General features: G+C 31.4%; 3 protein-coding genes, 1 long non-coding RNA gene and 1 other non-coding gene across 9 annotated transcripts; 3 read left to right on the forward strand and 2 right to left on the reverse strand.

Moving 5' to 3' along the window:
* Positions 1-4,853: 4,853 nt before the first annotated feature.
* Positions 4,854-4,994, reverse strand: LOC141045897 (U4 spliceosomal RNA). The gene has a single exon (XR_012218446.1). It is a non-coding gene; the product is annotated as a U4 spliceosomal RNA (small nuclear RNA).
* A 2,024-nt stretch (positions 4,995-7,018) lies between these two features.
* On the reverse strand, positions 7,019-8,362 carry LOC149988228 (uncharacterized). Its single transcript, XM_090253941.1, has 3 exons — positions 8,301-8,362; positions 8,043-8,194; positions 7,019-7,922 (listed from the first exon to the last, which is right to left on the reverse strand). The coding sequence occupies exons 1-3, from the start codon at positions 8,360-8,362 to the stop codon at positions 7,546-7,548; spliced, it is 591 nt and encodes a 196-aa protein (XP_090110067.1). The 3' UTR covers positions 7,019-7,545.
* An 11,591-nt stretch (positions 8,363-19,953) lies between these two features.
* On the forward strand, positions 19,954-29,160 carry LOC112287632 (DUF21 domain-containing protein At1g55930, chloroplastic). Of its 5 annotated transcripts, none has more exons than XR_002971366.3 (21): positions 19,954-20,023; positions 20,436-20,508; positions 21,168-21,654; positions 21,806-22,029; positions 22,554-22,713; positions 23,096-23,322; positions 23,653-23,750; positions 24,028-24,121; positions 24,222-24,299; positions 24,463-24,566; positions 24,858-24,939; positions 25,209-25,348; positions 25,557-25,635; positions 25,803-25,866; positions 25,996-26,087; positions 26,263-26,328; positions 26,517-26,633; positions 26,759-26,965; positions 27,066-27,181; positions 27,386-27,858; positions 28,691-29,160. XR_002971366.3 is itself a non-coding variant. In XM_024530830.3 (20 exons), the coding sequence occupies exons 3-20, from the start codon at positions 21,168-21,170 to the stop codon at positions 27,780-27,782; spliced, it is 2,832 nt and encodes a 943-aa protein (XP_024386598.1). In that variant the 5' UTR covers positions 19,954-20,023; positions 20,436-20,508; the 3' UTR covers positions 27,783-28,096. The 5 variants fall into 5 exon arrangements, 2 of the variants coding, with proteins under 2 accessions (XP_024386598.1, XP_090109677.1); XR_012218369.2 differs by lacking the exon at positions 28,691-29,160 and adding an exon at positions 28,214-28,439; XM_024530830.3 differs by lacking the exon at positions 28,691-29,160 and having other exon boundaries at positions 27,386-28,096.
* A 2,829-nt stretch (positions 29,161-31,989) lies between these two features.
* Positions 31,990-32,583, forward strand: LOC112287367 (uncharacterized). Its single transcript, XM_024530308.1, has one exon. It carries the CDS (start codon positions 31,990-31,992, stop codon positions 32,581-32,583), a length of 594 nt encoding a protein of 197 aa, XP_024386076.1.
* Positions 32,584-35,395: 2,812 nt separating this feature from the next.
* On the forward strand, positions 35,396-38,118 carry LOC149988229 (uncharacterized). The gene is made up of 3 exons (XR_016505035.1): positions 35,396-37,155; positions 37,309-37,481; positions 37,763-38,118. It is a non-coding gene; the product is annotated as an uncharacterized LOC149988229 (long non-coding RNA).
* The last annotated feature ends 33,971 nt before the right edge of the window (positions 38,119-72,089 follow it).

The raw sequence follows: 72,089 nt of genomic DNA on the forward strand, positions 1-72,089 counted from the left end.
TATAGAACTTTGTGCTATAGATCATGCTCTATGATCTTTAAAATCTATAGCACCAACCTTCTTTATAATCCAAATTGCCTCTTTAAATGTTTGTGGATTCCTTAACTCTACCTCTCATTGGACTCTAGGTTTCAAACCTTGTAAGAATTGATCTATCATCTTTGCTTCCAAAACATTGTCAATTTGCAGACATAAAGACTTGAATTAGGAGACATAATTTTGCACTGACCTAGCTTGTGTAAGATTTACTAATTGATTGCATGCTATCTTTTTTACATTGATGGACCAAAATTGGTTCTCAAATTCGGTTTCAAACTTCTCCCAGTCACAAATCCACCTTAAGCTCCATAACTTTGAACTCAATGTTGTCACTAAATGGCTACCACATCTCTCAAATAGCTGATTGCATATATAATTCTTTTAGTGGTATTTGCCTCAAATAATTGGAGGTATTGTCACATATTGAAAAGCCATTGACATATATTTTCTTGTCTTGAAGATCTACAGTATATACTAGGCTTACTCAATTTCAACCTAACAGATATCGATTCTCTTATCTTTGAGGCTTCTATTTACTCTTAGAAAGTAGCTATCTGGCCTAAAAAGTGTTATATTTGAGCTTTTATCTAGGATTGCTCTGCCATATCTCTTATAGTATAATTTTTCCACTGGACTCCACTATTGTAATATATTTTTACTTCTCGATTGACCTTTTAAGAGTAGCCCGTGGTAGCTTCAATATAATACCCAATGTGACCACAACAACTGACCTTGGACTAAATGATGATTATTGACATGCTACCAAAAGTAAATAGTCTAATACTTGCTCTGATATCAATGAAACAGGACTAGATTATGACAAAAACCTAAGATCCTTCTATTCCTTTAGCAACATAAAACTTCATTACAAAATAGGACAAAATAGACGAGAATAAAATTGAACAAAATTAAATAGAATAGGACATGAAAGACAAACTAAACAAATGGAAATAAAATAGAATAGTACTGAACAAAAGGATGCAAAACCAACCTTTATTAAGAAGAAGGGTCTGAAGCCATAGTTGACCAAATGCCTCAAAAGGCCCTTGCGAGTCCTATTTATATCTTGTCCTACCACCCTGGACTTTCTAGAATGTTCCTAGGTCGTAGATTCTACTTAGATAATTACCTTAAATTTCTTTTTTAAAAGATTCTATGGTAGGTTCTACCTAGATAATTATCTTAAATCCTTTCTAGAATGTTCCACGATGGATCCTATGTGGTCCACTCACCTAACTCCAATTCTAAAAAATTCCATGGTTCTATCTATGTATACAATTATCTTATCTATATCATGTTATAATTGAGCTTTAAAATCTATTTACGCTTGAGTCTTTTAAGCAACAATCTTTTTATTGCTATATATTTTTATTGCTTTAAAGACCTTAATAAAACATGCTATCTATGATAGAGTAGCATTTACTTCTATTGTCTTTTACCATTTAGCTAAGAAGAGAAATTTTTTGTCTTTAATTGCGAACAAGTAGTAGAAAAATGTAGATATATGTCGGATTTTGGTCCGTCTTAGTTGTAGATAGAAAAATATGGATAAATGATTTGAGATATATACCAGCATTGGCCCAATTGATATTTGTCCACCAATTTGGATTAATATGTGATTCATGTAGAACCTATCAAATCTTAAACAAATCATTGAAGGTGAATCTCATCAATTATTCCATGTGAATTGTTTCTAAGATATTTTTCTCAACTTGTCAACTCTTTAATTAACTTGTAGCCCAAAATAGACTAAAAAAGCTCCACGCTATGAATTCTTTTTGTCCTCTCTTAATTATAGATTTTTATCTTGTGATATTAAATCTAAATCCTTATACGTTAAAAGATACAAAGATAAGATTGTCATTAATATAAAAAATTTGCTTGAAGGATTTTAGACTCTCTTGAGTTGATGTTTGGATTTGTATAAGTTGTAGATGTGATAGGATTGACTTCTTTTGGTACAATCAAAGTTTTATTTTTCTTAAAAAAAATACATATAATAATTCAATATCCCACAAATGTTTCTTGTGTTGAATGAATTGTAGAATTAATTCTTGAAGGATCATAGGAAGATTCATCCAATTTAATAAGTTTGAAGTTTTTTACTATGTAGATTTTTTTATTATAATGGATGAGAGCTATAATTTTTTTGAAGTTGACTATAACTAAATGTATAATCATTGAACATGCTTATAAATTTGTAATAGATTAATATGTTTCTATTTTATATTGATCCATCTATGGAGGTAAAATATTATTTCATTAATTGTGTGTGCTTGTGCTAAGGTTTGATTTTAATTTTAATTTTTTAATTTCTAAATTAAGTAAAATAAGAAGATGCTTTTTTTAATTATTTTATTATTTTTATAAGGGCTTTAAGTAAGTTTTTCTCTATTTCTATAAAAAATTGGCACTATTATTGTTGTTGATGTATGATTGAGAATCATATCAAGAATTAATGCAAATCAAAAACTTTTGTATATATTATATGTGTTATAGCAATGAGCTCTCTTAACACGTTGTGAGTAGATAATTGGTATTTTTCAATCCTACATATGTTTAGGTTGTTAAATGAATTGGATCTATTTGAGAGAACTTTTATTAGGTTTGGATAGAGATAAAGGTGTATTAGATACTATGTTGATTGTTATTCTTTGTTCTTGATATTTATTGCTAGTCTATTATATGCTTCTAGCTACTAGATATTTTTGGATTAGATAGTCAAAAGAATGAAATTGATTGCTTTGAATTAAAAGTTTGCTGTATTTTAATTCATACACTATCTCTTTTTTTCCATCTAGTCTAAGTAAATGAAGTTACTAGAAAAAAGCTTGTATGTCTTTGGCCAATATGTAAACACTTAGGGTAGATAATTTTGTAAGATATGCTTCTATATCATCCACAAAGAGAACTTCATAAAATATTTCATAGAATTTGTTGAAGAAGTCTTTGGTTTGTAAGAAAGGAGGCAACTTTAAAATCTACACCCACATTCCAACTTTGAGACATGATTTATTGTATGGTACATGAGAATTAAAATAAGATGACTAGCTATAGAAGAAGATGTGGCCTCAATCTAAAAAAAAAAGTATGATTCGCCAATGTCTTTTGGAAACTTTTTTCCTTGGAGAATTAGATCTTGAAATAATTATTGAATGTGACAATTAGTTGCTTGAAAGATCAATATGAATCTTGGCCTGTTATAAAGCAGTCAAGCACTTGGGATGCATCTTATTATGTAGCCTAGCACCATGTAGTTCTGCAAGCTAACCATTTTTTTTCTTATATGTATTGAAGCACTCTAATGGTGGTGTAATCTTATATCGTGGAGGTTTATCTAAACTGTTGTACATTATAGGAAGGTCTTTTTGAATTATTTGTATTTTTGAGCTATTTGTTATTTGATTGTTGTCTATAACCTATGATAGAAAAAAAGTAAGAACTTTTGTTTGAATAATTGGTAGATCTTTTAGGTAATGAGGTTTTTCTACTATAAGGGTAGTCACTACTAGGTGATGTTGAAGATAGTATGCTTATAAAAATCTTCATAGTTCTAATATTACTCTATTTATTAGTGTTGCCGCATCTTCATATTCTGAATTGATGAAGGTAAGACCTTGATAAAGATATTTCTATAGAATTTGTAGTCTTGCATTGTGTCTAACCTGAATTTGAGTTCTAATGGCTTGAAATTTTTTAGGTTTGAGTGGGTCCCAAATTTGAAATTATTGACATTTTTTTTTGTGGAAGATAAAAGACTTGTCTATCCAATTGAGGATAATAATGAAATTCTAGACATTTGAATGTTTGGACTTGAGATGTGGCAATTTTTGTCTTTCAAGCCAATAAGATGAGAAATTAAATTGAAAAAAGGATCATAGAGTACTTAAAGACTTGAAGAGGAATTTTAATACTGTGGTGTGTATTATTCCATTGTTGTAACTATTTGATGCTGTTTATTCTCTTTGGTTGTATCCTTGATGATATTGTATAAGTACATGTTTGTTTGTATTTTCTTGTGTTGTGAATCTATGTACATTTTGCTATTAAGGTTAATGTTGAGTACTTGCTTGTTCCTAGCTGGTTCTTGTATTAATGATGGTTTATTTTGTGATGTTCTCTCCTCTACAAATCTTGATGGCCTTATTAATATACTAGTGGCTAATGACTTGTCCTTTTGCATTACTCTAGGTCAATCAACTACTGTATAGGAGTCCATTATTGTGTATATTTACTTCTAATGGATGCAAATTGTTCCTCTATGGATACAATTCACAATATTGATAGTAACGCATAAGAAAAAAATCTCACTTAATTTACAAATCCTTTACCTATTGTCACTCCTAAAATATCGGATCTAAGATAAGATACAGTTCTAAGTTTCATAGAACTCTTCCAAAGCCAACTAAGTATCCAATTAAGTATTTTAGGCAATTATCTTGACTATTGGACTACAAAAGCTTGGTTCCAAAAATTACTTTGTTATTTATTATATTTATAGTTCCAAAAATAACTTTATTATTTATTATATTTATAATTTTAAAAATTATTCTTATATATAAACAATTATCATCAACAAAGAAAGATACAATATCTCATATGCATTCTATTCTAATCCACTCAAGCAACTCACCAAATTGCACCTACAAACTGATTATCTAGTGGGATCGAGTTATGGATTATCAAAGCTCTATAGCCACTTGATTGTTCATGAATTTATATGTTTTTGATGCAAAGCCCCTATAATTATTTTTGAATTTGTAATATTAGGTTGAAGGCCTCATATTCTATAAGATACTATTTAGTACAGTTAAGTCTTGACACATACCAAACCTTCCAAATATTTCAGGACATCCTTCCAAGCACCACAGAGGAGCTAGAAATAGTTTTTAACCAACAATTGATACATCTTGATTTAATCTTAGTAATTGCATCATTACTCCAAGTATAAAGATTATTTTTTGAGCCCTTCTTTTTGCTTAATATAATTCTCTAAATAGATTGCTTCTTTTCATTAATATGGAACAATCTACTACATTCACTCCATTTGACCAAACCTACTATAAAATTACACAATGACTCAAATTAAATGAATCTAATTTATGATTTATTAAGTTACCGCTTGGATATTTAATTACAGGGAGTATTTTTTTTCTTTTGAAATTATCAATCAATAAGAAGTTATAATTAGATTGCTTCTACGTGTGCCAACTTTTTGCTAAAAAGTTATTGATATGTTTGAATTAATTTTTTTTATAGATTATAAGTTTATTTTATTTTATTTAGATGGATTTTATGGAGTTTTGTATGTTTTTTCTTCTTTTGATGAAGAAAAAAGAAAGATGAAATAAATGATAAGGTGGAACCTTTAGAATTGAAACAAAGTAAATGTGTAAGTGTCAACAACTTTTTTTCATTTAGCCTAGAATTAGATACTTACAAAGAAGATCAAAAATTCATAATTAGGCTCATTGATATTTATCATAACAAGAAATAGAAGATATTGGTAGAAAATATTTAAAAAGAAATTTTAAATTTTCATTATGAATAAAATTATTTCTCAAATGATTTTATTTTAAGATATCAAATCTAGTATATTGGAGTATCTTATATTGCATAGGAATAGGTTACTAATATGATTATCATTAACTTATTAAATTTTCTTGAAGAATGTGACTAGGTTTTTAAATTTGTATAATTCTTTAAGTTGTTGGAGTGATAGTAGAGTCAAAAAGATAGCACATAGAAGTGAATGAGTGAATTTAGTAGAAAGTTATTAATTCCAATAAGAATTAGAAATAATAGCAATCTTCTAAAATGATTTTTAGAATTTTTACTTCTTAACTTGATTGTATAAGATTATTTTCTAGATTAAGCTAATGTTTTTTGAAGAATCTTTATCCAAGTAGTTTTATAAGTATATTAAGTATTTGTAAAAAAGATGGAAAAAATTTCAAGGAGGATTTTATTTGCTTAAATCTTCTCATTTGTAAAACAACAATATGTTGCTATGTACTTAGTTCTTAACTTGATTTGGAGCTTGTCATCATATAAATGAAGCTTTGATTTTCATAATAAATGACAATAGTTCTAAGATGTTGATGACAAAGTCATGTCTATATTCCATTTGCAATGGTCAACAAATTTGTATATTCAACCTCAATTGATAAGATATCAATTATAGCAACACTTATTTTTTTTTGAAGCATGGGTGATTAAAAAAACCTTCCAATATATATATATATTATTAGTTCGTCATAAGTAAAATCCTTCCTTTAATTGGTATTGAAAATTCTTCTAGATTCTTTTCTTACAAAAATTCATATATATATATATATATATATATATATATAATACTAAAACCATAAATGCCTATGATACAATACATACTTTATTTGAGAGCTTAAAGAAGTATTTTTGGAATTTAGAAAGAAACTTGGACACAATATTTACTACTAAATATATATATATATATATTATTAGTTCGTCATAAGTAAAATCCTTCCTCTAATTGGTATTGAAAATTCTTCTAGATTCTTTTCTTACAAAAATTCATATATATATATATATATATATATATAATACTAAAACCATAAATGCCTATGATACAATACATACTTTATTTGAGAGCTTAAAGAAGTATTTTTGGAATTTAGAAAGAAACTTGGACACAATATTTACTACTAAAAAATTATCAAGCTTAATATAAGTGAGGTGGTTGAATTTTTCTACTATACTTTGATATTTTACAACATTCATAAAATAAGGCTCGCATGTTATGTGTGAGCTTTAATTTCTCATTCATTGATGAGTTAAATAGCTAAGCATATTCAATGCATACATACGTCAAGTGAAGAATATTCTTAAAAGTAACCAAACACTCTCCATTTAGAGAAAGCAAGTGATGTTTCTTTTAGAGAGCTAAAACATTCAAAAGCAAATATTAAGCTTTTGTTTGAGCAATTGGACTCATGTCGAAATATCAAGAATACCTCTATATAATAGCATATATGCCCCTAGAACTTATGCCCCTAGAATTGTTAAAAATGACATACATATCTTCCACCTTGATAAAGTATTAGAAATCTGACAAATTCATTAGTGTTCATATGGACCAAATAGTGACTTTTGTGATTTAGTGTGTCGGAAAATAAGAAAAAAAATGAGAGTGCCGCAGTTGCCGGAGAGTGCACAGCATGCGGCTCTCTCCGCAGCATCCTGTCCACGTCGCCTCCAGGTAAGCGCCAACCTCCAAACCCACGCTAATACTGAGAATTCAACTCTGAGATCATGTCATCGTGAAGGCCTGGATGTTTTCCAGGGCCACCATATTACACAGGGAGAGAGTACCCTGCAGAGAATTGTTGGAGGGGGCGTTGGCGTTGATACGGCGCCTGGAGCCCGAAGTGACCCGAAGGTGCATGACTAGAGAAGATACTGAGACCATGTTGGAGTATTTGGTGAGCAATAATGTAGACTGTGCATAAGATTTGGGGGGAGGAACCCTTATGATGAGACAGGGGAGTTGATATCAATGTTGGTATACTGGTTGCCCGCTTTCTGTTGCATTTGAGGTCGGGGTAAGGACTTCCGCGGTGTAATCAGCTCCACAGAAGAGTTGAAATGATTGTCACCAGGAAAGGGGTACATCTGCTCAGCCTTGACACTGCGGGATTTGAACATGCTGCTGCCAGGGGTTGAAGAATATTCAAACTGCGTGAACATCAGGTCGTTGTCGAACTCGAAGGGTGAATCAAGTGGGCTCCTAGGCGAGTTCAACTGCTTGATTGTTGCTTCACCGTCGCAAGAATCAGTGACTAGAAACGCGGAGTTGTCGGAGAGAGAGGGCGAGCCACAATTGATTGTCGAAGATGACTCTGAGCCTGAAGATTGCACACAGAGAGAACGAAAAGGTCCGAGAAAAGCATTGTTTACGAGCGATAAGTCACTAGCTAAATTAGATTGATTTGAATGAAACACAGCGTGACAGAGCTAGTACTGACCTTGGCGCTCAAGAATCAAAGCAGATGCGGTCTGAACACCGATGTTCAATGCAGGTGTCAGGTCCTTGCGGTCCGCAGACTTCTCCTTCTTCGGAGACTTCTTCAATCGCAACCTTGTATCATTGGAGCCCGTGATAGATACAAGTAGATTTCTTCATCCTCTTTGTTTTGATTGCGTGCACAAGACGGGATGTTGCGGGGGAGAGAGAAGCGGGAGGCGACGGTGGGCGGGATGCTCCGGGGGAAAGAGCCGCATGCTGTGCACTCTCGGCCAGCTCCGGCACTCTCCTTTTTTTGACAATCTGCCCAAGAGTGCACATCATGCAGTACCCTTCTTCTTCTTTTTTTGACAATCTGCCCAAGAGTGCACATCATGCAGTACCCTTCTTCTTCTTTTTTTTTTTTTTTTTTTTTTTTTGACACATTAAATCACAAAAGTCACTATTTGGGCCCATATGAAGGCAAAAACACTAATGAAATGATAAGATTTTTAATACCTTATCAAGGTGGTATGTATGCTATTATTAGAAATTATAGGGGCATATATGCTATTATCAAGAATATAGGGGTATTCTTGATAGTTTGACATATTTGAGGGGTTTGTATGATATTTTCCCAAAAAGAAAAAAAATTAAAAATTTGAAGGGCCTTTTAAAATTGGCTATGTGGGTTGTAAGATTAAGTTGGAATAATTTGGTTAAGTTCCTAAGTCTTTTCAAAAATGCAAAGAGCTTTTCAAAAATGCTAAGCCTTCTTATTTCACAATAAAAATCTAGTTAATGGTATGGTATAAAGACTTATATGTTTATAGAAAAGATTGAATTATGGCGACTAATTTTAATGACACAATAATGTGCCAATTTTGAGCAAGAAATCACATAATTACTACAAAAGCAAAAATGCATTATAAAAAGTTATAAAAAATGGACTAGAAGATATTAGAAAATGTTGCAAATATAATTCACTCCAGATATTATGCCACTTTTCTCTTTAAAAACAAATATGATTTTAAGATTTTTTATCAAATTCAATAGCATAAAATAAGAATTTAATTTTTTCACTTTGAATAAATTATTAATAAAAGAAAAATCTCATATATTTTTAGTAAATAAACTATTCAAAATATAAAAATAATATAGTGGTTATATTAATAAAAGAGAAGTTAATAAGATACAAAAATGATTTAATATTATGTAACAAAGTTGGAAGCATATGGAAGTTAAGAAAATATTTTTACAAAAACCATGTGATACACATGAAACTAAAATCAACAAGGCTAATAGTATGTAAAAATAATAAAAATGATAATAATAAAAAATTTAACCAAATTTTTTTAAAATAAATTTATAGTAAGATATACTTAGTTCATCTAAAAGAATTGAAAGCAGATCAATCTATTGTGGTTACACATGATGGCCAAGACAAAGGAGAGAACAAGCTTGAAATGCTTACATAATTTTCAATGTGTTTAAAATAGAATAAAGGAATATAAAATGAAGTTGAACACAATCTGTTTCAAAAGCTTCTTTTAAAGTGAAGAATAGTAGCATGTTCTATCTTGTCCATTTTCTTGTATTTCATTTATGAGCATTATTTCTTAAAAAATACATACAAATTCTTGAAATGATGTCGGAAATTTTTTGGACTTTAAAATGAAGTTTGGAATTTTTTGACATTGATAGAATAAAACAAAAATTTGAGTAGATTGAGCTCTTATAGAATTAAAATGCAAAAATTCAATTTTGTTAAGAAATGTAAGTGAGATGTTATTAATCACCAAGAAGAGAGGTAGTAAGGGAATTGTACTAAGAAGCAAAAATTTATTTAGATCTCTGTAGTGGTCCCAAATGTTTAAAAATATATAACTTTCTCAAAATTTATCAAAATTTAAGAAGTAACAAACCTACTAACACTCACATATCATATTAAGAATGATAGAGTTTTTAAGTAAGACAAAAAAAGTTTCATAAAAAAAAGTACAACTTTAAAAGATTTAAAAATATCTATTAGAATTTTGGAATTTTTTTTCAAAACATAAAAATCCTTAGAAGTTGATTATTGTAATTAGACAAAGGAACATGTAGTCATATCTATATTATTTCATACATTTATATTTTTAAAAGTAAATTTGTAAGCCAAAATATAGAATTTAGTAGTTTTTTTTTTCTTATAAATATTTTTTGTATTGAATTATTCTTCATATAATAGACATCTAATAAAAATCCATTCTTTTATAATTACAATATAAAAATATTCATGAATTTAATAGATTTTTATATTATATATTTTATGAATTTTAAAAAATATTGTAATTCTTTTTTATGGTTATCTTTTAAAATTGATAACATCTAATTTAAGATCTTTTCATGCCTATTTTTAAGTAGAAAAAAAAATACATACACTTAAAATCTTATTAGTTTGTATGACTTATGTAGTTCAAAATACATTTAATAAAAAAGCTTGTACAACTATACAACTATAAGGGTTTTTAAATGTCTAAGATTGAATTGAATTTTTGACTATACAACTTATATCATAGTATCTTTTATTTTATTTTATTTTATTTTTATTTTTTTTATAATCCTCTACCAATTTTTTCCTTCAAATAAAGAAAGACATCACCATAACCACCTACAACTTAGAACATCCTCACATCTTACACACTTCATTTATTTACACATTTATTTATACATTTATTTATTTACTTTACATATATATATATATATATATATATATATATGTATATACACACACATAGTTTTTGTCTCCTTTGGTTTATTCCATTGGTTTATCTCCTAAGCTGTTTTATATAATAGAGATATATAAGAGAGATAAACCAATGGAATAAACCAAAAGAGACAAAAACCATCTCTAATTGGCTCCATCTCTCATTATTTTCATAAAAAAATCTCATCAAAAGTGAAGGAAAAGATGATTTCACAAGGCCATAACAAAACCATGTTAATATTGATGGTAACAAAAGATTATATACAAATGCATGATATTGATAATAATCCACACTTAAAGTGCAATCTTGTGTAGTGGATACTCACATTATGATGAGGTTACATCCTAGTTCCATTGATACAATTTTTTTTTTTGTTTTGTCTCTTAAGCTTAGGTCATCAACATTCTTTAGGGTCTTTGCTCCCATAAGCAATAATTACGTTGCCCCAATAAAAGTTTGTAGAATAAAAACTTTGTAATATTTTATTTGTAATCAATGTCTAAATACATTCTTATAAGCTTTTATATTGATTATTGTATGTTGTGGTTGATTATGCAATAGATGAGGCAGAGAAGTTGGGCTATACAATAAAAGCTCTAAAAAAATGGACATTGGATTCTAAACAAGAAATGGATATTATGGCTGCATTATGAAATCCATGCAAAATGCCAAAATAAAATCCATGTGAGTTGAATCTATGGATTGGATAACATGGCTATCGGGGTGTTATCATTCTTGTGGATATTTTTGATTCATTTAGTTTCAACCAATTAATATAAGAAGTTGTTCAACATTAAAGACATAGTTGACATACAAACTTAAAAAGGATATTGTTGCAACTTATCAAAATTATAATCTCGATTTTGTATTTTCACTGGATGGGAATCCAAAGTAATATCTTACTGCTCCATCACTAATTGTTTTTGAGAATGGTTTGGATAATGAAAAATGTGACCTTGTGATGTATTTCAACCATGTCTTTTATGAACAACAATGGTATTTGCAAGTAGATAGCAGTGAAGGAATTAAGATGTTAGAAGATTGTTTATTTTTATAATTTAGATTTGAAGGTGCATCATTGTTGAATTATTTGGCAAAAAAATTAAGATAAAGATTAAAATACAAAGTGGATGGTATTGGAGAGTATAATATATAAAAAAAACCATGCTTAATATATCCAAGTGCAATTTGAAATCAGGATTTTATACATGGTGTAGCATGACTTTTGTACATTAGGTTTGAACTTCTTATAGAGAATTTGTGAGTAAATCCTTAAAAATGATGATTGGCATGTATTTTCGGATTTTATTTATTTTATAATTGTAGATGAATAAAATACATATATAAGTGGTAGGGAAGCTTGTGATAATTTTGGTCTTTGATGATACGTCTTGAGATTTTGTCTTTTTGTATTTTTTTATATAAGTGTTGCTTTTGTTCATTTAATCTTGGCTTCATTCATAGTAGGTGCCTTAAATTCTTCAATTGTATTAGTTGGTTATGGTTATGTAGGTACAAGTTCTTAAAAGGGTATGTGTAAATAAAATCCATGCAAGTATGTTTTTTTGTCATTTCTATTGGTAACTAGTCTTGAAACATCTTTTTTTTTTCACTATGTGAAAGTGTGATGATCTGAAATATAATGGCAAGAGTAAAAAATAAATAAATAAATAAATAAAAAATAGTTTTAGTATTTTCTAGTTTTTTAAAGTTGTTTACGATGTACAATTGTTATATTGCTAACTGTCCACTATTTGAATAAGGTTTGCATAATCATGTTGAATTAAAAAAGTTTCAAATGGCTTTGCATTGTGACTCATACTTGAACATCTAATAATTATTATGAATAACAGTGTTCAAGATTGAAGAGAAATTCTTTGCCTTCATTACCATTGTAGAATAAGTAGTTATTTGCTGATTTGTAGATACTTAGTTTATAGTGTAAACAGGGATAGATGACTGTTGGAAAGGTAGTTCAGTAGTTAAAATGGATGAATAGTTAGGAAAAGCAGTTTTCATTAGAGATGTAGCAGTTGGTATCTCGTGGTAGGATAAGGAGGATGAGAGAGAGGAAGAAACGGCCATTACTGTAATAGTGTGAGCCGGGGTAAGCTTGGTGCTACCTCTTTTCTTTTGTTGTTATGTTCTTTGAAATAAGAGTATTGAGAGTTTCTGAATATTGTGAAGTGAATCATGGAATGAAAGTATGAATAGAATTATATGTTATTGAATGAGAAGAAGAGAGATTGAATGCTGAAATCTGAATGTAGTTCAGCAGAAAGAGTGAATCTGTGGTTGTGTGAAACACTGTAATGTGAATGGTAGTTCTGTGTGAAGAATTCCAGTAATTGGAATGAGGGTAATTGTGTGCCGAAGCTGTGATGTTGAGGTATTACAGTTGGAGATTATAAGAGTGAAGATATATTGGTGAAAATAACAGTTATTGGTATGACTGAATTGTTGTAAAGAAGAGATTGATAAGGTGAAAGGAGAGATTATAGTTTCCTTGTGTGCTTAGACAATGGAAATAGAGACGATATATTGGAGGTAATTAATTGTGTGACCCTAACGTGAACGCTCAAGCAACTAGTCACTCCCCGTGTTCGAATTCCCCTATACAGATTTATTCTGGGAGGTTTCTTTTGGAATAAGTAAAACGAGTAACCACAATCATGTATCTAGAACTATATTCTTGAATTATTTGAAAGAATGCTGCACGCCAATAAATTCAGCACATGTACAATGACTTAGTCAAATATACGTTCTAATATGCATATTGAAGCTAGCAAATTATTGTACATACAATCAATATGTGATTGAGGCAATATAAACATATAAAATAGACTAAAAAATATACTTCTTTAATTTTTTTATTTTATCATAATTTGTTATTTCGACAAAATGATATACACATTAAGATTTCTATAATTCAAAAAAAAAATCTTTGTAAAGCTATTTTGATATCTTTAAATTAATTGCTTCATCAATTCTCTTCATCACCTCATGAGTGAGCATAAGAAAAACTTACAAGGCTTTCATATTCTCAACGGTATGCACATTTGATCAATACAAATAAACAAGACAAATGTTATATTTTAAAGACAATTTTACTTTCATTCCTCAAAACAATCTAATGCATAGTAAGATCAAAACTTATTAAAAACTACATATTACTACTTGAAGATTATATATAATGAATACAACAATCATTAAGTTTTTAAACTAGGCAGACCGTCTTGATTATAGAAAAAAATTAAAATTCACAAATCCAAAATAAATTATTACAATTTGTATCATTGTGGTTAAAAGTACATAAATCAGTTTGATAGCTATAGTAATAATAAAACTGACATTGGGATTCTTAATGCATCAAGTTAGATCCAATTATGCTAAAGAAGCTTCAAGCTCCCCAGTAATAGGCTTCAAAGCTTCTACCTTAATTTCTCCAACAAGAGACTTGGTTGCTAAATGTTACGCATAAACAAATTAGTTATCAATATTTTGTTCTAGATTTACTCAAGAGAGAAAAAATCTCCAAGTCTATGTATGTTTACAGTTATCATAGCTATCATTGGGTGGACCATAACATATTGGTGTCTTCAAGAGTTTTTTATGACATTATTTTTGAAAAACTATTTTGACTTGATTCCTATTTATATGATTTATAGTCATATCATGTATTTATTTTTATTTATGATTAAATTTTCATTGAAGAAATTATTGAGCTTGTGTTATATACAACAAATCCATGTTGAACTTATAAAGCCTCGTGTGATGTGGAATTCATACAATCCAAGCAAATTTTTTATAGTATATCTGAGTTCTTTAATTTCTCTTTAAGTGCTTTGATGCTTTGATTTTGTTACTTTAGTATGAGGCTTTAATAATCAAAAAGCACCTTTGTAGTAACAAAAATTGGGTTTTTTGAATTTTTTTTGTATCTTTTATTTTTTTTTATTGATGGTGCTCTACAATGATGTTTTTTTTTAGTTTCATTAGGAAGAGAAAAATGAAACAATATAAATTTAATTTGATGAATGTAAATTTAAGCTATACAAACTTATTATCTTTATTATGAAAATTCATAAAATAAGTATAAACAAAATATCTACCAATATTCTTAAATAACATGATTTTATTGGAGTTTTAAAAGTATTACCAATTACAACAACAACTGTTATAAAAATCCTAATTATAAGAATTTGTATATATAAATTAGTAAATATTTTTTAATAAATACTTGTTAGATCATTTATTTATTTTGATTTAAAAAATATAATAACTTAAAAAAATTGAGTTTTTTTATTATAAAAAGTTATTATAAAAAGATGTTTAAACATAATCAATAGATATATATATATATATATATATATATATATATAGATGTATGATCTTTACTTTCATATTATTATAACATATTATTAATGCATTATGGTATTATAATTTAATTAATTAAGTTATATGTGCTTATTTTTATTTTACAAATACTATATAATCTTGCTCAAATACTCAAGCAATATGGTTGTATAAGAAATTTATTGAAGTGTAATTTTGATACTTATAATTTTTATTTTTATTTTTTGTAACAAACTCACTGTAATTATTTGGCAAAACTTATGCCATTATCACTAGTCTAGCTTTGACAATAATTGGAATTAATCAAAGAGAAATTTCTCAACAATAGTGTAGAGAATGTAACACAACACAAAGAAAAGCTAAAATAGTTTATTGCACAATACTTGCTTAATAATATCAAAGAAATTACAAGAGCAGTCAAAGAAAGGGTGTAACTATTGTAGATGAGAATGTTGATCCTAATTAGAGAGCAATTGATCTACAATATATGAAAGATTGTAAGAGAGATGAAGAAGAGAAAGAAGATATCAATCATTGGAACCAAAAAAGGATGCAACTACAATAAGGAAAAAATTATGAGGAATTGGGACAAAGAAGGATTGAAGCAATGTATAATCTAAGTAAGATGAAAGTTTTGTGTTAAGAAGTAGAAGGACATGCTACTATGATTAATGAAAATAATGGTGGTTGTAGAAAGTTTGTTCAACTTATGAATCTTTGAAAAAATATAGGCAAAAGACATGAAAAGAAGCAATCTTATGTTTACAATAAGAAGAAGAAGCAAGAGTGCATAATAGAATAAGAAAAATTAGTGAACAAATTGAGAAACTTTTTTATGAACATCATAATAAAAGAGAAAGATTAGAAGGTTGTCATAACATCGGAAATATAGACATTCAATGCCCTTATTGCAAGGCATTCTATTTGATGGATGACCAAACTATGCCATTAATAAAATTAAGTCTATAATTTGGTACATGTTGTCTTTATAGAAAGGTTTTCATACAAAGAATTTGGATGGCATGATGAAATGAGATATAGAGATATAAATGTTAATAAAAATAGAGATTAAAATATGCAGATTGCAAGTATTACTTAAATGTATCTTTATGCATGACAATTGTTTTTACAATATAATGAATACTTTATTGTCTTACAAGCTAAAATGTTGCTACAAGAATTTATTGTCGATGCTTAGGCAACAACAAAGTAGAATTAATTAAAATATTTGAATACAAATAAAGATTGATTACATGTAGATATATATCAAGGATTGGTAGCTATTTTTGGAGATGCACAAAACCAAGAAGTTGATGTGTAAAATCTAAAGTAGAAGATAATTCTTTCATCATTTCATATTAAAAGTACAAGAAACCTATTTGAGATTTTTCAAGATTTTATAACCATTTTTGGTATAATAACTGCAAATTTATGGTGGTCAAAGTTCTCAAGTGTATTTTTTTTAAGATAAAGGCTTAAAGATTGTTTGGACTTGGTAGCAAGATTATTTGTACTCAAACATTGTACATTAATTGAAGATGTTTATAATCATCATATTTTAGGACATACACTTATAAAAGTATATACTATTGATTTTGAAGAGCAATATTTTTTTTACATGGACTTTTTACTCTTTTCAATATAAAAAAAAACAAAGTAAAAAATTTGACCAATATTGATTGGATTATTTATGCAAAGTTCTTCCTTAAAAAAGAAGATTCATTGTTATTTAAAAGAATTAGTACTTGCATGGTTTATAGTCTATATGGACCTCAAAATATGCATGCTTTATGCATAAAGGATAGAATATGCCAAAGTAAATATCTAAAAAAATATTAAGAAGTAACATCAATAGATAAAGATAGCTATCTTCAATATTATAGAAAGAGTGATGGAAGAACTTTCAACATTAGAAATTATGTTCTACATAATTAAAATATTATTATATATAATACTATTTTTGATAAAAAATAAAATTATTATATTAAAATTGAAGTTTGAATTTCAATTTGTATTGTAATTTTTTTAAGCACATCTATTAAAAGTTTGATTATATAATAATACAAATTAGAAATGAAAAAGACGAGGTCAAGCAATATATTAGTAGGATATATTGAAGCTCCAAAGATAACATGGTCTTTATTTGGAATAAAAATGTATGAAAAAATTTCAAATGTAGTTAATTAGCATTGTATCTTCTTGAGATGCATCAAATAATTTTCAATCCAAATAATTATACAACAAAAGTCTAAGCTTGGCAAAATACAACTTTGTTGCTATTTTTTGAAATGTGTGAATCTATAGAGATTGCTTAGCAATACAATTATCAAGAGTTTGTACAACATTTCATATTGAACAAGACATCAAAAAAATAGACAATAAGACAATATAGATTTGTAATTAGAAGGTTAAATTTTGAAGATTAAGATTCTATTGCAAAAGAAAGATTCTATCTTTGGCTTTTTCTAATGGTAGTATGCATACTATGTTCATTTGAAGATTTATATAGTATAAATAGAGTGTTGCAACTAATTTTTAAGAATATATGCTTAGAAATGAGATTTTTAGAGAATGATAAATAGTAGAATCAATGTTTGGAAGAAAATTCCATAATAAAAATAAGGAAGCAATTATAAACATTGCTTGTTATTATTTTTCTTCAATGTTTACTTACACATCCAAAAGAGCTATAAAATAAGTTTAAAGAAAGTTTTTATGATGATGTATATTATCAATTGATTCAAAATTATGGAATTGAGATGCCAAAAGAAAGATATATATTAGATTATAGATTCTTTCTTCTTGATGAAATTCTTCAAGAATCAAGCAAAACAATAGCAAATTTTTCATTGATGGGGTTGTCAAAAAGAAATTAGAATGAAAAAACTACAAATCAATTGTTTATGGAGCATATAGCATAACATTGTGATGAACTAAAACAAATAGTAGAAGAATAAGTGCCAAAATTGAATAATGAACAATGTACCTTATATTTGGATATCTTTGTTTTAGTGGATAACAATCTTGAAAAGTTGTTGTTTTTAGAAAAACCAATAGGAAAAGGAAAAATATTTGTCTACAATATAGAAGCAATGAAGTTCCAAAGTGATGGAAAAATTATTTTGTGTGTTGCTTTCTCTAAAATTGCAACACAATTTTTATGTGGTGGATAGATTGCACAGTCTATGTTTAAAATTTTGCTCTATCTTAATAAAGAATTGTTTTGCAATATTACAAAGAATACACCATATGTAGATGTGTCAAAAAAGATAATTCTTATCATTTGAAATGTAATACCAATACAACATCACTTTTGAGAGTTGTTTTACAATACAATATTTTTGTGTAATTTATTTAATAATACTTTCTATTTACAGATTAAAAATGAATTAACAATTATAGATCCATTGAAAAGTATGGTGATTCTTCCAAAACGTATGAAAGTAGATCTAATATTAAATGATTTAATTCAAGTTGTGTATGTAGGATTAGATAAAGATGAGACACTTGGAGATGAAAATTTCATTAACATGTCTATTTTATCCACACAAAATTATGATGTTGATGATCTAAATAAGAGAGGAATGGAGAGATTTTGTAGAATTTCATGTATTTACTTTAGTGCAAATATAGCAATTATGGAAGATGGTGCCATTGCTATACTTAAACTATTCAAATACTTGCAAAACATTGCTCTATATGAAGGACTTTGCATGAAATTATGCCTAATCATTACACAACTCTTTAATTGAGTCATAGACACAAGATTTTTATCTATAGATTACAAGAGACAATTGATTTTTCTTCCAATGATGACATTATGCCCATTATATGCAAAGATTCAATTCAAGTTACATCAAAGGCAGTTTTCAATAAAGATGGGATTTATAATGACCATAAATAAATCTCATGGACTACTATTGAAGAATTTAGGAATAGATCTAAAATCCTAGCATTTACACATAGATAGTTGTATGTTGCCCTTTCATAATGCACTTCTCCAAATATGATCAAGATCCTATATCTTAAAAATAATTTAGATAAAAATACTACCATAAATGTGATTTATCTGGAAGTCCTTTTAATTTAGTTATTTTTATTTTTTTTAACAAATAAAATTTATGTTTACCAATTCCAATGAAGAAACATAAACAGTTGTATTGTGTATGTATGTATGTATGTATGTATGTATATATATGTATTTTTTTTTCTTTCTTGGTGAATATTTCTTTAAGAGTGGTTAATTTTTGACTTAGCAACCACAAATTAATCTTTTTCGTTTTTTTTTTGTGGCCAACAACAAGGGTTTCTGCTAGCAAGTATATATATATATATATATATATATCGCGAGAGATAGAGAGAGAGAGAGAGAGAGTTTTTTTTTTTTTTTTTTTTTTTTTCATATATAAACATATGCATATACACACCACATTTCTTTTAAGAAGACAAATGACTGAATTGACTAGAAAAGCAAGTGTCACCGTACAACAGGGCCAACGACCCACTAAACAACCAATTAACCGAAAAAAAATGGAATGTGAAATCCGACGTGGCAACAACCACAGAGCGAAACAGACTTGTTGTGTAACTGAGTGAGTGGGAAAGCGGCGATGACGTGGCCGAGCAAGCAACAAGGAGTGAATGGGTGTGGAGCTCCTCCCCGCGATTCTTCATCGCCGACGCGTCTTCAGTCGAAGCAACCAAAACCCCACTTGAGAGCCCAGCGCAAGTGTTGGAATTGTTCGTCGGTCCCGGCAGGATCAGGCTGGGAAGCAGCACAACCCTCGCTGGCTGTGAAGAATCTCTCCCATTCTCTCTCACGCCCCTTCGAAGTGTTGTAGTAAGCATCGCCGAATTGCTGTTGCAGGTTGAGTGCAGCTCTCGATTGCGTGCCTGGGTAAGCGCCCCTCGCATCGATGTTTGGAATGTCTGGGAAGCTTGTTTCGTTCTCTGATTCTGCTCGCCCTCACTGGGCCACGGGGTTGCTTCGCCCTGTAGCAGTTTGACTGTTCCCGTTGCGATTGATATGGTCTCGCTCGTGACGAGCCTCCCGAGGTGGCGTAGACGAAGATATTTGTAGTGGCGGAGGATTCTCCTCTCACTCTCTCTCTCTCTCTCTTTTTCTCCGGCTGGATGCCGAGAACTTTGGGAACTTTGTGAGGCAGACTCATCGGCTCCGCGTCCACCCATTCTCTTCGACATTGCGCTAGATTGCAGGAGATGGGTTGGAATTGGCGGGCCTAGTGACCACCTTCCTTTTGCATTTCCCTCATCCGCCCCAGATGTTCTGACTGTGGGTTGCGTCACAGCGTTGCTACATGGCGTTTTGATCACATAGGGGAGTCCCGAGCGTCTGCGCGAAAATTTGCGCCCCTCGACCAGGTACTGGGGTCTCTCCCTCTCTCTCTCTCTCCGTCTCTCAATTGGAATTGCTGGTGTAGGGTGACGAGGGTAGATTGTTTCGACTTCCTTGTTTATGGGTCAGTGAGGAATGAAATGGGGCATTTGTTGAGGCAACATTCGGAGAAAGTGTCGGTGTAATATTGATACGCGGACTGGCCAGGATGTTCCTGGTGCTGGATTTGAGGTCCGAGGTCGACACAAGGGTGTTTGGAAATATTTTTAGGGTTCTCGAGTAGGGCAAAAGAAGAATCATAGTAGTGAAACTTGAACATGCGCGGTTGCGTTGGGTGTGCCCTTAGTGCACATGCGATTTACTCGTTCAATTCTCTCGGGATTGTAATAACGATGGAAACGTGGAATTTATGCCGTGAGTTGTCAAGAATCAGCGAATTGTCCTGCTGAATTTGGGCTCAAGGACATTATCATCTGTCTGGGCTGCCCTTGCCATCAGCGGGTCTGAGCCATAATTGAATTGAAGCATGCTGCTCAGTGTTAAACTCAATATTATGCATCACTTGAAGCATAGTGTGCTGGTTTACTGGAAGTCGTCATAGGATTCGTTCTCTTGGTGGGTACTGTGGCCGGAGCTCTCACGCGTCAGTCCCGTTTGTTTTCTCGGTTGTTTGTCTCCTCCTTAGATGATGGCCACATTGGTGGGGGAGCTGGCACCAGCTCTCAAGCACAAAGGGACATTTTCCGTGGCGCCGACACCAAGTGAGAGGCGTTTGTGTCAAAATGGTTCGATCACATCTCGCAGCCGGGTCCACGTGCGGTCCAGCTCTTCCAATGAAAAAGTGGGATTTCGAGGCTGCGGCATGTTGGGGAAAGGATTAGGGTTTGTAGTGAATGCCACCAGGATTTCTCTGAGCTCCACCTCTAGTAATTTGACCGCAAGAGCTCGGTCATATGCAATTGGAAACCCAATGTTCAGACATTCAAGTGAATTCAAGGACTTTGTGGAAGAACTACGTTTTCAGGCCACGAGGTTGCACATCGAGGAGCAGGGAAACTCACAGGTTTTCAAATCTGCATCTTCTGCTGAAGAATACCTGAAGTTCTTAGTGGTCAGCAAGATGGTCTACGAAACGATGGAAGTGATTGTCATAAATTCCTCTCATCCTGCTTGTGAGTTAAATTTTATCATGCCTCCAACAGGTTGTGCATTTTGCTTAGCATTTCGGATCTAGCAGTAGAAGATAACGTGATCATGGAATCTCATGATCATAAGTAAAGTTCTGAATTTAGTTTTGATTTGCAAAATTGATGCGTTATGCAGATGATATTTTAAAAAAAGCCGAGTTGGTGAGAGTGAAAAGGTTGACACAAGAGCTGCATTGGTTCGCAAGCCAAGGTTATGCTATACCTGAGGCTGGACCAGCTGGAATTTCCTATGCGAATCATTTGATGAAGTTGTCCCAGACGAATGTACCTGCGTTTATTGGGCATCTTCACAATGTCTACTTTGCTCATTCGGCTGGTGATCAGTTTCTTGTACAAAAGGTGTGTGCCACATAGTGCAACCACGTCATATCTTTATTGAGTTTTGGCTGCTCACGCAGTAGACGTGATTTTTGACGACGTAAGTCGGAGTTCGTTTATTGAAAGATGGCCACTGTGTCTAACATCTCAAAGCAGGAAATAGCAGATTTGTTTGTGTAAATGTTGAACTAGCAGCAACCTCGGGTACTTCGCAACATGAGCAAGATGCTGTCTTTAACAATAGAGAACCTGTTCTTAGAGTTTGAAGTTGGAAACGCTTCTGTGTGCGGACTGTTATCGTTAAATTTGTATAAACCTAGATCAGCATTATTTACTTACTTTTACACTCTTCACTTTCATCAATGTGGAGTGTTTAGATGTGTAGACCATGGCTGCCATGCACCTTGGTTTGTGCTACATTTAAGTTGTGTATCTCTGGGGCATTGTATGCAATTTCAGTTGGTTTAGAATTTCATAATTAGTTTTGGCTTGAATTAACGAAAGTGAATGCTACAGTATAATAACCTCATTTTAGCAAATGACAGGTTTTTGCAAGGGTGGCTGAGGGACTGGCACGTGGCAACTTAGGGAATGTACAAAGAAAGGCAAAAAAGAGTTTACTACATTCGAATGGGGCTGGAAGAAAGACCGGAAGGACGCTGTTGTTTTGGGCTGCGACTGTGTGCTTGGCTCTGTGGGCAGGCGGTATGATTAAGCATCTTCTCCCACATTTCTAGCTTCTTACTGAAGATGGCATATTTTCTGTTTCTGCTGATACAAAGTGCTGAAGTGTTTTGTTCGAAGTAACCAATCAATGGCCTGACATGATGGTGAAGGTTTTTTTTTTCCAGTTCAGTAGCTTTGTGTTGCCTTCGTACTTGTGCGTATTTGTGTTATTCAGTTTCAATACAATGCGAAGCTGGCATTCTTTTTCAGTGAAGAACACTGTAGAATTGCACCATCGCAAACATCTTCATAGCTGTCTCTCTATTATGCAATCTGGACTTCGCATTGTTCAGCTTGTTTGGAATGCGGTGTCACTATCATATTGTCAGTCAGCTGATGGCACACTGGGGATTTTTGTCAGGTATTAGGCCAGCCTATGCAGGTGGAGATGGCTCAGGGGTGCTGGCGCCGCCTTCTATTGGGAACATGAAATCATCCGTGGTTGGGACGTTGAAAGCTATGTGGCCCAAGACACAACAGGTTCTGGAGGTGCTGAGGGATCAAGGGCTGTTTCTCTCTCTGTTGCTCGCCCTGTCTGCGTTTTTTTCTATGGCGGAGACTTCTATCACTACACTCTGGCCATGGAAGGTATGAAGTATTTACTTAAAATGTCTTATGTATCTTTGTAGTTTTGTTGGGTATGATAATCTATAGCTGGACAATCATCATCCAAGATGGTCGTATTTGTGATTTCTATGTCAGGTTGAGTTCCAGGGTATTTCGGATGTGTAGCTTACCGCCTCTGAATTATGTTTTCATACAAACCGCAGTTATTGGATAATTGAAGTGTATAAAAAATGCATTTACTTACAACAGCAGATATGGTAGTCCGTGTATCCATAGGATGGACTCTATTACGCTTCTGATGTATCATACAATCAGACCTATTGTTCAACTCTGGTGGACGGAATGTATTAGGTTCGTGAGCTTGCAGAGAAGGAAGGCGAAGGTGGGGTCTTCCAAGTGCTACGTCAAGATGTTACTCGCTTCTTGACCACCATTTTAATTGGCACAACGTACTGGCTTCTTCATATTGTTTTATTTTGCATTCTTGTGATTTTCTGTCTTGTCCACAATCCAGCAATACAGATTCTTGGTTGTGGAATTATGCCTGGACAAGTAGCATACATTTTTCCATAAAACGTGTATATTTATCATGTCGCACTCATCATGGTTAGTACTAAACAGAGCTGTGAAAGGTGTGAAGTTGGGTGTAGACCGGAGCTCGAAATCTAGCTCCGTTTGTATGATCAATCGTATCGGTACTTATTTGATTTTTCTTCTTTTGAACAGGGTTGTCAACATTGCAGCAACAGCATTGGTGACTGAAGCAGCAACAGCCTTATTTGGAGAAGCTGGAGTTACAGCTGCCACAGGTGTCATGACGGTGGGTGATATTTAATCATAATTGAAAAGAGCTCAGTCCTTAAGTTCCGAACTGTCATGAGTGAATGCCTTCTCATGCTCGTTTGTACTGACTTGTGCAGGTTGTTCTTCTTTTAGTGACAGAGATTGCTCCCAAGAGTATCGCTGTGCACAACGCTACAGAAGTTGCACGTATAGTGGTAATTGGTCGTCGAGTTACTGCTGTTCATGTTTAAGTTTCAATTTGATTTAGATATGTTACATGCCATTTCAATCAGTTTCATGATTTGCTCGCCACTCTCATGTTTTGAATTCTTGTCAAGCAGCTTACTTCAGTACTGAGATAAACATTCTTCGCTGCAGGTGAGACCTGTGGCGTGGCTTTCAGTAATTCTGTATCCTGTAGGTCGTGTTGTGACTACAATGTCTACGAGCCTATTGAAGCTTTTGGGTTTAAAGAGCAGTGGGTGAGTGTAATACCTCTTGGTAGATGTAAGCTCTACCTTTTTCATTATTATTACCATTTTGAGTGTAAATTGTAATTAAATCTAGGTTAGCCGTTATTTATTTGTGTGATTTTTGGTTTTCTTCTTCTACAATCAAATCTTGCAGATTTATTTGTTTTGTTTTGTTTTAGATTTACCTGGACTTGGTTACTCACGTAGACGCGTTGTCGGTGGAATTCTTTCCATGATTTCCAGTTAGTTTTTAAGCCGAGGGCAGATGCAACAGCTAATTCTGTTTATTTGATTTTACAGGGAGCCTTTCGTGAGTGAAGAGGAGCTTAAACTTATGCTGCGAGGAGCTGAACTTAGTGGAGCTATAGAAGAGGAGGAGCAGGTATAATCTCCATCATTTACATTTTTTGTTTCTGATATGAACTTTTCTGGATAATCTCATTTCTGAAAAAGTTATTGGTACATCAAAGCATGCAGCTGTCAAAGGTCGTGCTTTGAAAAGAAACTGTACCTTGTATTATAATTCAATTGGGACTACATGCTGACGTAGTCATGCAGGAAATGAATGATGAATATTTAAACGTAATGCATCTGGGTTGGAATAACTTGAATCAGCTTAGTAAGTAATTGAGTTTGGGTGTAATGATACAGGATATGATCGAGAACGTGCTCGAAATCAAAGATACATATGTCCGCGAAGTTATGACACCTTTGGTAGATGTGGTTGCCATTGATTCAGCTGCGACTTTGCTAGAATTCCGCAATCTGTGGGTCAAACATCAGTATTCAAGGTAGCAACTACTCTTTACAATGTTGATTTTCGTTAGCAGTATTACTAATGTCTCATTAAGGCTCATGATGTTTTTCCACCTCTCATTTATGCTCAAGATGCCATGACTATCCAGCAATTCTTTGTAACTCAAGGTTGTATTTGCGTGCCTGATTAGCTTCGGTTTCACTTAAAATATTTGTATGTATATGTCTCGTAATCAACTGCAGGGTCCCAGTATTTGAACGACGCATTGACAACATAGTTGGCATTGCATATGCTATGGATATGCTTGATTACGTGGAGCAGGTAATTCATCCAAGGATTGAATTGAATTGAGTCTATTCGGTTCCGGAATGGACTACCTTTGTTCCTGCATAGACTTAAATTGTGGTTTTTGTTACCTTGTCTTTGAGAGAATGGCTTGCTATATATGTTGCTCTTGAGACTTACTGTTGGCATTTCCTTTGGTGTAGGTGGAATTGTTGCAGAGGATGAATGTTGGACGAATCGCTCATAGGCCAGCTTATTTCGTTCCAGGTGAGTAGTCATTCAGGGGTCGTGTATGTATTCATGGAAATTTCATTTAACTCTGATGCAACTAGTTGGGACGTGCTAATAATGTATTTGTGCAGATCCTGAAAAACTAAATCCCAGCTGTTTGTGCAGACTCTATGTCAGTGTGGAACCTGTTGAGGGAGTTTAGGATACGTAAAGTACACATGGCCATCGTGCTCAATGAATATGGTGGCACTGTCGGAGTAAGATTTGAAAAGCACATGACAACTAATCTGATAGAATATTTATAGTCTCTGTTGTGAGCAATTTCAAGGGAGTCTATTTCAACTGTAAGAATAGGGCTTATAATTAGCCCCCTGCTTTCCTCACTTGATATTTGAATACTAATGGAATCAATTTACGTGATACGCTCACCAGGTTGTGACATTGGAAGACGTTGTTGAAGAAATTGTTGGTGAAATTTTTGATGAAAATGATTCGAAGGTTGGTGATTTCGTTTATTCAATGTTTATTCTTTGCTGTGGGAATTTCTTTTCTATTTGTTTGGATTCTCATAGAGCATTTCATGAGCTGTCAGGTTAAGAGAGCACTGGAGAGTTTTCATACAGAAACTTGTATATTTTTTTATATTGCGTTACATCACCAGGCGGTGCTTGGCATTTTGAATGCAGGAAGAGATAAGAAAGAAAACTGGCTACGTTGTTCAGAGGGCCGATGGGGTCTTTGACGTCGATGCCAACACGTCAGTTGAGGATCTGACTGAGGCTCTAGAGATCAAATTACCGCAGGCAAGCTATCAGACAAATTGATGCGAGTTTATCAGTGATTGTGGATGTTCCGGTTGTGGTTTATTCATGTTTTGACACGTATAATATACAAATTTGTTGCAATCTGACAAAATAATCGCTGGCAGGGTTCGAATCACTATGAGACTGTGTCAGGTTTTGTGTGTGAAGCGTTTGGCTATATTCCTCGTACTGGTGAAAGTACCAAAATCACACTTCGAAAAGCAGATGCTGAAGATAGTGACAGGCGTGATGGAGAGAACCAGGGTGAGAATCAGGATGATCGGGATCGCAGGGAGAAGGAGAAAGAGAAGTTCCAAAAGTATCGATTAGAGGTACTATTGATTCTCGGGGTGATTACTACTGTATTGGAATCTTGTTTTTAGGTTACAAATATGTTGATCTTAAACTAATCTGATTCTTGATGCTACACAGATTCTTGCTGGTAATGCCCGTAAGGTTGGATCGGTGCGGTTTGAGAGATTAGAGGGCACCACTCTGAGTCGGGAGGAGTCCGAGAGGAGCTTCCCTCGTACTTTACATGCGGATAGGTATGTGAATGTTAAATTGAACCCGGGACGTTTCATATGAAAACCTTGGGTCACGAGGTATTAGTGGGAGCATTTGTGCATCATATTCTAGACTATTCACAGTAGTTGGATTGCCTTGGTCCTATTGCTCTTACATTCGCCGAGTCTTGGTATGCAGAATCTTGCTGTGTGGTCGTTACTTTTTAACAGAGTTTTGTTGGACAGGCCTGCTGTTGAAGACGTTCGCTGGCAAGATCCTGAGGAAAACATTTCAGACGACGACGAGGGATGTATACCTGATGAGGACAATACAGACGGACCTAAATTGTATCTTCCAGGGAGTGTACGTTGCAGTGATGAGCTGGACAGCTTTTTGACATCTGACGGGTTACCCACAGTAGGTACTTACGACTGGGAAATGGACACAGTTGAGAAGATCCCAAAAGAGGTTGAAACAGATAGTGAAGCGGATGAAAGCACGGCGACTATTGTTGCCAGCTTGAGCGACAAGTGGGAAGAAGAAGAAGCACAAGTTGAGAGGCGTCGAAACAGGAGGCGGAAACAATCAGCTGAGGCTGCAATTGAACTTGACAGACAACAAAGGTCTAACCAACACAAGTGATTAACACTTGTAATGAAACTTAGGCGGGATTGAAAGGATCAATGAGCTTCGGACATAAACGAAGATTTTTGGAAAGGTAAAAAATCACTGTCTCAACCAACAATTATTAGGATTGCTATTATATGCAAGGATTTTATACCCTCCTAGTCCTATCTGGTCTGAGTTGCTTTGCATCTGTAGAAAGATATGTTTGTAAATTGTGGGAGCTCTGTGCTGAGACTGCTATGTCTTCACAATCATCTGTTTAAGTCATGAAGCGGTGCTCAGTAATCACTGCACTTGCTCTCCCCTGTTAGACGGGGACTTATGTGGTATTTCTTTATTTTCTTATTTCTTTTCTGTGATTACATTTTCTTTTTTCTTTTTCTGACCTGTATTTTTAACATACTAGAATTGTTTTTCTTCGAGACTAAAATATTACAGCTTTGCAGTCTGCTTGGAGTAATTTAAACAGTAATTATTTTTCTGAACAATGCTACTGGCTGTAATGACTCCACTGCGTTCTTCCGGTTTATGAGGACTGTAGCTGTTCATTCTAGTGTATTTGTATTGCCAATTATCTTAGTTATAAAGGTCATCCAGGAATAGGGTTTATGAGAAATCAGTTATGGATTATGAATGAGAACATGCATTTTGCAACTAATATTTTCCTTGAAAGCTTCGAAGTGTGTCCTGTTGTACGGAGTATATTAATACAACAGCTGTGTTTTAACAAGAAAATTTGGCTTTCTAGTTTAGACACGATCTGCTATGTTAATGAGGAGTCTTTCATGCTTGTATGGCTACATGTAAGTAAATCTGTATTGAATGACAAAATTATTGATAGTGATGGATCCACTGAAAAGCAAGGTGGCATTTATCTTCTGGTGGAACAGCGCCTCACACTCTTTCACAATGTGCAATTTCAGAGAGTATTCAACCTTCATCGCCAATCAAATCCCCAATCAGAAGCCGAGGACGCATGCTTTGTTTAGTCGTATATATATCTTTTTGTTCTTCTGGACAAAGGGTATATATCCCTATGTGTTTGGTACATGCACATTTCTGTACTAATTGTGTTTTAAGCCCTTTAGATACTAGCTCATCATTTTATATTAAGATGCTATTTAAGATCTGTGAATGTGGGGGAGAATGGCAACATTGTCAAGGAAGTAAAAATGTGCACACCAAGCAGAGAACACGTCTGTATTGTGCAGTATAGGGATAGTCTACTTTACTAGTGGGTGGGGCACAAGGAAGAACCCTGGTGACTATAGGCTTGAATCCGTGAACACATCCTTGGAAATAGAAGTCCCACCACCATTGTCCATTGATGGATTTCTATGACATTTGTACATTTATTCAGGTACAGATTGAATGATACTCTGTGCTTTAATCATTCAGTCTGTGTATTGGGTACTTGTGTATACTGAAAATGGTTGTATACCATTGCAGTGTCCTGATAAATATATGGTTATTTGTTAAGATAGATAGACCACGAAGAACATTTTATGTTGGGAACCACATCTAGTCTTTGAATACAAACACTTTATTAAAGTAAGATGTACATTTTAAAAATAAATATTAACTACTTTTATGCACATGCAATGATCTCTTGTTGATAAATTACTATATTTTAATGAATATTGTATTTTCATGATAACTAGTCGTCATTTTTTTAATTAAGGTTTTAGAAACAAATTACAGAGTTTCTTAGAGAAGATTTGAAATTCAAAGAAATAAACATATTTTAATTAGTACACCAAAAAATAATAATTTATTTCAATAAAAAATATTAAATAACCCAGTAAAAATAAAATTTGTTTTCAAACCACACAGAATATGCACAAAGGTTTTTGTACAGATTTTATGGCTTATGTACAATCTTTAGTCAAAGTGTAATAAAAAGTATTAGATAGAAATGGTGTTGGTATTACTAATTGTTTTCTATTATTAAAAATTATAAACAACATGAAGATATAACGAAAAAAACCATTCCAGGTAGACAAATAATTACTTGTTTTAACAGGTTAATTTTATTGATCTAAAAACATTAACTAGAATATGAAATTTTTGTGTGCTTATAAAACACATAAGTTTGATTATCATATTTTTTACAATAAATTAAAATTATATATATATATATATATATATATATATATATTCTTTATAATAAATCAGATTTTTTTTCCAAACTTAGTTCTATTTTGTTGTAAATTTGTTCCATTTTAATATCACAGAGTCATATTTTTCCTTGTGTAGATTGCAAAGAATATATATCTTGAAGCAGAATATTTTTATTAAAATTAAAAAATCTATTTTTATATCTAAAATAAAATATTAAACAAGTGATACCAAGTTTTTATTTTATTTAGTATATTAATGATTACCTTCAACATTGCTTCAATAATTAGAAACACTTTTCCTTTTCAACTAAAAATTGCAAGTTTGATAACAAAATAATGATACTAAATATTATGATTAAAAATGAAATACATAACCAACACCACGTTTTTTGAATAAAAAATAAATAGGTAATCTATTCCATACTATCTCACATTATTTTATTTTATTTTTATTTTTCCTTGTTTGAATCTGCCAATCAAGAAAGAAAGTGATACACTTAGTTTGACTTCAGTGCAGACGTATCCATACCTTAAAAAACACTGCATACTCACCCTACACACACACACACACACATATATATATATATATATATTTATTAATTTTTTATTGTACGATATTTTTTAGCAAGTCATTAGTCACAGCCACCCACTACACACACAGGATTCAATATCTCAAGGTGGCATATATATATATATATATATATATATACATATATATTCCAATCAATTCCCAACTCAATCAATTCTCCTACTAAACATTCAGAAATCAATCAAGAAAAACTAGAATCAACTTCATAGAAGCTATTTCAAAGAACCTCAGTGAAAACACCAAATCTTCGACCCATTAAATTCTATACATATTCCCACAGGGAAAATTTAAATATAAGAATAAAAACATAAACAGGAAAAGGCTCTATTCAGGAATCCAGGTTATCAACGAGGTAGCCAAGTTTAGCACATCAGTTATCCTGTTAGGCTAAATTTGGCTCCTTCAGTAATCCGCGCAGCTAAATTTGGCGACCACCCAGTAATTCCAGTTATCCCATAACGAACGCGGCTGCGCAAGAATGACCAGACAGAAGCGGTGCCGGATTTATCTCCTTTCCTGGTCATTCGGTAGCTTTGACCCGCTGCGACTGTTTGCGGCTGATTGTGGCCCCCTTTTGGGTCCGCTTTGCTTTGCTTTGCTGGTAGATAATTGATGAGCCCCCGTCGACAAACAATTTCACCAACTCCCTCCCTCTCATCCTCGTCGTCGTCGTCGTGATTTCTTCGGTAGTGGGGATATGGAGATCAATGGTGCTGGGGCCCAACTGTTGCTGTTGTTGCTGCAAGGAAAGTTTCCCATTCCATTCCAGCTGGGTCTTCGACTGTAGGGTGACTGCTGTGGCTGGTGGAGGGCTGTTCCGGGAAAGCCCCCCCCCCCCCCCCCCCCTCCCTCCTCCTGCTTCGTTTCGTTTCGTTTCGTTTCGTTTTCTTCCCTTTGACTGGACTACGTGGGGGGGGGGGGGGGGGGGGGGATCACGACCGGGAAGAATATATGGATGCGATCTGCTTCATAAGTAGGGAGGTTGTTCGCTGGGGCCTCATTCGCAGTTTAGCAAAGCTCATAGGAGTAGCTTGCAGTGTTGGGTTTTTTTTATTTCATTGGCTCGTCTCGAGAGTTGGTTTTTCTTTCTTTGGGGTACAATAATTGAATTGGGCCATTGTTGCGGGTTGTTTGCTTCGTCTGGGTGGCACGGGTTATGTTATCCCCCGTTTTGTTTTTCGGCTGCTAAGGGGAGGAGCTTGTGGAGAAGAACTGGGTTGGCACTGTTCTTGCTTTGTGGGTTGGGAAGTTTTCTCAAGTTGAAGGATACTTAGCATCGCCTTGTTGGTGGAAGAATAAGCGGTGGGATATTTACCTCTTCTCTTATCAACGCTGATTCCGCACTCGAAAACTCTGAATCCTTTCTGTGAGCAGGACAGCGAACGGGTTGGGTTATGTTTTGTTTGAAGTGTCCAGAACAAGGTTTCAAGAGTTGGTTACTAGATTCTTAACGCAGGTGTAGCGAAAGGGTCAGATCGGGGAGAGTCTAATCGGGGAGAGTTACATTTGAAAGATGGGTAACTATATGTGCGTCAGCGGCATAAAACAACAAGTGCAAGACGAGTGGGACGAGCCCCCGAGGAAGGTTATCCGACCCGATGGAACAATCGAGGTATTCAGGAGAGTAGTGACAGCTGGGATGCTAATGAAGCAGTATCCTGGTCACTCGGTGTGTCATTCAAGTGCCATGATATCTGCTCTCACTACAAAATCGGTCTTACCCGAAGATAAGGAGCTCGAAAGCGGGCGATTATACTACGTCCTTCCCTCTCACAAGTTTCAAGACAAGGAACCATCTTCGCCAGCCGGGGGTAGGGCTATGACCCAACGGCGTGGAACGCTCACAGTTGAGATCAAATCGTTACCCGGATTCGCACAAGTAACAGTCAAAGGCCGAGCTGAACTTATGGACGACGATTCTGATAGTCCGATCATCAGCTACTCCACACCCGACCTTCGAAGCATGTATTTGTCCCAAAGGTCGCAACCGAGCCTCACACGGTCGAATTCCTGGAAACCAAGGCTGGAGACTATCACCGAAGTTGGTAGCGCTTCACGTCGACATATTCGGAATTTCATGCGGGGCCGCGATGTGCTTAAGAGCTAAGCGCACAATTCCTCATGGAGAATACAACTCCATTTGCGTTATCGTCTGAGTTGAGCGCAGGTGTTCCTACGCATTCAACAACCATATGCACTTCGAATCGGAGCATGACAAGAATTTCGGCGACGACATTGAACCCACACCAGACCTAACCGTGGTCGTATTCGCTGGTATACGAAACATTAAACCGATGGTTTAGGATGAGCCTTCTTGAAATGAATTCTTTTTAATAATTACTGTCCCTTCATGGGGATATACGCACACCGCAGGAAGGGTTCGGTGAGTGTTTAAGATTTCGAGCACGTTTGTGAAGCTGAGACTCTTCGACAAATCGCAGCACACCACAAAACCCGGCGAGTTGACATGGATGTTCCACGTGAGCTATGTCTACTGTTTGCTGGATGAATCCAGTTCGGTCATGGCCATCACCGCCGTGCGGACGACGATCTGGTTTCCCCACCGAGAGACGAGATCATAAAGAAACAAAAACAGACAAACAAACAAATAACTAAACAATCTTTTGTAGGTGGGTGTTTGTGCCATGAGATCGAAATCTGAAGAAGCTCCGACGTGAACAATCATGAGTGTTAGCACCCACTTTGTCCCTCACACTTCCTCTTCCCTTGTACCCATCGTCTACCTGAAACGTTGCAACAGCAAACGCTCATGTTAGGAGGTTGGAGGTCCAGCTTGTGAACCACGTCTCCAACACTTCTTCCACCTTCGACATGTAAGCTGAAGAGCAAGCAACAAACGCTGGTTTCGCCCACTTCAAGAGTCCTGCTGTGCATCAACGCTAACGACGTCGTGACCTTGGTACCAGCCCAGTTCCTAATCACGAGAGTTGCATTTGTGGGTGGAAGCGGGAGCTGGCAGGATCAAGTGAGTAGATGTCAGAACACTGCTGACACTGGTGCCATGAATGATTGAGTGTCGCCCAGTGTATCGTGATGGCATGAAATCAAACTGGGCGAATCAGCAACAGCAACAGCAACTCTACACACTACACATAAGCACAAGCACTGTGGAGTGGTCCCGACAAGACAAATCTGCACACCCACACACACACACACAGAGACACACAGACAGAGAGAGAGAGTCAAGTGCGTGTTACGCTTGCTTCGTGCACCAGCATCATCGACAGTAGTAGCAGTAGCAGTAGTGCTGAGAGTCTCAAAACAATGCATCCAGATTGGATGTGCGCCATGCTGGCTTTGCGAAGCCCCCTTTGGAGTATTAAGGGTCAACCAGAAGGAATAATATGTCATATATTTGCAGTGTGAGTAAAGAGAATAGGACTTCATCGAGGATTTTGTTTTCCACTTCTGTATGTATCTATAAATAATTTTGTATATATATATATATATATACATATACATATATTGTAAATAACCACAAAATTTTTTGTTGTTTTTGGTTAATAACATTTGAGTTTTACATTTTGGGCTGATGGCTTAACAGATTTTTAGTTACATTTCTACGAAGTTTTATTTGATTCAACCATTATTCAAATGCAATGCATTCTAATTCATTGGCTGTATAATAACATTGCATGGTCCCGTCAAGGGTTTAAAAGTGCAATAAAATAATGTTTATTTATTTATTTATTTATTATTGTCATATTATCTTCATTCCAACCTTGAGTTTATCATTTTAATATACACAAATTCTAATGCCTAATTAACACTTTTTAAGATATTTATTCATTATCAAACTTGTTTAATGGAATAACAACACATTGATGCTACTTCTATCACATTACAGAAAAAATTCCATCTTGAATACATTTTATCAAGAATAAAATTAATTATTTAAATTTAAATTTATTTTTATTTTTTATAAAAGGAATATTAAAAAAATAGTCAAAATCTATTCATGGATTTTTCCTTAATATAGGATTAAAAAAAATCAATTTCTTCAATTATGATGTAATTTGCTTTGTAGAAAATTATAACTATCCAAATATGTATGCATATATAATTTCAAGTTCAAAATATGAATGAATCTTACAAACATATTGGATGTAGCTACCTTATAGTTTAGATATATTTAGTTTTTATATACAAAATATTATTTTGTATTAAATAAAGTATAATAAATTATATATATATATATATATATATATATATATATATATATGATTATTAATTTATTAGCTTTTAAATTTAATAATAAATTTATACCTTCACAAAAGTACAATAATATATTGCTAAATAGATTTTATTATCATTCTAATTATTAGTTTTTTATTTTAATATTAATTTATTCATAATTAATAAAATATATATTTTTAATTCGGTTTTTTTTAACATTATATATATATATATATATTTATAAATTTGAATCAAACACAAAACTTTAAAAGTTTTTTAAGCTTAAACATATCTTTTATAAGCAAAATACATAGCATTAAAATTAGTATTAATAGAATTTAAGATACCTATTATAAATTAAAATTATTTCATGCTTTTTAAATTTAAATAATTAAGATATTGATGTTATATTCTAATTTTTTCTTAATTTAATTTAAACTTAACATTTGCAACAAATCCCACTTCATTCACTATATTGCAAGTAATGATATGTTTTTTGCTATCTTGTAAATTTTTGGCTACCATATCTTTTTATGAGGCATTTAAAAAATATTGATTTATTTTTAAAGGAACTATAAAATCATGTATCAAAAGTCTATATATCAAAAAGAATTTTGACTTTACTTTAAACCGTTTGTAAAGAACCTTAAATTTAATTTTCTTTATTTCACTTTTTATATAAAAATTGAATACATAACAATGCCTTTATCCATATTATTGTTATCTATTACACTTGTTGTTGGAATAGTCTCATAAGAATTAAAAGAATACTTATAATATATCTTTTATATCTAAATCTATAATTTACTTACATATGACATTTATATATATTTCTATACTTGTTAATAGAACATAATCATGTATTTTTGACTTGACAATAAACATTGGTAGTATTTTCTCTTAAGTCTTAATGTCTTCAAGTAATTTTTGATAATAAGACTTGGTTTTTTACAAATAAATATGTTCTTAAATCATAATAATGATTAGAGTAGTTGTATTTCTTAGTAGAATGTAGGATCATATTCTCTCTTTAATTTTATATTTAATTATATATTTGATTTATTTTAATACTTGGTTAATTATTCGTCCAATCTTACTGTAATATTATCAATACTAAAGTCTTTTATGTTGGTTGACTTTAAATTAGTGATTAAAATATTGTAATACTCCATAAAAATCATTAACAAGATTATGACCACATCAACATTTTCTTAGAAGTTAGTTTATGAAGGCCTTCATTTTGTTGATATATACCATTAAGTCTTCACCTTTGAGCATGAAGAATTTTTATTTTGTAAAAATGATATTGAAAAATTTCTTATGTTTAAGATGTTTTAAAGAAGCTTCTATACTTTTATTGATTTGAATGCTTTTATTTTTTGTTGGCATTCAACCATTAGCAAACTAAATTCGTAATAACTTTTGTGTAGTAATTAGGTTAATATTTACCACTTATCTGCACCTAATTTAATACATAATAAGTTTACCTTGTATATATAAAGATTGCTTATTTTTAGAATCAAAACAAAAAAGAAACAATTGACATAGAGATTTGCTAATGCCATCTTGTTCACAAAAATCAAATTTTTCGGCCAACCAAGTTAGAAAAAAACTATACACAATCATACTATTTTTATCTTTTTCAAAAGAATTAAAACTTACATTCAAACAAAGTTCAAAAAATGGATTTAAGAATGATCTCAATGACCACAAGGAACTTAATACTAAGACAGTTTAGTCAACCTTTGAAAGCAGTTCCAAAAGAATCAGCTTACCAAATGATACCCACCACCACACACACACACACACCGTCCTCACAATCTCAAGGAAATAAATCATTTCCACTGCATACGAGCAGCCAACCAACCATGATGAACGATCACATGCAAATATTATAAAATCTTAGCACCTTTTACGACATCCGCAAATGGGATTCTTCTCTCCGTTTTCATACCAACTTGGTCCACTAGGAAAAACATCAAAGCTTCAATCACCCTACACACGAAGATGGGCCTACTTATTTTTTGTTTTTTGTTTTTGTTTTTCTATTGATTTCTTCCATCACCCGTTGCTCCCTCTTGAGAAAATCACATGGTGACGTAGCTTGTGAGAATGTTCCCATGCTCCCTGCGCTGCCGCGGCGTCACCACTGGCACCGCTTCCCAAGCTCCAGGTTTTGGAACTGGGTTGCGGCTGATGTTGCATTGGTGGGCGATGATGATGCGCCATCGCTCCTCCTCCTCCTCATGATCTGATCCACTCGGATGCACTAGACTGACTGACTGGTCTCTAGCAACAATAGAGGAGGCATCATCCTGGCAGCAGCAGAGACAGAGATTCTGGATACTTTAGAAGCGAGAGAGTGCGTTAATGGGTCAGGCAGGGCAGGGAAGTAGGGCAGGGCAGGGATACACTGGAGTGCACTGATACTCCACATTGTGATTGGATTGCTGTTCTCGTTTCCATACGACACCGTGCCTGTGTACCACTTCAACTCTCCGCTGCTGCTGCTTTACTTTTGTTTTATTTATTTTGTGTTTCCTCATTAATCTTCGGGGTATTGACCTTCCACGGAAGAAATCAGCGCTCAGGAAGCGGACACCTGATTCATGGACACCCACCCTCCTGACTGCAGGATACCTGGGGACTGACTATCTTAGGGAAGCGGAGCTCATTCTCTTCACAAGTGGCGGCCTCGTAGCCACAGTGGGCTTCGAAGTGTGGTGGTGGTGACTGTGGGGAGCCCCAGAGAGGCGTTGAACCGAGATACTCTGCCTGATGAAGCAACCTTTTCAGCAACTGCGACAGGTTTGCTGAATGTTTTTATTTTTTTATTTTTTTATTACTGCGCAGCTGGCATACTTCATTTTTTCTGATTTCTATGGCCAGATATTGCCCTTGGTGATGTCAAGGACTGAAACACCGGCACTGAAGTTTCAACTCGAGCCTTTCAAATCAGTCGTGACCCGGAGCTCCGTCGTCGATGTAGTCAAAGGGGGCTTTTGGTAGGCTCCGAGAGGGCACTGCTGCTCCGTGTGACCGCATCATTCCCTCTTTGACACTGGTTGCTTTTGTTGCATACTTTTCAGCTAGATTATGGAACATGGGGCTCTGACCAGTCAATGCCGGAGATCAATTGCCAACACATGAGCCTGTTGGTGGGGCCCTTCCAGTCAAAAGTGAGTGACGACGGCTCCTGGCCTTCCTTTGAGGCAGTTTCCTTTCACTGTTCCTCTGCAGAGAGACAGATGAAATTCCCATGCAAATGCCTAACCCTACGGGTTTCGTTTGTTGTGATTGCTTTAATATGAGCTTTGGAAGCCTCTAGGTCTTCATGTTGATAACCCAAGATAATAGTGGTTGAAGGCTCAAAAAAGCAAGGCACACTTCTCTCCTGTGGTAAAACATGTTGCAGCCTTTCAGCTGTAATTTATGGCTTTAAAAATGTTTTAAAAAACTTATTATTGTATGTATTTTAATTGAATCACTTAAAAAGAGAACCAAGTATCATTTTAAAACTAAAGTTTTGTTTTTCTTTTCTTTCCTTTTCTGAAGTGTCGATGACTGCAAGATTTGTTCTGTATGCTGCACAATGAATGAAAAAACAGTATCATTGACAGTATTATATCTTGACAATTAAATGTTAAAGAAATGGTTACTTTGTCCTCATAATTTGAGATTTAAAGTAAGAGGAATATTCATTGTTCCATGCATTTTATTGTACTACTTTACACAGGGGGGGTATCGTACAAATTCATAATGCTCCACTATACTAGCTTACCCATTAAAAAAATATAAAAATAACATATTATTGATAGCTCGGTTTTTGGCAAACAATATACTCGTTTTAGGAAACAAGTATATTGTTTTGGTAGATTATACTGGGAACTTTCATGTTATTTATTCTTTTTACAAAAAAACACTGAAGTGCATATGTCTACAAAAATAGACCTTTGGATATGTATATATTTATCAAAACTGAAAAAAATGGAGCGTACAATTTAAACATGAAAGATAAAAAAAATAATACTTCATATGCTTATTGTATAAAAGTCTTCCTACCACCTAATCTCTCTGATGCTTTGTATGATCATGTATGTAATTCTTTTTGCTGAATATCGCTACATATAGATCGGCAGCTTCTAAATTCAATCATGTGTAGACAAAACTTCATTTATAGAATGCAGTTTTTAGCATGCAGTGTTTCAGGATTACTTTATCCTTTGGAAGATTTTGCCCTTTGATACACAGTAGATCATTGCAACCAGCTATTGTTCATATATTTTTTAGCAGCCACAAAATGAATATATGAATATTGTTTAACAGGTGCCAAAGAAAATCCTCATGCATACAACTGTAAGTCTTGAAGATTCCAAAACTATACAACTCTGACACGTATTTGGAATGGATTTAAAAAAAATAGAAAAGAAAAGAAAAGAAAAGAAAAGATGTGCTTCCATGAAAATTGTAATCCACTGATACCATTCTAGTCTCTTATGAATTGCCTTCATAAGAGACTCCTTGAAACTTTTGTGATCTTTGAGTCAGCCAAATCTTCTGGACTTCAACACTTTTACACAAGCAACATCTATCACTAGTAGAAGACCTTCCTGAACCATCCATCAGGACGCCAACAATTGTAATCCACTGATACCATTCTAGAGCTGTACTTCCATGAAAATGAATACCTAACGTAATGTTGCACTCACCCTGCAGTAAAAGACTTCATCGCTTGTCCTTAATGTGCTGATAAATTTCATTATCAGACTGGCCGAACCGCCTAACATATTTGACCCAGTCAACAATTGGTCGTGGACTAGTTAACAAGATTATCGTAAACGAACATGGATCACTCCGCCTGACTGCTGGACTACTTCACAATTCCAGTCTAACTGAGAACTCCACAATGGGTGCTGTGCATGTACGCTACATGTGTCCAACTGACAATCCCAAGCAGTCCTTAACATAACTAGAAGTTAATCACATCCTGTGTGAACATCAAATGAACTGCACAAATCTCAATAATTCGAAAACCTGCAACACCAAATTGATGACATGCAGAAACTTCAGCGGAGTGTACGTCTCAAGAAAAGTAAGCTTGGAGTCAAGCAGGGTACTTAGGTGCTCTGGACTTAGGCAATGAAACTTGATGAGCAAGGGATCAAAGAGTATTTCTGACAACAAACCCCAGCAGAGGGTGTCTCGAGGTCTAGTTTGTCATCACATATCCACAAATGGGGTTCACGTTGCTAGCTGGACGATTGAGTTTGAGTTAGCAACTGAACATGAGGAGACGATGACCTAGACGATATGACGTAGGAGGACTTTCTGAAGAGTTAAGATGCTGCCCTAAGTGTTCAGTGCAAACGTCACATGTGTTGTATGGTCTTGCATTGGTACCAAGGATCTCGAATGAAGATGCTTTCTCAACTGAGCTGTTCTACATTGTAAACGAAAAAACCTGAATTGATTTCACGGACCAGTCGCTGAAAACTCAGAAGGTATTCCATTGTCTCGCCGGCGTCTGCTAAGGTTCTCCAAATGCCTGAACCTCGTGAGACGACGGAAGGTTTAAAAGGGGCTTCACAAGGCTCGTCCCTGACTTTGCACTGTTATTAGAAGCATTCTCAGCACCTTCTTCTGTTGAAAGCCGGTTATACTCCATGTATGCAAACCGATCCCATTAGGTCGATAATGAGTCCTCCCCCTCCTGTCCAGAAGATCTATAATTGAAAGACAGTTGATATATCATCGAAAGCATATAGAATGAGTAAAATCTACAGATTTAATGCAACCTGCACGCTGTTCTTCTGACAAGTCCTAACCCCAAGGAAGAAACTGTAATATCCTATCGGTGATGAGGAAGACTACATAATGATGGGCTTGGTATTCAAAGCTCTACCACTGGCAAAACAATATTTTGTGGATTATGGGAATGTTGAAATAATCGATCCACATATAATTCAAAAAATATTTGAGATCCTGAATTGAGATATGAACTGTTGTGATACATGATGAACAAGGAAGAGGTCACGAGTCTCAATTGCTACAAATTGAGCCAAGTTCAAGAGAACATTGAAAAAGCTGCCAGATAATTTGCACCGCTTTAGATCAAGAGATGTAAACTCTCTCTCTCTCTCTCTCTCTCTCTCTCTCCATCGGCATCCAGTGGAAAGGGACAATGTCAGCAGTATTCCCATGCCAATTGTCATTTAAGCTGGTGAAGAAGGCAAGACAGATCATGCAAAAAAATCACAAGCTTTTGTATTCTGCAGATCAATAAAAAGCTTACCGAAAGCTCTATTATGTCTGTCATTTTACAGACGACATTCTTAAAAAGCGTAGGCTCGTGAGCATTACATTCCACTCGATGCAATTGCTCCCTGTAAAAATTAAAAAAAAAAAAAAAAAAAAAAAAAAAACTGCATATCATTTGGTATTATCACATTATCACAATCCAAGTCCACATACTTGAACCTGAAATGATTAGCACAGATATCCATTAGATTTTTTGTTCAAGTTGATCTTTCTCCTCACTTCTAGTAATTTAGGACTAACTCTAACGCCTCGTTCTAGTTGCCAAATCCGCAAATAGAAAAAAAAAGAGCCACATGGAGCCATGTAAAGATGAACACCGGTATTCTAAGCTGGGTTCTGAAGATTTGTTTTCTTTTAAAAAAAACAAACCACAAACAATCTTCATAATCCATCATTCCCTCTACTTCGCTGAAAAACTTCCTTGGAGCCTGCCAATCACCACTTATCTTAATTTACACCTGGAATGGAACCACAATGGTCATTTACCAACAAAAGCGCTCAAAGCATTACACCAATTCAAAGTCTTTACAGCATTTTAGGCACAGTGAGTACGTCTAGATCGAATGCTAATTTGGGAAGTTCAACGGACCAGGGGATCACAAGATACGTTCAACTATTCGGTAAGTGAAACCATACTATCCACATCAAAGGAGACCATCCTCGTAAACAGAAAAGCCATGATCCGAATCTGGCCACGAGAACTTGCAATATTTGTCGTAAAGATGTTCATATGAGAAGTACCTGCACACGGCGTTCTCATGTTGTTCAGTCTAAACGATGATGATTGAAGCCCAAATTAGCATCATGCTGCACTCCACAAGTGCGACTGAATCAAAAGGACACCAGGTACTATCATGGGCCTGGAGTTTTTACAATGTAGAAAATTGTCAATCAGAGGTAACACTTTCCGGAACACTCGTTGTATATCCTCTTCTTCATCTACTTGCTGAAGAGCAGCAATTAAGTTACTCCTTTTTGGCTCTCTAAGTTAACGCCACGCATTTCAGCCTTGTCAACATGGTAAAATGTTCTGGACATCACAGTTTTCGGCATCCATTTCATACTCTTCGCAAGAATCTGGACACGTTTCAAGAGCCATAAGTACGAAATTGTCTCCATTACAATGTTCACAACTCTTTCTGCATCGAAGGACCTTCGATGTGTATATTTTCTCGAGTTCATTGCAAGTCCAGATTAGTGTACAGGATCCGAAAGGTTTACCATATCTGTCTTGATACTATGGGGTATCACAGAGGAAGTCCAAACTGCGACGCATCAGTAGTTGTTTGTTCAGTAAGACTCTAGGCCCATGTTACATCTATCTCATGTAACATCTCCAAAGTAACAAAACAATCATATAATCACATAACCAAATAACTAAAATGGATCCATGATCTTTAAGATTATATTCACAAAGCTAATATCTAATACATTCACAATAGTTGAACATTATCCAAAAATTATTGCAACATGATATTATACAATACAAAATCAAATCAAAACTTTCACCAATGTTATTCTATACAATCATAATCCATCAAACTTGGTTTTCTCTACATGCAAGTTTTATAATAATAATATTTTTTTAGTGTTGTCAAATCTATCACAATCCTAATTATAAAAAAAAAACTAAACATTATAATAAGTACAAAATTAACATCTGAAATATGCAATCACATTAATAAAAAATTAAAAATATTAATAATTTAATATAAAAAGAGTTGTAGTATCTTATATTTTGGATGAAATATTCTTATATTTTCTTAAAATAAAAAATCAATCATGATATTACAAAGCCCAATAAATGAATTAAATAAATTAAAATAAAAAATTGAATATCTATTATAATTACAATGTGTATATATATTTATTAGCAAAAATATATTCTATTGCAACATGCCATATATAAAAATCAAATATTTATCTCCTTCAAAAATCCATAGAGTATCAATACAACAAACTATTTTTTTCCATAAAAAATCTTTAAAAAAAATATAATTTTATCATATATTATATAAAATGTCCCAATTTCTTGTTGTAATTTTTTTTAACATCTTTATAATTCTACAACCTCACAAACATTTGCAACATATCAAAACTCTTCACACATTTAGTATATATGTCTTCTAAAATTAGATTAATTTTAAGTCCCTACATATCTAATATCCCACCTCTCTTACTATGCTAGGAGGCAATCCACACGAAAATTGATAGATCTTTCACACAAAGCTACATTACAAAGTTTATGTCTAATAATTCTCATGTATTCAATTCAATTTCTTAATGCATGCTACAAAATTGCATGCAAATCAAGTGTATTTACATCCCAAACTTATCCAAACTTCTAATCACTATTCAAATTTTATATGTGCATACATTTAACATCATTTTCAAATAGATTAAACAATCTAACATCTTTGACTGGAATTATATATTTTGATACATAGAATTGATGTTATTATCAAATAGAATAAAAACCTTACTTTTTTTACAACACTTAGCCTCTTTAAGTATTTAAGTTTTAGATTAATATCAAATGTATTTAGAAAATTTAAATATTTAACTAAACTTAATTTATTTAAAGAAGAATTTTTTATGTGTATTCATAATATAACACAAAATCTTACATCTTTAACTATGCTTTAAATATCTTGGTGTTTAAACTTGACATCATCGCCAAATAAACTACACAAACTTACATCTTTGACTATACTTGATACATCATGGTGTTCAAAGTTGACATCATTACCAAATAAACTGAACAATCTTATAAATTTGATTACTCTTAATATACCTTAGTATTCCAATCAAATATTATTGCTAAATAAATTAATTTACTATATCATGACCAAATGATATGACCAAATGAACCATGACCAAATTATTTTATTATAATTTATATATTAAAGTATTTAAGCTTTATAATAATTATAAAATTAATAATATATTATTTATAAAAATTTATTAATTAATGTTACTTTGTAATTTTTCTTGAAAGATGAATTTTACCTTCATATTACAAAATAAAGATTTTGATGCAATAGTGTATTTAATTGAAAGTTAGGCATTAATTCAAATAGTTTGAAAGTTAACTTTAAAGCCTATATAGAGTAAGTATAGTATTTTTTTCTTAATTTGATTTTAATTGGTGATTTCTAAGCTAAAAAGATACTTATATATGGTTGTTTAGTTGAAAAAAAATCTCTTTAGATTATAAAAAAATTATCATTCTAGTCAATGGTGTAAATTAAATTTTAAATTATTTAAAATTTGTAAGGTTAAAAAGATCAATTGTACCAACATAATAAACATTATTGATCAATAATATATATTTTTATTTTATTATTATTATTTTAAATTTCTTTTTAGTGAAGCCTTTTACTATATTATAGCAAAGAAAAACTTTTAGAATAGTAGCATTGAATCCAAATTAGCAACTTATCATAACAATGCATATTGTTTTATTGTCCATGATTTAGTCATGGTTATTAGCTTAATAATAGATATTTTGGGCATCAATTTATCAAGGGCAACCAAAGAAGATTTATTAATAGGATGTAATATTCTTATTTTTAGCCATCATAAGAATGACTTTGTATAGAATTCCATAAATATAAATGATACAATGACAAATAAGACTAAGAGGGTGAATGAAGAGTGTTTATTATTTTGATATTAAATGTTGCACATATTAGAGGAAAAAATCCAAAGTAGTATTAAAAAAAAAAAAAAAAAAAAAAAAAAAAATCTACAATAAAATTATCACCAAAGCTACTATTATATATAACTCTAGAAATTTTTGTGTTGTTGATATGAATAGTAATGAAAGAAAGGTGGCTACCTATAACAACAACAATAATTATCAAAATTGAAGTATTAACTAATGGGCGTTTGAAATCAAGATAGTTTATTTTAAAAAATAGCTACTATAGGTATGTAATAGATGAATTCACATATGATAAGGATGATTGGCATTACTTATATGCTATTAAGGATGTACTAAAATAAGCTTTTAAGCTATAATTTTGATTTTGGTTTTAATTTGACATCCAATTATAGTTTTAGATGTCAATTATTATTAATATTATAAATCAAACACCTATATGGTGGTGATTTTTTCTATGAATTTATTACAAAACTCTCATTTTATAGTTTGGTTGTATATAGAAGACTTTGACGAGAGAGCAATGGCAATAAGATTAGCTTTACAAAAATCTGTAGGACCAATGTTTTAAGAATTGATAGCATTGATTGGATATGAATTTGATGATGATGTAAGTATTTCTTGGTAGGAAATGATATCTAAGAACATATTAAGCTTTGTATTTTGTTAAAGAATTTTTTTTAGATAAAGTGGTCTAAAAGCTAATTTAATGTATTTAAAAATTATTGACAATTATTATAACTTAAGTAGGATGAAGTTTGCTTGTGGTACAAAATTAGGCAACTGCTACAAGTTTAGAAGAAGGAGTATCTAATTGATTATTTGAATTAAATACTTAAATTATAGAATTATGTTAATTAAATGTGCTTAAACTTATTATATTGTTGTAAGACATTTTTTGAGTGGAGCTTTGGATGAGAGAATAATTGGAATAAAGTGTGGATTAAATATTCCATCTTCAACCTTCTTTCTAAAAGATAAGATGTTTAATAAGGTGTTGCATTGAATACTAATTGTAGCAATGTAAATGTATTTTAGTAATTCAAGACAAAGATTACTTAATAAAAAAGACTAGAATAAAAAGGACTTATTTTTTTTAATTAATAATATTATACATCTTTAGTAATTATAGATTACTTTGGCTATGAATTGGTATATAATATAAAACCAAATACGTTCAAACACCTAATGCTAATGAAGCCATTCTACTTATCATTAATCAATTTATACTTGTTGCATTTAAAATGCCATAGATAAATAAATTATATACCAATGTTCTTTGTATCAATACTAGAGTAACATTGATATTTTTAATCATATATTATATTTATATTTAATTCATCTTTATATCATGTAAAAAGAAACAACTCTATATATATATATATATATATAAATATTTTAACTTCAAATCATAAAATATACTAATGTATTAATATACAACAAATAAAAGAGTATTATTCTTTATATATACATGTCTTATCACATGTTCTCTTTGATTTTTTGAAAAACTAGGTTATGGATACAATCATTAGAAATCATTGAATAAGAATATTTCTTTAATATCCATGATTTTTAAATATATAAAATTTGTATATTTATTTGTAGGATAATGCTAATACTATCACAATTTTTGCTATTGTTACCACAACCTCCATCCACCACATACCAGCTTGTCTTTAAAATTAATGAAACATTTTTTGTACAATATCTATCAAACCAATTGTTTGCTGGATACATAATCCAGCATACATCCTACAAATAAAATAATTATATTATTTTTCTTTATCTTATATTGTAACAAGTATGCGCAATTAAAAAAAATTATATTTATTTTTTATTGTAATTTAACTATTTGATTGTAATTTTATTATAAAATTAGATTTTTTATTCTTATATTAAATAAATTCTATAAATTTTCTTTTAATTAAAATTATTATTTATAATTATAAATAGATTAATAAATAATATTTATATCTATTAAGTTTTGTGATTATTTTTAAATTCTAAAAATATATTATTTTATATAGATTTATTTAATAAATAATATTATATATATATATATATATGTACATATATAAAAAAAATATTTTATTTATATAATTTAGATTATGATAGTACCTTTTTAGAAGATTTTTTAGTAGTATTTTTATCTATTTATGATAATATAATATAAAACTTAATAAGAAGATGTATAATTTTTTTTATGAAATTCTTAAATTTACAAGAAAAAATCATCTTACAAAGAAAGTATCAAAGACAAGAACTTGATGAAGAAAAATGAACAAGTGAGACTTTTTTCAAAGAAAGGTGATAAAATGGAAATAAGAAAGTGTATATATTCAAATAAAACTAGAATAGTTATTGCCAAAAAACAAAAAAAACTAGAAACCCTTGAAACTAAGTTGAAAGCAAGAATGGAGTTGATAAGAATAAAGAAGGCATCACTCTTGCCTCTATATATATTATTTATCTACAAGCTATATAACAACATTCTATAAGACCTTTGTCACGGACACAGAATACAGACTTGATATCTACCAAGAAGTTCAAGAAGAACTGGTAAGAACTAGATTAATCAGATAAATACAAGAACAATATCAGAGACGTGAGCTAGAGCTCCAAGAGATGTGTTGTCGAGACTGAAGAACTCTTCAGCCTCGATCCCAATATATACTCTTATTTAGGAAGCTTCTCAAGCAACTTCTACCAACTAGGAAGCTTCTAGTAGGTTCCAGAGACTTGCTTCTAGAAGGTTTTAAAAAACTTATCTCTAGAAGGTTCTAAAGACTATGTCCCTAACATCTTCTACCAACTAAGAAGCTTCTAGAAGGTTCCAGAGACTTGCTTCTAGAAGGTTCTAGAAGCTTGTCTCTAGAAGGTTCTAGAAACTTGTCTCTAGAAGGTTCTAAGGACTATGTCCCTAACATCACCCCCTCCTTTAGCTTCGAGGTCTCTGAGAAGCAATGTTGTTGTCAATCAGTACCAACGCAAGAAAATGAAGATCTGTCGCATAACGTCTACTATGAACTCCAACTGTTATTCACGAGGTAAGTGGTTCATCGGCCCTTGAAGCCAACGGTAGTGGCCCACTCCTTCAACTTCTGACCAAGCATGAACTTCCGTGTCTTCATTGTGAAATTGTCTTGCAAATATGCCTTCTGGTTGACCATCGTAAGCAGGCTCGGACTCAAATACAATCACCAGTGATCGGTTACTTAATATCCTCCGTCGTCGTCGTGGTGCAGGTGGTTCTTCATCTCGGAGTCGCTTTCGTGAACTAGTTGGTTGAGATAATCTGACTGGCATAGTATCTATCTCTTGGCTATCCATATCAGAAGACCAAACTATGGCTACTGAAAAAATTCTATTTTACCTTGGAGAAAATAACTACATCAACTACGAATTTTGGTCGTGCTCTCCCCCTTTCTTATATTCTTGGGTGAGCAAGCTTCAGAAAGAAGCTATTGTCAAACCGGCTTAGGTTTATGAGGATGTTGTTGATGAAACTCATGTACCTTTTGTGGCGCATTGGTGAGATTTTCAGCTGGCTCCCACGTTCGCTCATTAATGTCGTAGCCGCACCAATGAACAAGATATTCCAACTTGTCCCACCTTCACCGAGAATCCAGTACCTTTTCAACCTCGTATTCCTGGTGGTTCTCGATCTCAATACTAGGTGGCGGACATTGCACTCTTCCAGAAAAAGATGACTCTCGATAAGGCTCCAACAAAGAAACATGAAAGACTGGATGTACCTTCATAGAAGCTGGTAATTCCAGACGGTACGCCACTGGATTGATTTGCTTTTGGATGATAAATGGTCCCAATCTTTGATAGTCCAACTTATCACATGGTCGCTTGGTCTTGATATTCCGTTGAAGAAGCCATGCTTTATCTCCAATTTTGAAAGTAGGTGCTTGATTCCGAAATCTATCTACAGACGCCTTGTAGGATTCTTGAGCGGATTGTAATTGAAGCTTCAACGTATTTTGAAGCTCTGATAGTTGTTTCACAAATCCTTCAACTGTTGGATTGTTATTTGTTGATGGACTCAATAAATCAAGCTTTGGATGATATCCATAGTTGGAAAAGAATGGTGTGTATTGAGTCGACGCATGGAGGGTGTTGTTATATGCAAACTCGGCTAGCGGTAGATATGTGGTCCAATCGTCTTACTGATAGTTGATGCTGCATCGTAAGTATTGTTCCAAGACTTGGTTCACCCGTTCCATTTGACCGTCAGTTTGAGGATGAAAAGCCGAAGAAAGCTTGATATCCACCTTCAGTATCTCAAAGAGAGATCTCCAAAACTTTGATACGAACTGGGTTCCTCGATCTGATACGATATCATCTAGTAGTCCATGATATCAATATACATTATCGAGAAAGAGCCTTGTTGTAACTTCACTGCACGATGTCTTTTTGCAAGGGACAAAGTGTGCCATTTTTGTAAGCCGATCTACCACGACAAAGATGCTGTCAAATGAGTTCAATGATGGCAGGTCCGTGATGAAATCCATAGAAATTGAAGACCATGGTCGACGTGGAATCGGCAATGGCTGTAGGAGTCCATAAGGGCGATGCCGAGGATTCTTGGATCTTAAACAGATGCCGCAGGAGAGGACAAAATCTTTCACATCCTTCTACATTTGGAGCCACCAAAAATCTCGAGAAATAAGCTCCAAGGTCTTGTTGAATCCAAAATGTCCTGTAGCTGGAAAATCATAGCAAGATTGAAGAACTCGGACTCGTGCTGGTCCTTTTGGGATATATAATCACTCTTCAAAGTATAAAAGATCTCCCTCCACCTTGAACTTGTCGTCATTGGCACGCTGCTTAATATCAATGGCTACTGAATCTTCAATGGTTACGACACGTACCTGATTCAGGAAGTCAGCATCAATTGGCATAATAGTAGCGCAAAGCTGAAATTGCTCTGGCTTCAACAATGTCGTACATTGTTGATCAAACGCTGCTTCTCCAGCCTTTGGTACAAGATACAATCTCCTCGATAAGGCATCAGATAGTCCTTGCTACTTTCCAGGTCGATAAGTGATAATAAAATCGAACGTAGATAGCAACATACTCTATCGAGCTTGACGTCGATTTAAAACTCGAGCCAACATGAAATACTCCAAATTCTTGTTATCTGTATATACGGTCACTAGATGTGCAGCTCCTTCAAGAAAGTGACGCCATTCTTGGAAAGAATCCACTATAGCAAGAAGTTCCTTATCGTGGATCTCATAATTGATTTCAGCAGCAGAGAACTTTCAAGAATAGAATGCAATCGGATGGAGCTTCTTATCTTCTCCCATTTGTGAAAGTACAGCTCCCAAAGCAAAATCCGAAGCATCAGTTTCTAAATAGAAGGCCTTTGTAAAGTCTGGATGTATCAAGATTGGAGCCGTAGTAAATGCGGTCTTTAGGTTTTGAAATGCCTTCTCTGCTAGAGGTCCCCATTCCAACTTATCCTTGCATGTCAACAGAGTGAGAGGAGCAGCAACTTGAGAGTAATTCTTGATAAAGATCCGATAGAAGTTGGCAAAACCAAAAAAGCATTGTACATCTCTAACCGTCTTCGGAACCTCCCAGGACACGATTGCTTCCACTTTCTTGGGGTCCATCTTCAAGCCTTCCATAGTCGCAGCGAACCCCAGAAACTCCATCTCTATTTGGTGAAATAAACACTTCTCCAACTTGGCATATAGTCCTCGCTCGCGTAGTTTCTCCAATACCAAACGAACGTGTTTTTCAGGCACTGCTTCATTTTTGGAGAATATCAAAATATCATCCAAATAGATGACAACAAAATCATCAAGGTACTCTCGAAAAATGTCATTCATCATATGTTGAAAGACCGCTGGAGCATTGGTAAGACCAAAGGGCATGATATTATATTCAAAATGGCCATACCTTGTACGGAACGCTGTCTTCCACTCATCTCCTTCCTTGATTCGTACGAGGTTGTAAGCTCCCCTTAGATCAATTTTTATAAAGATCCTTGCACGTCCAAGTTGTTCTAAGAGACCAAATATCAAGGGTAACGGGTAACGATTCTTCTTTGTTACCTTGTTGAGGCCTCGATAGTCCGCGCACATCCGCAACAAGCCATCTTTCTTCTTCACAAATAAGATGGGTGCTCGAGCTGACGATTTTGAATGACGGATGAAGTTCTTGGCTAGATTCTCGTCGATGTACTTCCGCAACTCCGCCAACTCCATCTGCGATAGATTGTAGATTGGGCCAAAAGGCGGTTGTGCTCCTTCCTGTAAGTCTATGGCGCAATCATATGGTCTGTGTTCTGGTAGCATGTCAGCATTTTTCTTTTGAAACACGTCTTTAAAATCCTTATATTGCTCCAGTATACTTGCTGTTGAGATCTTCTCCTCGATAGTTGGAGCCGCATAAATGACAAATGGTGTGCCTCCCTTGGACAATCTTATAAATGCTCTTGCTCCAATAAATAAGGATTTCTCTATTCGGGGTTTTCTACTAGGCTTGCTCTTGGGTGGTTTTGTGAGAAAGGTCATCTTCCGCAACTTCCAATCTATGGATGGATTATGCTTTTCCAACCAAGAAAGTCCAAGAATAATAGGATTTGATGGGGTTCTAATAATATTGAAAATAATATGACTACTATGGTCCTTAAACGTCACTTCTATAGGTTCTGATTCATGGGTGACACTACCAGACAATAAAGGTCGTCCATCTATGACCTCAAAGTGAACAGATTTGGATTTTTGTACTAAAGGGATCTTACGACGCTTTGCAAATTCTTCATCTAAAAAACAAGCAGATGCTCCTGAATGTATTAATGCTAAGGTTCTCAGTTTTTGAGGGCCAATAAGCAAAGGGATTGTAAAACAAAGGGCAGGTTGAGTGGAAAGAAAGGAACCTGGTTGTTGTTGCGATATTTCACTATTCAGCCGCACGGTTCCTATTGTGGCTGGGCATCCTCGTTTTCCTGAATAAACGCACCCCTAGTCTTGATATTACGTCGATTTTGCTTCTTGGGGCAGTTTCCAACTTTGTGGCCTTCTTCACCGCAATACAAGCATAGACCTTCCTCCATATGCCGCTTTTTTTCTTCTAGAGTAAGAGATTTGACACGTACTGCATCAATTTGCATGTCTTCTACCTCTGAATGTGAATTCACGTTGCTTGTCGACATAGTTGGGGTGTGGCGAACCGTATGTTGTCTTGAACGTTGATCTTGGTGACGTTGGAATAGGCGGTTATCGCACTTCACAGCTTGGCTAATAGCTTCGTTGAGCGTTTACGGATCAGGAAGAGTTAATAGTAAATTCTTCACATCGTCCCTTAAACCCCAATAGAATTGACTCATCAACGCTTCTTCATCCCAATTGATGTCGCATGCTAATTGCCTGAAGTTCGATGCATAGACTGATGTAGAACGCATCCCTTGTCGTAGTGATCGGATCTTTGTTGTAGCCCATCGAACCTTATCGTGTTCACCAAATGCTTCCGCAAATGCCTCCAAAAAGGTTTCAAAGTTGTTTAGTATGGACGATCGTTTCTCAAACAAAGGAACAAACCATGATAGAGCTTGTCCTGTAAGTAAGGTTCTAACAAGCCTAACACGTGACTCCTCCGTTGGATAGCGTTCGGGCTGTAAAACTGTTATCAACCTGATTTGGTTGACGAATCCTCGAAACTTAGAACGTGTACCATCGAACTTGTCCGGAAGGCTAACTCGGGGTTCCTTATGTTGTAGAACCAGCGGTGCTTATCGAACCTGAGGCAAAGTTACTTCTCCAAGTGTAGAAGTTTGAGGCTGGTGCAACCTAGATTGTGCCATCCCAGATGCTCCATCATTATGAAGCCTTGCCACAACTCTTTTAATCTCTGCAGTTCTTTGCGATAATGTAGCGAGGGCATTCATGATAGCATCTAACTTGGACTCTGAACTTTCCGTCATACTAATGTCTTGGCTCCCGACCATTCTAAGAGAAGGACAGAAATGACTCTACAAGAAGACAATATTGGTTTAGAGGAGGGTACTCCGCAACCTCTAAAATGCCTTAAGAGCTTCAAGAAAAGGGGTAATCCACTCTCTCCAAGAAGAATAAGACTCCAATATTGTAACAAAAGAAGTATCAGTTTAGAGGAGGGTAATCTGCAACCTCTAAAGTGCTAGTACACTTCCAAGCAGAGGGATAATCCACACTCTAATAAAGAAGAAACTAGCTCTGATATCTGAGGTGAGTGAAGTCTCGACAAACTATCACGGACACAGAATACAGACTTGATATCTACCAAGAAGTTCAAGAAGAACTGGCAAGAACTAGATTAATCAGATGAATACAAGAACAACACTAGAGAGGTGAGCTAGAGCTCCAAGAGATGTGTTGTCGAGACTGAAGAACTCTTCAGCCTCGATCCCAATATATACTCTTATTTAGGAAGCTTCTCAAGCAACTTCTACCAACTAGAAAGCTTCTAGAAGGTTTTAAAAACTTATCTCTAGAAGGTTCTAAGGACTATGTCCCTAACATCTTCTACCAACTAAGAAGCTTCTAGAAGGTTCCAGAGACTTGCTTCTAGAAGGTTCTAGAAGCTTGTCTCTAGAAGGTTCTAGAAATTTGTCTCTAGAAGGTTCTAAGGACTATGTCCCTAATAACCTTTGACATTTGCCAAATTTGCGAAAAACATGTCTTAACTTACAAAACACTTTTCTTATATATATGCGAGATGATTACTTTATACTATAAGCTATCAATACTTACAACATATAGCTAATTTATTAGCTATGTTTTTAAACTACCAATCATATATAGATGCATAAAAAGATGAAATTGCATTAATGAAGCTTCTAGAAAATTTGTCTCAAAGATTTTATCAAATTAATCTACTTTTACTTACTTCTACATATTCATATTATTTAAGTAACTATTAGAGTAAATATATATATATATATATATATATATATATATGTTTCTGTCATGCCAATGAAAAAATATTTCAACTTATTTTAACTTTGTATTTAGTCTAAAACTTCTTTTACTTCAAACCATTCATTATTATCTACTTTTGTAAGAAGAAATAATATTTGTCTTCTTTTTAGAATATTCATTGTCTGATATGGCTCAAAAAAAGATAAGTAAAATATGAAATGAATCTTCATAGATTTTAATAGATATAATCAATATGCAACTAGATTGATTTATTTATAAATAGAAAATGATTCAAGTTTATAATATACCAACTTATTATAAAGAAAAATAGTCTTAATATTATAATAAAATAATTATACTTTATTATCAATATAAAATTGAGGTTGTTCCTTACAATAAGCATGTGCATTGATCTTTTGTCATTCTTGGGCTTCTTTTGATTGTATCTTTATTATTGTATGTAGTTCACATAAATAATTTTCTAAATCTTCCATCATAAGATTATCAACTTTTGAAAACTCAAAAGCATCAAGTTATAGATGATAACCATAAATAATAAAAGTAGTATTTATTAAATGAAAAATATACCATTTTATAATAAAAAAATTCTACTAATAGCAAAAAAATTGTCCAATCATGTTATTGGTAGTTGATGGTAAACGTCAAATATTCCTCCAAAATTTGATTTACTCACTTATTTTGTCCATCAATTTAAAGATAGAAAGTCAAAGATAGTTTTATGTCTACCTTCAAAATTTCGAAAAGAATTATCCAAAATCTTAATACAAATTGAGTCTTCCTATCTAATATAATATCTTTGGAAAATCCATGATAATAATATATGTTGTTCAAGAAGAATTTAGTTATTTTTTTCTTTTAATAGATTTTGTACATGGTAAAAAATATACCATCTTGGTGAAATGATCTACCATCATGAGTATAGAGTCATAAATATTTGAGAGTGGAAGATCCATAATAAAATCCATAGAAATAGAAGACTATGATTGTTGAAGAATAGATAATGCCTAAAGTCCATGAGATTGATGATAAGGAGTTTTTCATCTTGAACAAATGTCACATGATTATATAAAGTCTTTTATTGTCTTTTACATTTAAATCCACTAAAAATCTTTAGATATTAGCTCCAAAGTCTTATTATATCCAAAATATCATATTATTAAGAAGCCATGACAAGCTTGCACAACATATAATTGTGCTTCACCTTTTGGAATATATAAGTATCATTTCAAATAAAATAGATTGTTTTTGAATTCAAACTTGAAAGTATCATAAGATTTTGAAGATTTTTTTTTTAATATAAAAAATAGTAGGATCAAAGGACAAAATTTATTAAACTTACTTAAAAAAAATTGAATCAATAGTTAATATTGATTTCATTTCTCATAGATGAAATTGCTCTAAATTCAAAAAATATATATATTTTTAATCAAAAACTATATTTCTTTCTTTTGATATAAGATAATATTGTTTAAAAAGCATATTTTTTAAATCTTATTATTTTTTTGATCAATAAATAATCTTAAATTTGAATCTTAATAAGAACATATTTCAATGAGCTTAGCAATAACTCAAAATATATGCTAACATGAAATTCTTGAGATTTTTGTAATTTATATATATAGTGATTAGACTAAAAGCATCTTTTAGATGATAATGCTATGCTTAAAATAAATCTATAATTATAAGAAGTTCTTTATTGCAAACCTTATAGTTGATTTTGACTATTGAAAATTTTCTTGAATAAAAAGCTACTAGGTGAGGTTTGTCATCAACTCTCATTTGTGATAATATGACATCTTAAGCAAAGTTCAATGCATTTGTTTCATAAAAATATCTTAGAAATATTAATACAATATAAGATTGGTGTAAAAATAAAAATTATCTTTAAAGCTTCAAATGTTACTTTTATTTCTTTATTTTACTCAATTTTATCTTTATAAATCAAATACATAATTAGAGCTTTAATTTTAAAAAAAATCTAGATGAAGATTTAATATTTATTAAAAAATCTCAAAAAATATTAGATATCTTTTATTTTTTTTGGAACCTTCTAATCTATAATGGTCTGAATTTTTTTAAGATCCATCATAAGGCCATCAATTGAAATTATGTATCCTGAAAAATTATCTTCAATAGTATAAATTACATATTTTTTTTTATCTTGGCATATAGTCTTACATCTCTAAATTTTTGTAATATCCAATGAACATAAATTTTATATTATTTTATATTTTTATAATAAATTAAAGTATTTTCTAGATATTAGGTAATTAAATTATCCAAAAAATTTCAAAAAAAATCATTTATTAGATGTTTAAAAGCTATTTGTATATTTGTAAGTCCAAAAGATATGACATTATATTCAAAATATCTATACTTAGTTTAAAAAGTAGTCTTCCATTTATCTTCTTTTTTTTATGTATACCAAATTATATGCTCTTTATAGATCTATTTTGATGTAGATCTTAACTTGATTCAATTGATTAAAAAGTCTAGATATCAAGAATAGAAGATACATATTTTTTATGGTAAACTTATTGAACCTTTGATAATCCACATACATCTATAATGATCTATCTTTTTTTTAATTTACAAAGAAAATTAAAACTCATATTAGAGATTTTGAATAGCATATAGAATTTTTAGGTATATTTTTTTTTGTATATTCTTTGAGTTTAATTAATTCATTTTACAATAAAAGTTGAATTAAAAAATTATAAAAAAAAAAAACTAAAAAAAATTTATATATATATATTTTTTAAAGACATCTTGATAATCTTGGTATAGGCTTGAAATGCCACTTAAAGTCTTTCCACCATTAGAAATAGGTATCGCATAAATAATACAATGCAATCTTTCTTTTATAGCATACAAGAAAGCTCTTTCAACTACAAATAGGATTTGATTGTATTAAAATTTTGACTTTCTACTTGATTGAAAAAACTCTTAGTTTTACTTTGAAAAAATTTAAGACTACAATTAATTCCAATCTATTTATAAGTTATATTTTTTAGCCATGGTAAATCTAAAATGACTAAATTAAAAAAAAATCTAATTCTATTAAATATTACAAAGCTATTATAATCATTAGTTGTTATTTCTATAGGAAGGCTTTTATAAATAATATCTATAAATCAAAATAGATGACCATCTATGACTTTTATATGAATAAATTTAGTTTTTTTACTAAATATATGCTATAAATTTTAATAAATTTTTAATTAAAAAAACAAACTAAAGTTTTTGAATCTATTAAGGCTAAGATTTTATAATGTTTAGATCCTAAACCAACATCTATTATAAAACAAAGAGAAGATTTAGAGCAAAGAATAAGATCTTTACTAGATATTATACACGGTTCTAACTACATGATTTTTATTGTAGTTGATTAAATTAGTTTTTTAACATATTATCTTCTTTGGTAACCATACTCTTCATTTCTTGGTTGCATTGCTTCTGTGGATAATATTGAGTAGTATAATTAGATTCTCCATAATATAAGCACAATCCTTCTTGATGATGACAAGGATTTTCTTGCTCAATAAGAAGTTAAAAACATATTACATTAATTTATATATCTTCTAGTTTCAAATGTATATATTAAAAAGATGTTGATATTGCTATTAAATTATAATAATATTGATACCTACTTATATGACTCTTAGATTGAAATTCAAAAAGTTGTTTATTACATTTCACAATAAAATCAATTGCTTGACCCAATGTTTGAAAATCAAGTACGTTGAGCATTAATTTCTTTATTTTATATTTTAATTAGTAAAAAAATTGCCTTATAAATGCAACATCATTTCTTTTAGTATCAGTTATAAGCTAACAAAATTATAAAACATATAATTTTATATATCAATTTTTTTATTACAGAATATGAATCTTGTTGGTTACAATATGAATTGCTTCATATTTCTTGTAGATGGATCAAAACTTTGCCAAGAAAGCCCCCGTATTATCCAATATAGAATCATTTCATTCAAAAAAAGATAAAACTATAATAACAAAAAATCTAAAAATAATATTTTAATAAACTTGACTTATGATTTTAAAGTTGAATAGCTTTAGGATTGAAGTTCAATCACTAATTATACTTGATTGATAAATCTTCAAATCTTTGATCTTGTATAAGGTAATTTTTGATTCTTTAATACTTAAAAAATGTTCTACTATAAGAAGAGTAACATGATTTGATCTAGTTATCGAAGCAGCTTCAATCATTGCTACATCTTTATTATTTACTAATCTTATTACTTTTTGTGGTCATAAATTGAATTGATGTATTGTAAGCATTAATTCTTTCAACACCTCTTATATTTGTATCATTATATTGTTAAGGATATTAATTTCAAAGAAAGAAAATCCTCAATACAATCTTGCTTCATTAAAAGGAGCTAAAAAATCACTCAAAGATGATATGATATTGAACTAAAAAGGCTATTGCCAAAAACAAGAAGACTAAAAAGTCTTGGAACAAGATTAAGGACTAAAAAGGTATTGACAAGAGTGAAGAAGGCTTCATTCTTGCTTCTATATATACTCTTAATTAGGAGCTAAGTGGCCATGTTCTATGGAACCTCAAAAATATATTGACATTATAAGAGATATATCTTAACTTGCAAGACAAGTTTTTTATATGTGTACCACATAGTTAGCTTCTTTCGTAAGCTATCAATATGTGATTAAATTGTTGACAAAGTTTCTAACCTATCAATCAACTACAAATACATTTAAAATCAAAGCAATCTCTATGAAGCTTCTAGAAAGCTTCTCTAAAAGGTATTATGAAATTAACTTACTTTTATTTACTTCTAACTATTTCTACCAAATCATATAGATACTTATTAATATATTTATATATATATCCATAATGTTATCTCTCCTTTTTCGCAAAAAATTCCATGAAGAGTGGTCTTTATATGTTGAAAAAATCCAAAATGTTGCAAATTATAATTGCCACATACTCTAATCTTTGTTCCCTTCAAAGATGTTTGATAGATCCTCTCAGCCATCAATAGTGTCTCATACTAGGACAAGAAGACCACCTTGTTATTTGATCATTTTTGAGGCCTTTGTAACTTCCTTCAAATAAAACATTTGAAACACTGTCAGGAGTTGTTTCTACCTATAATAAAATCATCAAACATTGAGAGCCTCTTCCAACGTCGTGATACTAAACATGTTGTATCTTGCCATTTATTTGAGGAAGGACATATCATTCTTAAGGATCTTCATCTTAATTTTATCATTGTGAAGGTTGTGACAATCACAATGTCTCATTTGCTAAGTTCACAAATAAAAGCTCTTGAGTTAAATCTGCTGGTTGTTGATTCTTCATCTCTTTAATGTCACAAATATATAAAAGCTATAAAGAAAGATAGAAAATAGAGAATTACCTTCTTTTTATCTTATTTCTTTTATAGCAAAGCTTTGCTATTCTTCATCTTGGTTTTGATAGATGTTATTGATAAAAAGTTTCAACTCCCTTTACTATACTTGCAAGATTCTTTGTTGGCTTCTATATATATTTACTAATATCATATCTATACCAATAAACAAGATATTTTAAACTATTTTGGCATCACTTTGAATCTAAGACTTCTTCTACCTTGAACTCTTAATTATTATCTACTTCTATAAGAGGAGGTGGCATTTGTCTTCTTCTTGAGATATTTACTATTTTATATGGCTCAAGAAGAGACATGTTATCGTATTGTAACATAACTATATGGTAAAAGATAATAATATGGATCTTATTATAGAAGATCCAAGTTAAAAGATAAAGTAAAAAAATATGGATAAAAGATAGGAAGGTAGTAAAACTTTTAGTAGTAATGCTATGTTTTTAGAAAAGTAACTTCTACTTACTTTGTAAGACCATAAATAAGGCAAAACAAAGTAGATTGGAAAAATAAATAATATAGACATCTTTAGAAAGCCATTAAGAGTAAATTCTAGCAAAAAGTACCTAGGATAACTAGATATTGATATCCAAAGAGGGCCGATTATGAACTAGAATTGAAATTAGACTCTAAGACAAAAAATCAAGCCTTGATTATAATTTCAGAGATTTCAAAGATTACAGAATAAGATTAGAAAGAAGACTTGATAAAGTTTCAATAGGCATTAATTTGAGGTGATTTGGATTTGTATTGACTTTGTAAAAGCTTTACAAAGTTAGGATTTGTTTTGGATGACTCTGGATTTGTGAAATAAAATAGGAGATACTTTTTAGAAAATTTTGTAAGTTTGAAATTTTGAAGATTTGTGGATTTATATGTATTCAATATATGTTGTGAGTTTGAGCTTGATCAAAAGGGTGGATCGAGAGTTATTGAGGATTAAGTAGGTCAAGGTCTCAAAAAGTAGAATTTTAGGTCTAGTGAGAGTTTCTAAGATTTCTTGAAATCTATCAATTGAATTAAAGTAAAAATTATATGTATGGATAGTAGACTTATTTTTCTACATATATATAAAATTTGACATCAATTAAATAATTCAATAAGGAGATATTGGCATTAGAAATTTAGTATTTAGATTGGAGAATGAGGCCAACCAACGTGTGAGTAAATATTAGAGTCGATCTTCTTTTTGGTAAGTTTGATCTTCTTCAAATTTTTTGTGATTTTTTTCAACTTAATTTTTAAGAGGTGTACAAAGTTTGAGTTAAAATAAATAGTTCATTCATTAGTTATTGAGGTTTAAATTTTTTTGTAGGAATTACTAGGATTTATTTAGGATTTGGTTAGGATTTGTTTAAGATTTGGTTAAGTTTTTTTTAGAATTTGATTAGGATTTGGTTAAGATTTATTTAGTATTTTACTAGGATTTATTTAGGATTTTCTTAGGATTTATTTTGGATTTATTTAAAATTTATTTAAGATATGATTAGGATTTATTTAGGATTTATTTAGGATTTGATTAGGGTTTGTTTAGGATTTGGTTAATTTTTGGTTAGAATTTGATTAGGATTTATTAGGATTTGGTTAGGATTTATTTATTATTTATTTAGGATTTGATTAGGATTTATTTAGAATTTGATTAGGATTTGATTAAGGTTTTTTTAAGATTTGATTAGGATTTATTAGGATTTTACTAGGATTTAATTAAAATTTCTATTTTAATATTTTATTAATATTTTATTTTAATATATTTTTTAATTTTTTTTTATTTTTTTATGATTTCTTTAAAAGATCTTTAAGAATACTTTGTATTTCTTACATAATTCCTTTGAAATTTTGATTGAATTTGATTGATGTTTGATTATATTTGCTAATCTTTAATTATAATTTTTTTAAGAATTTATTAGAGTTGTTAAGACTTGTTGTTGCAATTTTCTTTTTATCCTCTACAACCAGGTGTTTGGTGCATTCTTAAGCCAAATGCCACGTAATATGACAATGTGAAATATAGAGTGGATCTTTGTAGTTTTTAGTAGATATAATCAATAAACAATAGGAATGACTTGTTTACTAATACAAAAAGGCATAAGCCTATAATATTCCAACTTATCAAAATAACAAGTAGTCTTTATATTGCAATGAAATAACTATATTCTATCACCTACATTGAATTGTGGTTGTTCTTTGCAATAGGTTTGTGTATTATTTTTTTGTCATTCTTGAGCTTCTTTTAATTGCGCCTTCATTGTTGCATATAGCTATGACAAATAATTTGTCAAAGCTTCTACCGCAAAATTATCAACTTTTAAAAAGTCAAAAGTATTAAATTGGAGATAATAATCATAATTGGCAAAGAAAGATGTTTGTTGAGTGGAAGAATGTTCCAAATTATTCTTTACAAACTATGCCAATGATAAAAGAATTGTCCAATCATCTTGATGATAATTGATGGTATACCTTAAGTATTGCTTCGAAACTTGATTTACTTGTTTTATTTGCCTATTAGTTTAAGAATGAAAAGTTGAAGAAAGTTTTATATCCACCTTGAAAATCTTGAAAACGATTCTTTAAAATCTTGATATAAATTGATTCTTTCTATTTGATATAATATCTTCAGACAATCCATGATAAAAATAGATATTGTTAAGAAAAAGCTTAGTCGTTTCTTTACCTGTGATAGATTTTGTACATAGTACAAAATGTGTCATCTTGATGAAATGATCTATTACTATAAATAAAGAATCATATAAACCCAAGACTAAAAGATTTGTGATAAAATCCATAGAAATGGAAGACCACGATTGTTCTAGAATAGGTAAAGGCTAACGAAGTCTATAATATTAATAGCAAGGAGTTTTAGATCTTGAACAAATATCATATGATTGTACAAAATCTTTAATTGCCTTCCATATTTAAAACCTCTAAAAATTTCTCAATATTAGCTCTCAAGACTTATTATATCCAAAATATTTGACTGCTGAAAAGTCATGATGAATTTAAAAAATATATAATCGTGCCTCATTTTTTGGAATGTATAATTTTTCCTTGAAATTATGTAAGTTATTCTTGATCTCAAACTTGGAAGTATCATGAAACTTAGAAGAATTATTTTTGATATTATGGATAAGATGATCAAAAGACATACTTGATTGAATTTGCTTAACAAATGTTGAATTAATAATCAATTTTAATTTTGTTGCTTAAAGGTGAAATGTTGTGGCTTCAAGAAAATCATTCTTTATTGATCAAAAGTTGCATTTCTTTCTTTTGGTATAAGATAAAAATGTCTAGAAAGAGCAGCCAACAAACTTTATTGTTTTTGTGTCAATAAATAATTTTAACATCAAATCTTAATAAAAACATGCTCCAATAAGCTTAGCAATGATTTAAAATATGTGTTAATATAAAATACTCAAGGTTCTTGTGATCTATATATATGGTAATTGGATTCGAGGTGCCTTCTAAAAAAAGTTACCATTCTTAAAATGAATCCACGATTGCAAAGAACTCTTTATTGTAGATGTCATAATTAATCTTAATTTCTGAAATATTTTTGGAATAGAAAGCTATTAGATGGAGTTTGTTATTTGCATCCATTTGTCATAATACTACACAGAAGGCAAAGTCTAATGCATCTATTTCTATGAAAAATGCTTGAAAGAAGTCAACGTAATAAAAAATTGGTACAAAAGTAAATTCTTTTTTTAAAGCATCAAAAATTGCTTTGCCTTCTTTACTCCACTGAAGTTTTTTTTTACAAATCAAACATGTAAGTGGCACTACAACTTGAGAAAAGTTCTTGATGAAGATCTGATAGTAATTGACAAAGTCCAAAAAGTATTACATGTCTCTTACTGTTTTTGAAATCTTCTAATCCATGATAGTCTGGACCTTCTTTGGATCCATTATTAGTCCTTCATTGGAAATGATGTATCCTAGGAAGTCAACTTGAATAGTATGGAATACAAAGTTTTTTAACTTTACATATAATCTTGCATCTTTAAGTTTTTGTAACACATGACAAACATGAACTTCATGCTCTTTTATATTTTTAGAATAAATTAAGATATTGTTTAAATAATAGATGATAAAATCATTAAGAAATCCATAAAAGATATCATTTATTAGATGTTGAAAAGTAATTGATGCATTTATAAGTCCAAAAGGCATTACATTATATTCAAAATATCTATAATTGATTCAAAATATAATTTTTTATTTGTCTCTTTTTTTAATGCGTACCAAATTATATGCTCTTCATAGATCTTTGCTTGATTTAATTGATAATAAAGTCCTAAAATAAAAGATAGAGGATACCTATTCTTGATGGTGATCTTGTTAAGTCTTCAATAGTCTACATACATCTGTAGAAATCCATCTTTTTTCTTCACAAATAAGATAGGAGCCCAGTTGGAGATTTAGAATGATGTATGAAATTTTTAGCTAAGTTTTCATCAATGTAATCTTTGAGTGCAATTAACTAGTTTTGTTATAAGTTAAGGATTGGTCTAAATGGTGGTTGAGCCTCTTCACGAAGATTGATAAAACAATCATAAGAACAATGCTTTAAAAGAATATCTATATTTTTTTTTTAAAAAAGGTTTTGAAAATCTTCATATTGACTAGGAATATTACTTCACATCTTCTTACTATCAAAAATGGGCATGGCATATAAAACAAAAAATAATCCTTCTTTTGCGACATGCATAAAAGCCCTTGTACCTACCAATAAGGGTTAAGATGTATAAAACTTATGTATTTTTACTTGACTAATGGAATTTTAGATTAAACTATTAAAAAAATTAAGATTATAAGAAATCCAATCTATCTAAATTTTATACTTTTTTAATCAAGATAATCCTAAAATAATTAAATTAGATAAAGATTTTATTACATTAAATATTACTATGCTATTATGATCTTTAATTGCTACATTTAAAAGAACAGTCTCATGTGTAACATCTCCAAAAGATATCAAATGACCATCTATGACTTCTACATGTATAGATTTAGTTTTTTTGACTAAAAATATCTCTTATTTTTTGACAAAATCTTTGTTTATAAAACAGGCTGAGGCTCTTAAATCTAACAAAGGTAAGACTTTGTGATTTTTTGGTCATAAATAAAATTCTATTGTAAAATAAGGTCGGAGATCTCAGGAGAGAATAAGACCTTAGCTAGGAGTTATCCAAGATTCTAGTCACGTGCTTCTTATTATAGCTGGAGAAACTTGTTTTTCAACACCTTGTTTTCTTCGGCAACATGCTTCTTATTTTGTGATTGTGTTGTTTCTTTAGATAATGTTGAGCAATGTATTTAGCTTCTCCATAATGTAAGCATAAGCCTTCTTGATGTCGTTGAATCTTTTTCTACTCTGTGAAGAATTTAAAATATAACATATTAATTTGCATTAGTTCTAGCCTCCATAAATAAGTTTATAAAAACTTATGAGCTACTATAATTATTTGATTTGTTCTTCTTCAATCAAATCTATATTTTTGACATCTTTTAAATAATTAATTGTTGCATAAAATAGCTTTAGTGATAAATTGTTCTTAAGATTTTATCTTTGGTATTGTGAATGACAAATCTTTGATATTATCCTTCAACCCATATCGAAATTGATTGATAAGAGCTTTGTCATTCCAATCCACATTGCACGCTAGATTTTAAAATTCAACAACATATGTAGTAATTAACCATGATTGTTGCTGTAAAAATAAGAGCTTGGTTTCTACTATTCTTTCTTGATTACTTTCTTTGAATGTAGGCATAAATACTTTTAGGAATGAATTCAAATTATAAAGAAGTCGTGAATCCTTTCTATCAAAGATGCAAACTAAGTGAAAATACTTTTAGATAGAAGTGCACTTATAAATTCAACTTGAATAAATCCATCCGAGATTTTGAAAAAGATGCAACTTTAGATAGACTTTGACTTCTTGCAAAAATTCTCAAAATTTTGATGTAATTCCATTAAATTTCTTAAGCATACTAATTCTTATCCCCCTCATACTTGTAGAAGCAAAATTCCTTGGATTTGATTACAAGATCAATCTACTTGCTTCCTTCAATTACACAACTTCTTGTTGTAGACTTTGAACTTCTTATATAGGCGTAGGCATAGTACCTCCATAATTCATATTAGAAATACATAAAATTTCTACTTTAGAATGTTGACAAGCTCATGAAGATTTGCAATAGTTGCAAATCTATTTTCACTTTTTTTGAAAGTAGCATCCATAATCTTTCCTTTCATAGACAATTTAAATAAATTCAAAAAGTTAAATTAGAGGAGGATAATTTGCAACCTCTAATATCAAATAAAAATTTCTACAAAGAAGGGTAATCCACTCTCTTTAAGAAAAATATTAGTATTAGAAAATAAAAAAAATTATTTCAAGATAGATAGTCCAAAACCCTCAAAATACAACAATAGAAGTGAGATAATTCACTCACTTCTAAAACAAGTCAAAAACATTAAATTAGTAATCTAGTCCAATTATCAAGGATATGAATCTTGAAGAAAGAAAATCCTCAATATATTCTTATGTCACTGAAAGGAACTAAAAAATTATTCAAAGATGATATAATATTAATCTAAAATAGAAATTACTAAAAATAAAAGACTAAAAAGTCTTAAAATAAGATTAAAGACTAAAAAGTTATTGACGAGAGTGAAGAAGGCTTCACTCTTGCTTCTATATATACTCTTAATTAGAAGCTCTTTGGCAATGTCCTATAGGACCTCCAAAATGTATTGACTTTGCAAGACACATATTTTAATTTACAAAGTAAGTTTTTTATATGTGTACCATATAATTAGCTTTTTTCGTAAGCTACCAACATGTGCTTAACTTACTGATGAAGTTTCTAATCTATCAATCAACTACAAATACATATAAAGTGAAAGTAGCATCTATGAAGCTTTTAAGTGTCACGGATATATACATTTACTTGAATAGTTACTTACATGATTAGATAGAAGTAGATAAATATAGATTAATTTCATAAAGTCTTCTAGAGAAGCTTTTTTGAAGCCTTACAAATCTGGTTTTGACTTTAGATGTATTTATAGGTTAGAAACTTGGCCAACAAGTCAACAACGTATTGGTAGCTTATAGAACAAGTTAAATCCATGTAGTAGCTTATAAAACAAGTTAACTATATTGTACATACATAAATAATTTACCTTGCAAGTTAAGACATGTGACTAAAAAAGTCAATACATGTTGGATGTTCTATAAAATATCACCATGTAGCTCCTAATTAGAGAATATATATAGAGGCAAGAGTGAAACCTTCTTCACTCTTATCAATACCTTTCTAGTCTTTAGTCTTATTTCAAGACTTTTTAGTCTTCTTGTTTTTAGCAATAGCCATTCTAGTTTAATATTATATCATCTTTAAGTGACTTTTTAATTCCATTCAATGATACAAGAGTGTATTAAAGATTTTCTTTCCTTGAGATTTATGTCCTTGATACTAAGAAGTTTCTCTAGAAGATATTATAAAATTAACTTACTTTTATCTACTTTTACCTACTTTTATTCAATTATATAGGTATTTATCAATATATCTATGTATATTTGTGACATATATTTTTTATTTTAATAAGCTATAAAATAATTATATAATAAAAATATATATATCAAATATCTCTTAAGATAGATAGAAGAAAGGACTTGGTATTTGTCACAAATATATCTATAGTTAATTAAATAATATGAATAGGAAAAAGTAGATAAAAATAAATAAATTTGATAATATCTTGTAGACAAGCTTCATAGATGTGGTTTCATCTTAATATATGTCTATAAAAAATTGATAGGTTAAAAATTTAACTATCAAGTTAGTTGCATGTCATATGTCGTTGTATTATATGTTGTCTTATTTGAGAATGCATCCAACACTTTTTTATTGAAGATAAAGTTATATTTTATAATTATTCAAGAAATTCTAATAGGTTTAAACTATCTAAATACAAATTAATTAGAATTTCAATGCAAAAGGCTTAAAATCAATAAAAGTGTTTAAAAAAATTCTTCTTATTTATCTTAAGTAAGCACAAATTCAAATTACTTTCTTACTTTCACTTCATTTTAACTTTTAATTTTCTTTTCAAATCCTAATCCTAAACAACAAGCTTCAATAAGCTATAATTCTTAATTTAATTATGCAATTGGTCCAAAAAAAATTAATTATTACTATTATAAGTCTTTTATATATATGAGAAGTTTCAAATTAATCCAACTTATAAATTATAAGAAAATGCCATAAATCCATGCTAATGTCCTTTAGTTGCTATCTTGAAAGTTGATAACGAATTTTGAATAGTAATTTCTTCGTCTCCAACCACTAACTTCTACTTAAAATTTGTACATAGCTTGGCCTTCAAGTCTTCTAATATCATGTCAAATTTCACTTTGCTCCAATTAATAGATCTTTAGATATGAAAAAATCCTAATCAATCCTAAATTGTCAACTTTTGATACATCCTTGCACCTATGATTGAATATTTCTAAATTTCATTGTTAAAATTATAAAAAAAATTATACACTAAAGACACCCAAACAAACACATATTAAAAAAATATGAACTATAGATGTTGGTTTGATTCCATAAATCAATTGAAAGTATTATCTTTAATTTTATTATATATATTCCAAATCACCAATACAAACCTTGAGTTTGAACATTGATTACAAAGTCCTTTCAAAACTTAAGAAAATAAGTCTTACACCTCTAGAATGAGCTTATTGCTAATACTCTGATTTCTTTGGTCAATCTTTGCAATCTCTCTTATTTTATCTTTTATCAATGTTTTAGTAGCTAGATATTTTATTTCAATTCCAACATATAAATAAACATCTCTTAAATATCAATCTAATCTATTTTTAGAATTTAAAAGAATAATTCTATTTTATCTTTATTTTATTATAAATTATATTAATTATTTATCTCATCTATCTTATTGTTATTAATCTAAGATAGTAAAGGAGTTTTTATAGAATAATAAGAAAAAATTATAATTAACTTTTATCTACTAGCTATTAAAGCAAGTAAATAATCTAAAAGACTTTCATAAAGCCTTTTTTAATTTTCTTGAGTTCTTATTGAACCAAGATAGTTGTCACGGATATATATTTATTGTAATTATTATCTAGGTAATATGAATAAGTAAAAATAGGTAAAAATAGATTAATTTTATAATACATTCTAAAGAAGCTTCTTAGAAGTAACTTAGATATTGTTTTGACTTTACATGTATTTATAGTTGATTATTAGATTAGAAACTTAGTCAACAAGCTAATCACGTATCATATGTATTGATAGCTTGCAAAAACAAGCTAACTATGTGGTACCTATATAGAAAACTTGCCTTGCAAGTTAAGATATGAGTCATGCAAAGTCAACATATTTTTGGAGGTCTTATAGAACATTACCACATAGATCCTAAATAGATAGTATATATAGAGGCAAGAGTGAAGACTTCTTCACTCTTATCAATTTCTTTCTTATTTCTAGTCTGGTTTCAAGCGTCTCTAGTTTCTTTGTCTTTTGGAAATAGCTATTTTAGTTTTTTTTTTAATATATATACTTCTCTATTTCTATTTTATCATATTTCTTTGAAAGAGCTTCATTTGATTATATGTTTTCATTAAGTTCTTGTCTTTGACAGATTGACAAGAATATACTTATAATACAATACTTTTGTCTTTTCTTGATTAAAAGTGAATAATCTCTTATTTTTTATAAGACTTAAGCATATTAGAAGTTGTAGATTATCGTTTTTTTAAAATTAATGATGTCTTTAATATTGATTTTTTTTTTCAAGTCTTTTCTTCTATTTGTCTTGAGTAATATCAAACATCTTTTTTTCTTTAAGTATTATCATGATAGAGCTTCTGAAAATGAAGAATGCAATGGTACAAATACAAAAATAATTGAAGAAGTTAATACTTGCGATGCATCAACTCAATTTATTGCCATAGAGAGTAATAAAAATGGCAGGGAGCAAAGATATAAGGATGATTGCAGTTGCTTCAACATTTGTACAAAATCATATTTCTTCTCTTATAGTGGAACACCCTTCTAGTATTAGAGAAGCAAGGATTACATTATTCAAAAAGTTTGATGGCACAAGATCCAAATTTTGACAATTTATCAATCAAGTACAACTAATGATTGATTTTTAATTCTAAAGCTATTCAACTCTAAGATCACAAATTAGATTCATTAGTACATTCCTTTTAAGTTAAGTATTATTATGATTTTCATCTCTTTTTAAATAATAAGATCCAATATTGAATAATTTGGAGGCTTTTTTGGTAGAGTTTTGATCTATGTATGAAAAACATGATGTAATTTGTATTACAACCAATAAAATCCATATTTTGTAATAAGATAGTTAATTGGTAACACTATATACTTCACAATTTCGACAACTTGCAACTAATATTAAGTGAGACAATGCTGCACTTATTAATCAATTTTTCTATAAATTATAATATGAGATAAAAAAATTGATGCTCAAATTATGTAATCCTCAAATATTGAATTAAGTAATTGAATTTGCTATAAGATGTGACAATTGAATTTTTGAATCAAAATTACATCAATGCTACTATAATTCAATGATAACATCAACACCTTTTTAACACACACATTCAAAAGTAGAAGATATGCAAATTAATGCGGTACATTTCAAACTTCTTACTGAGCAAGCAAAGACTTATTGTTGATACGAAGGATTGTGCTTATATTATAGAGAATCTAAGCACAATATTCAATATTTTCCAAAGAAGCAACGCAACCACAAAATAACAAGTACGCCTATCAAAAATGATAGTATATTAGAAAACAAGTTTGTTTAGCTATAATAGAGACGATGTGGCTAGAACCTTGCACAATACCTATTGAAGGTCTTATTTTCTCTTTAAAACCTTCTTCTTGTTTTACAATAAATATTATTTTAGGATTCAAATATCACAAAGCCTCTATCTTGTTAGATTCAAGAGCCTCAATATGTTTTTTAGATGAAAAATTTGTTAAAAGATATAGTGTATCTTTAGTAAAGAAAATTAAACTTATTCATATAAAAATCAAAGATGGTCGTCCATTGTCTTCAAAAATTATTAATCATGAAATCCTTCCTATAAAAATAATAATTAATGGTCATAATAGCGTTATAATATTTAATATCATTAAATCTCATTCTAATATAATTATTTTAGATTTATCATGGCTAAAAAATATAATCCAAAAATAGATTAGATTTTTTATAATCTTGATTATTTTCAAAATATAACTAAGAATATAGTTGATCAAATAAAAAGTCATAAGTCTTGTACAATTAAACCTATATTTGTACGTACAAGGGCTTTCTTGCATGTTACAAAAGAAGGATTATCTTTTATTATTTATGTTGCATAGTGAAAAGACTTCAAGTGGTATTCCAAGCCAATATCAAGTTTATCAAGATATATTTAAAAAGAAGAATGTAAATATTCTATTAGAACATTGTTCCTATGGCTACTCAATTGACTTCCAAGAAAAAGCTCAACTATCATTTGGACCAATTTAAAATTTATTATAAAATGAGTTGGCTGAATTCAAGGAATAAATTGAAAAAAAATCTAGCCTTGAATTTCATACATCATTCCAAATCTCCAATAAGAGCTCTAATTTTATTTATAAAAAAAAATGATGGATCATTGAGAATGTGTGTCGATTAACAAAAGCTTAACAAAATCACCATCAAGAATAGGTACCGACTACCTTTAATATTTGGACTTCTTGATCAATTGAATGAAACTAAGCTTCATACAAAAATAGAACTATAAGGAGCATATAATCTAATATACATCAAACAAGGAGATGAATGGAAGACTATATTTTGAATAATGTATGGACATTTTGAATACAATGTCATGCTTTTTAGACTTATAAATGCACCAATAGCTTTTCAATATTTAATAAATGATATTTTTTTAGAATTTTTAGATGAATTTTTTATCTATTACCTAAATAATTTTTAATCTATTCTAAGAACATAAAAAAATATAAAATTCATATTTGTCATATATTATAAAAATAAAGAGATATGAAACTCTATATCAAGATAGAAAAGTATGTATTCTACACTACTCAGGTCAAGTTTTTAGGATACATCATTTCAAATGATGGACTTATGATGGATCTTAAGAAAATTCAAACTATTATGGATTGAAAGATCCCAAAAACAATAAGAGATGTCAAATACTTTTTAGAATTTTCTAACTACTACTGAATCTTCATTAAGAACTTCTCTCAAGTTGTAGCTTTACTTATACATTTCACTTATAAAGACAAACTTCAATGGAATTAAAAAAACAAAAGCAGCATTTGAAGCTTTAAAGACAGTCTTTATTTTTGCACTAATCTTATATTGCGTCAATTTTTTTAAACTATTTTTTTATTAAAAAAATATATATTAGACTTTGCTTTAAGTATTATATTATCACAAATGGAAAAAGATGGTAAATTTCATCTAATAGCTTTGCATTTAAGAAAATTTTCAGCAACCAAGATCAACTATAAGATTCATGACAAAGAACTTTTTGCAATTGTAGATTCTTTTCAAGAATGGTGCCATTATCTTGAAGATTCTTTTAATCTAGTCATTATTTATACTAACAACAAGAATCTTAAATATTTTATGTCAATACAAATTTAGAAATGTTGCCAAGCCCATTAGAATATGTCTTTGTCAAAATTTGATTTTAAGATAATATATTGATTCAAAAAATAATAAGATTTATTATATGCCTTTTTTAGATATTCTTATCTTACACCAAAAGAAAGAAATGTATCTTTTAATTAACAAAGAATAATTCTTTTGAATTTGGAATACTTTCATCTTTGAGCAATAAAATCAACATTGATTGTTGATTCAATTCTTGTCAAACAAATTCAATCAAATATGTCCTCTAATCCTCTTGTTCATAATATTAAAGATCCTTCTTTTAATTCTTATAATGCTTATAAGTTTGAGTTCAAAAACAACCTACTCTATTTTGAAGGACATTTATACATTCCAGAG

This window comes from Physcomitrium patens, chromosome 10 (assembly GCF_059467195.1).
Source record: "Physcomitrium patens ecotype Gransden chromosome 10, ASM5946719v1, whole genome shotgun sequence".
NCBI lineage: Eukaryota > Viridiplantae > Streptophyta > Bryopsida > Funariales > Funariaceae > Physcomitrium > Physcomitrium patens.

Coding starts and splice junctions, on each gene's coding strand:
- LOC149988228 (XM_090253941.1), bottom strand. CDS start 8,362: ATGTGCACTCTTGGGCAGATTGTCAAAAAAAGGAGAGTGCCGGAGCTG. Junction 8,195..8,300: donor GAGCTGGCCGAGAGTGCACA/GCATGCGGCTCT, acceptor AAGAGGATGAAG/AAATCTACTTGTATCTATCA. Junction 7,923..8,042: donor TTTGATTCTTGAGCGCCAAG/GTCAGTACTAGC, acceptor TGCAATCTTCAG/GCTCAGAGTCATCTTCGACA.
- LOC112287632 (XM_024530830.3), top strand. CDS start 21,168: ATGATGGCCACATTGGTGGGGGAGCTGGCACCAGCTCTCAAGCACAAA. Junction 23,323..23,652: donor CTACACTCTGGCCATGGAAG/GTATGAAGTATT, acceptor GGAATGTATTAG/GTTCGTGAGCTTGCAGAGAA. Junction 26,329..26,516: donor TTGATGAAAATGATTCGAAG/GTTGGTGATTTC, acceptor TTTTGAATGCAG/GAAGAGATAAGAAAGAAAAC.
- LOC112287367 (XM_024530308.1), top strand. CDS start 31,990: ATGGGTAACTATATGTGCGTCAGCGGCATAAAACAACAAGTGCAAGAC.